Below are 63,791 nucleotides of genomic sequence, written 5' to 3' on the forward strand. Positions count from 1 at the left end.
CTGGACCGAGCTCACCTGGAAAAGATATGGACGTGTTTTTAGAACCACTAGTTGAAGAGCTAAAAGAATTGTGGGATAATGGATTCCAAGTGCGAGATGGGGCGAACGATGAAGTGTTTCGGTTGCATGCCGCGCTTCTATGGACGATAAACGACTTTCCGGCTCGATCGTATTTGTCGGGATGGAGTGGCCAATGGTATCTTGCTTGCCCCACATGCAACATTGAGACGCCATCTATGAAAATTAGAAACAGGATTGTCTACTATGACCATCGTCGATTCTTGCCTACGCCTCACCGATTGAGGAAAAGCACTGATCACTACGTAAATCGTCACGAGAAGCGCCTGAAACCTGTCAAGTTGACTGCGCAAGACATACTCGATCAGTTGACTAGTGTGTCTTCCACGACAACCGTCAAGAATATCGGTAAACGAAAACGTGCTGAGTGCGAATTGAATTGGACCAAAAAGAGCATCTTTTATAAGTTGTCTTACTGGTCAGAATTGGAGTTGAAGCACAACATGGACGTCATGCATATAGAGAATAACGTGTGCGAGAATCTTCTCGGGACGATGCTCAGCTTGGAAAAGAAGAACTACGATACGGAGAAGTCGAGATTTGACTTGATGGACTTGAAAATCAAGTCTTCTTTGCACTTGAGACAACAAATGAATGGGTGGTCCAAACCGCCAGCAGCGTACACGTTAACGCTTGAGCAGAGACACCGGTTTACCGAGTTCCTCCAATCTGTTAAATTCCCAGACGGGCTCGCTGGAAATTTGAAGAAAATTGTAACTGCTGACGGGAAGCTCACAGGTTTGAAGTCGCACGATTGTCACGTGATCATGCAGAGGCTGTTGGCTGATGGTATTCGCCCTTTTGTGCCAAAACCGATACAAGAGACGATCTCAGAGCTCTGCAACTTTTTCAAGTTGACCAGTTCTAGAACCCTGAGAGTGGACGATCTCGAAAAAGCGCAAGATTCAATCATTGAGATATTGTGTAAGCTTGAGATGATATTTCCGCCAGCTTTTTTCACGATCATGGTTCACGTGACAATTCATCTACCAGATGAAGCGTTGTGTGGCGATCTGGTGCATATGCGATGGATGTACCCAATTGAGAGATACCTTGGAACGTTAAAACAATTTGTCAGAAATAGAGCTAGACCCGAAGGCTCCATTGCGGAAGCGTACGTTGTAGAAGAGGCATTGGCATTTGTTGCAAGGTATCTCGAAGATAAGAAAACTGTCGATGAAGTTCAAGTGCGGGAACTTAGTGTTTTTCGATCTGAAAACTGTGTGCCTTACGGGATGATGAAGCCGATAGTTTTAGACGACGACCAAAAAGAGAAGGCGGAGTGGTACATTTTTACCAATTGTCCAGAAATCGATCCGTATTTGATGTAAGTGAATCTTTCATTTAAATATGTACATAATCTAGCTCATTGATTTACATCTAATTACATAATGTTAACAGTGAGCATTTGGAACTTATACAAAATAACTCTGAAGCGGGAACTGCAGATTCTGATCTCGAAGCAATGCACAGAAAAGAATTCAAAATTTGGTTTGCGAAAAAGGTAAACCGAAAGGATTCATTTGCTGAAAGCATACTAAAATTGCTACTAAAATTGCTAATGACATCATCTTAATTTGCATATTCCAGATTTATGACATGAAAGTTAGTGGTTCCGACGTGTCTGAAGAACTTTACGCATTGTCTACGGGATCTATGCAAATTGCTCATCAGTATCCGAGTTGCTTTGTGAATGGCGTGAAGTTCATCACTCGTCGTCGTGATAACCAACGAATCACCCAGAAGAGCGGTGTTTGTGTGCCCCTGAACGACTTCAACTTTTACGGTCGAATGGAAGACGTAATCGTGCTGAACTATACACATAATTGTCGTGTCGTACTGTTCAAATGCATATGGTATGGTGACAAGTACAATGAAGGACGTATAGTGCACGTTGATAAGACCACCGGAGCAACGAGTTCGTATACCGCCAAAGAGTGGTTTACAGAAGAGCCGTTTATACTCGCGACTCAAGCGAAGCAAGTGTTTTACATCCAAGATCTCGTTAAGGGTCGCGAATGGGAAATCGTTCAGGAATGCAATCAACGTGGGATATGGGACATTCCTGAAGTTGATCCGACCACTTCAGCATCGATTCCATTGACAATAGAATTGTCAAATATCGACCGTCTTAATCATCGACACGAAACTGCTACGGCCGAGCTTGTTAATGTCGTTGAAGATGATGAAGAAGTGGATGAAGAAGATGAGGCGCTTGCCGTTTTTGAGGGAGACGATGTTGATGTCGATACTAACATTACATCGAGTGACAACGATGAATGACTAACACCATGTAATAACCGTAGTCATCGAATAGTAATTACATAGTAATTAAAAATACTAACTACAATTCATTTTGCAGGATGTCTACATCAGGTCAGGACCCATCAGGAGGAGAGCGTGACCCCCCGCAGATGCCGAGGAAGAATCAGGGACCAACGACTGGCGTCGTTTCTGCGAGAGCTCGTGTTGGGACCCATGGAGCGAACACAGTTCGCTACGATCAGACTGCGCAGGCGTTCTACCAAGACGTCAGGGAGCAAAATCCGTTGATCGGGACGTTCCAAAACCGATTAGGAAACCTGATCAAGAGTACCATTCCAGTCGACCTCCCAGACAGGAATCATGTGCCTGCGCAGAGTGTGGCGGCTCTTATGAACTCGATTCATAACGAGTATAACTTTGTTTATGAACATCCCGAGAGTGGCGAACTTGTGCCTGCAGATCCTATTCGCAATGAGATTGATATGGCTATCATTCGCGATGCGAAGAGGATGCGCCGTGGCCAAAAGTCGAGGTTGTCGCAGCTCTTCTTCAAGACATTTTGCGGGAGTAAGGATCTCGCTAAAAATGAAACTCCCGATGGCTACAACCAGGAAGCCTGGTTGAAAGCAATAGAGACGTTCGACTCGCCGGAGCATAAGGTATGAGTTGAACTTCCGATGGTTATTCGAATTTCTTAAAATTAAACTTAACGAATTTATGTCTTGCATGCGAAATCTCTCCGCAACCGGGAAAATTCAAAGAAGAAGAAGACGAAGGATTTCTCGATGGAACCAGAAGCAGACCTCTTTGATTCATCGAGGTGATTGTAAGCTCGGCATCGACACCGGAAAACATGGCGATCGAAGTTGAAGATCCGTCGATTCGACCTACCACAACTCGCTCACCAGAATCAATCCATAATTCTCGATCTGGCACTGTACCGATCAAGCTATCATGTCATGGCTCATGGCGTCTATCTATGAAGCCATGCTAGGTCACATTACTCGTTGCTCTACCTCTGCTCAGATCTGGACAAATCTCTTGCAGCTCTTTGCCGGAAACTCCAAAGCCAGGATCATATAACTGAGGACTCAACTCCAAACGATTCGCAAAGGAAATCTCATTGTGACAGACTATGTCATGAAGGTTAGAACCATTGCTGATAGTCTTGCTGCCACTGGTCAAGTCATTAGTGATGATGAGCTTCTAATCTACGTGCTTGGAGGTCTTGATTCTGAATACAATGCTATAGTTGCACTGCTAAGCGCCAGATCTGAACCAATCTCGCTTGCTGAGGCACAATTCATCCTGCAATGTCACGAGACAAGACTTGAGCAGCAAAACTCAGTCTTGAGCGTTGATCTCAGCAATGCCTTTGCAAATCTAGTTGAAAATCGCTCTCGTGGATGAGAGAATCAGCAAAATAGAGGCCAAGGTCGTGGAAATCGAGGCCGTGGAGGCAGAGGAAATCGTCCAACGTGTCAGATATGTGCTTGGACTGGTCATCTTGCCTCTGCTTGCTGGTATCGCTTTGATCATGGCTATCATCCAAACTCTCAGACCAGTGTGACCACTAAGAATAAGCCAACAGCCATGGTTGCCACTCAAAATGTGATTGATGATCAAGCATAGTACATAGACAGTGGTGCCACCAATCATATCACCTCCAACCTCAACAATCTCGCCGTGTCAGAGAACTACAAAGGCAAAGAGAAAGTTATTATTGGTAATGGAAACTCAATCCCTATACTAAATATAGGAAGCTCAAAAATTGCAAATAACTCAGCCAAATCTCTATTACTGAAAAACATTTTACGTGTTCCACATATCACAAAAAATCTAGTCAGTGTATCAAAAGTTACAAGAGATAATGATGTGGTTGCTGAATTTTGTTGCAATGGTTGTTTGATAAAGGACAAGAGTTCGAAGCGCGTTCTTCTCACATGCACTCTCAAAGATGATCTCTACAACTTGGACCTGTCAAAGCTTGAAGGGAATCAAGTCAGAGATCATTAACAAGTGGAGAATTACTCAAAGTGTCAAAGCAATGTAGCTGAAACTGTAGATAGCTCAAATGTTGTGTGTAATCTTGTACCTAGTGTTTGTATAGATAACCAAACCAGTCAGGAGTTAGTCAATAGTACTGTCAATCTGTGGCATAAGAGATTAGGACACCCATGCCTAAAGGTGCTTGATCATGTAATAAAACAGACTGGAATTCCAAGTTGCAATGTCAAAGACACAGATTTTTGCAAAGCCTGCCATATTGGAAAGTCTCATCACCTATCCTATCACAGATCAAACTCTCATGCACAACAAGCTCTAGAACTTGTTCATGCTGATCTTTGGGGTCCAGCTCAAATGCTATATGTTGAAGGATACAAGTACTACATGGCAGTAGTAGATGATTGCACAAGATACACATGGATCTATCCATTGAAGACCAAAGCTGAAGCCAAACAAGTCTTCTTCAACTTTCTAGCACTAGATGAAAGAGATTTTTAAACCAAGCTGAAATGCTTGCAAACTGATTGGGGTGCAGAGTTCAAATCACTCTTATCAGTGCAAACACAACTAGGCATACAGTTGAGGCATCCTTGTCCCCACACTCACCCTCAAGATGGAAGAGTTGAGCGCAAGCACAGACACATAATAGAACTTGGTCTCACCCTGCTCTCTGAAAGTTCAATGCCACTACAGCACTGGTGGAATGCCTTCTCAACTACTGTCTTTCTGCTAAATCAACTACCACCATCAGTGCTTCAGTTCAAAACTCCCTACGAACTAGTCCATCACAAGCAATTTAACATCAACAATTTGAAGACCTATGGCTGTGCATGCTATCCTCACCTCAGAGACTACAACAATCACAAATAGCTTTAAGGTCAGATCAATGTGTTTTTATTGGCTATAGTGATAAACACAAGGGATACAAATGCTTGCACAAATCTGGGCGTGTGTATGTGGCAAGTAGTGTAGTATTTAATGAAACTTGTTACCCTTATTCACTTGGATTCCCAGATTACCAGCCCAAGCCACTCCTAAACTCCACCGTACACAACTATCCTATTCAAATACCCACTCCTATACCACAACTATTTAAATAGATCTAGGATTAAGAATAATTTATCGTTTCTACCAAGCGGCGGAATATAAAAAATTCTTTATAACATGTAAAACGATTTTACTACCTAGACAAAGTGCATGAACATATAATTTAAAATTAAAATACTGTAAAGTATTTTCACTCGGTACCAACCTCGTTTGAAGCTTGAGCATTGAGAAGCCTTTGGAAAGGTTAAATCGCTCGTCTCCCCAATTAGCTTGTCTCCTTGCGTCTTCTTGAATCCGAGTAACCACGATAGTTTCTACCACTAGAGTCTTCAAGTTTAGAAAGGATTTAGTGTGTGGGCACTATTAAACACAATGACTCAAGAACTAGTTTTAGAGCCAAAGAGCTAATACAAAACGCTAGGTCTAATAAGGACCTAGGTGCCAAAACAAAAGAGCATGAAGAGAGAGAGAGAGAGAGAGAGAGAGAGAGAGAGAGAGAGAGAGATAGGGGTCGGCCAAGTCTAGAGAGAGAATCTCTCAATCTCAAAAACTTATTTCAACATTGTGAAATGAGGTGTGATACTTATAGGAGAAGGGATTGCCTTTAAGAGGTAGTTTCTTCTTTTCTATTGAACATCACATATTCATGAGCATAATCTTTATTTCTCATTCCTATCATAATAATACCAAGGTTGGAAATTCGTTTCCCTTTTTCCTCTAGCTTGGCCGTCCAACTCAATAGCACCATGATATAAATTTGTTCCATCTTTTCCTTTTTGGCAAGTATCTTCATACATCAATGCACAAAATAATTTTCCTCTTTCTTTATGATGGAGGCCACAAAATTTATCTCCTAGAACATGCTTCTAGATGTTTTTTTTTATTTGTTCATGACAATACAAGAAAAGCCCATGTAGAATTTTCACATAAAATGAAATTCAATCCTCAAGGCCCAATTCTCAATGTTGGCCGTGTAGATCCATTACATTGTCATCATATGACAATGTCCAAAATCTTATTTTGACATTTATACCATCTTATGTCCTTATGGACAAAATTACCCATTAGACAATTTTCGTAAAATTCGTCTAGTTCAACACTTGAACTTGTTCTAACTTAGCTACTAGTTTCACAAATCCTATTCTATGACTTGTGCTAGTGACCTCATGGATCCATATGAACAAAACTTGAGCTAGCATACTTGGACACAAAAGTTCACAAACCTTTCCAAGTTATATTTAGAATATAGTATGTATTTATATTATGTGAATCTCAAGAATTCGTCGTATAAGAATCGAAATAAAGCTAATTTGTCGAAAATAAATGACAAAAAATAAAGATGAAACGAATTAAATGACTGTATTGCAAGCTGATCGGACTTATTACAATGGGGTCGAACTCGATCACGAACTGAGAAGTTACGAGCTCAACGATATTATGAATGAGAAAAATACAATAATTGGGAATAAAATTGTGATGAATCACGTGCCCGAGAAGTCTTGATCTTCTTCTATTTATAGTTGAGGTCGTTGAAGCTCTGTCGTCGATCTCGAGGACACGTGGTCGGCCTGGAGGAATTCGAGATGCCACGCGCGTGCTGACTTGAGCTGAAGTGGCGAGAAGATATGAAAGAGACCGCTTCTTCCGGGCTAACGGCATGAAGGTTCAAACTTGGTCTTGGTGGATAGCTGATACTACAGGGAGGACTAGGCTTTGGCCCATGACGAAGTGGGTTGCTTTTGACGAACTGATCTTGAAGTCGGGGTGATTTCATTTGCCGATCTCGGGTTTATTGGGTCTGGGCCCAGTCTAAATGTATTAGAGGGTGTGGTTAATTCCTACACTCACATTACCCTTAAAATAATTCTTATCCATTTACACTAAATATATTTGTTAAAAAATAAATGATAAAAATTACTATCACGTTCAACGAGATAAGGGCCCAGTTTGGCATTGCTGTGCTGCTTTCATAATTGCTTTTAAAAAGTATTGTCAGAAAAAGTGTTGTCAGATAAAGTAATGGACTGTTTGGTTAATCAAAATCAAAAGCAGTTGTTTTTCTAAAAATTTACAGTTTAGTGTTTGGTAAACAGTTTTATTTAATTAGCTTCTGAATGTCAAAAAATACTAAAGTAAACCTAAATAATATTAGTTAAATCTCAATATTAATATAAATAGCAAAAATAAATAATTTAATTATTTTATAAATAATATAAAATAAAATCTCATCTCTCTAGAAAAAAATATCATTAAACAAATAAAAATTACTGTCTCATCAAACTTGCAACAATATGATCCCTTAAAATTTTCATCTCTAAAGTTCTTGAATTATCTTGACCTTCGCCATCTTCATTGCTGTTGTGATAATCATCTATAGTAATGTTATCTTCTGTTGTATCTTCAAAATCCAGATCATAATTTGCGTACTTCCCGATAAAGTTATGCAAAGACATCTGCGATAAGTATTTTTACTTGTTTGCCAAATGGGTAGCTAGGCATATCGCGTAGTACCTTCCACTTTTTCTTCCAAACTCCAAATGTTCTCTCAATCATTCTTCTAAGAGAGGAATGCGCATGATTAAATACTTCTTGGTTACCATTTCGTTGTCCACTTGAACGAAATACTGGAAGATGATATCTTTCGCCCTTGTATGGTCCTAAAAATCCCTTAATTAATGGATATCCAGCATCAACCAAGTAATATTCACCTCGGAAATAAAAATAAATATTCAAAACATAGAAATAATAAATTGTTATAAAAATTCGAAAAAAGAATACTTGATGTGAAACGAACCTGTAGGCGGCTTTGGAAACTTAAGACTAGGATCACGTAAACCTGTTAAGAATATTATGGCATCATGAGCCGAACCTTCCCACCCCGCATATACGTAGGTAAATTGCATATCAAAATTACACACTGCCATGATGTTTTGAGTTGGAACTCATTTTCTTCCAATGAATGGTACTTGATCTTCAGGAGATATGATATATATATATATATATATATATATATATATATATATATATATATATAATATTTCTTACCTTGTAATTAGTCTTTTCATATATATTATTTCCTATTAGTAATAATAAGTAATAACTAATTTAATATATCATATATTAATAAATACTAAGGTGAATTATATTTTGAGAGTATCATAATTATGTTGAATTATGTTGGGTGTTAATTTTACTTTTGATATACCTATTTTAAATATTCTAAATAAATATTATGAGTGATGATATTTCTCAAATATATATTATTACATTTTTTTAATGAATATTTGTTTACTGGATACTCTTTCGGTAAGTTCGGCATTTACCGGTAAACTACATCGGTAACGGTAAGTTCATCGATACTGTAATTCTGATTAGTCACAAAGACAAGATGTCGCACACAATGTGTTGACAATATGTCCGACAACTTGCTTAAACACAGATAATGGATAATCAATAAATAGTGCGATAAATAATGGACACACAATATGGTTACCCAGTTTGGTGCAATACACCTACATCTGAGGGCACTTTGCCAGTGGAAAGGATTTCACTATATAGTAGTCAATAGTACAAACAAGGTCTTATATGATTACAACACCAAATCAAAGCCCTAGAAACTATTACCACGAGTGAATACCTAGACCAGAGACTCCCCCTGAATTTGAGATCCTCCTCAATTCCACTCTTCGAGCAAACGCCTATGCTTGGATGACTTCAGTCTTCAAACGCACGTGAGTCTTCAATCACGTAAACACAGAACCCAAATCACTCAAATATTCAATCTTCTCGAATAGTATTTGGTGAATAACACCGCTCTTATCAAAACACAAAGTCTCTCAATCCGCCGGTCTTGCACGTCTAGGAGCTCTAAGTATTTTGAAAAAGTGTCAAGGCTGCTAAGGGGGAAGCACATGGCTTTTATAGCAGTTGTACAATTCTGGAAGTGTATCTAGGGTTTCCTTACCCATTCTCGCAAGAAAATCATGCAATAAAACCACCAGCGAGGAAATCTGGCAAAACCGAAAACTTGCCTGAAATATTGTCTACGCACAGGAGGAAGGATGTCTTACTAGAAGCTAGAGCATGAAGACCGACATCTTTCCATACAAGTTTCTCTAAAAAATAAAGCAAGCTTATAACGTAACAACAATCTCCCCCTTTGGCTATTTTTAGGCAAGTACTTCCAGAGCAGTTCTCAATCAAGCGTCATGACCAGAAAAAGAGCGTCAAAATAAATGACATCGTGTCAAAATAAATGACCATCATGACGCCTCTCCCCCTGATTGCCTCAAAAACATACCAAAGGCAAGGATCGACCAAGACAGAGTGAGGAAAAAACAGCAAACAGTCTGAGCATATACAAGAGAACTGTAGCAAGCAAAAGATATTCCAAAAACAAGAGAGTCTGAACATAGTCTTGAACAATCAGAGAAGCAACCGAAGATAAACACACACAAGCTGTAAAAGGGTTCCAGCCGAAGCACACAGCATCAACAAGCAAGAAAAAAAAATAAGGTTCAAGGGTTACAGACCATAGACAAAAGGGACTAATGGGCAGCAGTTTGGGCGGAGTCATCATTACTCTCATCACCTAGGCCATCTAAGTCACTGTTGCCACTCCCTTTACTTTCTTCATCGCCTTCAGAAACAGCAGCATCATTGTTTTGACCAGACCGAGTGGTGGCCATATCATCATTACCAGGAGAAGCAGTTAAGTCGCGAACAAGACCTTCGCATATGGACTTCCTGCGAGAGAGAGTCTTGATGGTCTTCTTGAGGATGTCAATCTCCTCAATGAGCTCTTTCAAAACGTTCCTTTGAACTTCTTCAGAAACAGGACCCATCTTTCAACGTGCTTCCAGAGGCGACATATGTCGCAACAGATGGTCTGACAAGGTCACGAGCATGCTTCTCTTCGAAAAGCTTGTGACTAATGGTAAGAACGCTGGGCCGTTTCCCTGCCACATCTGTGCTATGCAATATATTTGGGTTTTGTTTGAGCAGAACCCCAGAGATGAGAGAGGGAAACCCAATGGTAGCTTCACGGCATTGGCATGTCTCACCAAGTGATCAACAAGAAAAACTCCGAAATCAAAAGACGAGCGAGTACCTATTTGGTAGATCAAACAAGCGAGCTCAGACTTGATACTAGAGCCGTGAGATGAGGGAGCCCAATTTGCAATGCCAATCCGATACATCACTGAGTATTTAGCCGTCAAATCTGAGGAGGCCATTATCCCTTTGGAAGGCCAGACCTTTTCCATATCACCCGAAATTTCCTTGGCAATGGTGTCCAAGGAGGGAACACGGTTTGCAGTAACTATCTTTCCCCTCCCAAGATAGTTGTTGATTGCATCAGAGGAGAAGTCAAAACAGTGACCTCTAACAAAGGCCTTCCTATACTCAGGGTCATTAGGAGCATCAAAAGACGTGGAAAGATTGATAATGAACTCTCTTACCAAAGAAGGGTAGTACACATTTTTCAAAAAAAAAAAAGGGTAGTACACACCGATGTTGGTGACTGAATTGAGCAAGTCAGCATCATGCAGGAGTTCCATGACCACATCAATCTTTTGAGCCTCAGCAGACAGTTCCTTCTCAGGAAAGATGGCATGGTGATACACGAATTTCCACTTGAGAACCCCGTCTTCCTTGTGAAAAGAGACATTGTCCATGAGAGCAGCAGGGACATTCTTTGGAAGTTTTTAACCTCCCACAGATCTCTTGTTTCCAATGCCAAGAGAAATCATAAGTTCCTCTTCTTCAGCCTCAATGGGCTCGTCAACTACGGGCATAGATGCCACAGCAGGCTTTTTCCCTCTCTTCTTGATCAGAGCAACATTAACCTTTCTCTTCTTTTTCTTTTCCTTGATAGGAGCAGCAGACTCCCTTTCCTCCATGATCTTTCTCTTCTTCCTCTTCTCAGATAGAAGAGTAGCAATAGACACGTCATCATCATTCTGAACTTTCTTCTTTAGAGATGTAAGAATATCATCTCCAACATCTTGCCTCTCATCAGTCTTATCCTTGTCCACCTGTGCCAAAGATGTCGGGACATCCTTCACAACATCTTGTCCCAGACCCAAAATTCCCCCAATCACATCATCATGTGGGGGTTCTTGTTCATCAAGAAGAGATTTCAAAACATCATTGTCCCTAGGGTTCTCTGTTGGAATTGATCTAGGGTTAAGAAAAGATTTAACGCTTCGAGAAAGCGGCGGAAAATAAAAAAATTTCTTCTAAACAAGTAAAACTATTTTACTAACCTAGACAAAGAGCAAGCACATGTTTATATTTCAATTAAAACTATTAAAGAGCATTACTCGTTTACTAACCTTTGTGAAGCTTGAACGTTGAGAAGCCTTAGGAAGGTTGAAACGTTCATCTCCCCACGCAGCTTGTCCTTTTTCGTTCTTCAGGAGCTCGAGTAACCACGAAAGTTTCTGTCACATAAATCACTCGAGATAAGAAGGAATTAGTGTGTGGGCACTTTTAAACACGACGACTCAAGAACAAGTCTAACAGTCGAAGAGCTAAAACACTAGGTCGAATGTGGACCTAGGTGCCAAAACAAAAACAAAAATAACTAGAGAGAGAGAGGGAGAGGGGGCGGCCAGGTCTAGAGAGAGAAGCTCTCAATCTCTAAAACTTTGGGATGAGAAACAATGAGAATGAGGGCCCTATTTATATGAGAGGGATTACCTTCAAAAATGTAGTTTCCTCTTCTATAGAATATCACATATTCATGAGCAAATATTGCTATCATTCTCTTCCATTTGGACGTGCAACTACTTGGTGCAAGTCCTTGGATTTGTTTCCTCTTTTATCTTGCTTCTCCCTAGCCTATAGTTGGCCGCCCACTTCAATTTTCTTCTAGAGAAAATTTGTTTCCTCTTTCGTTTGGCAAGTATCTTCATACGTCAATGCACAAAATTGGTCTCTCTTTTCTCCTTGGGTTGGACGACCAAACACCTTCTAGAAGGTGCTTCTAGATTTTTCTTCATTTGTTCATGACAACATAAGAAAAACCCATTAAGAATTTTCAAGTATAATTCCATGAAATGAAATTAATCCTCAAGGCCCAAATAACTTGTTATGGCCGAGTGGAGTTTTGTCATCATATAACAATGTCAAAAAATTTATTGACATTCATTTCGTCCTATGTCCAAAAAGACAAAAATACCCTTTAGACAATTTTCTTAAAACTTGTCTCGTTCTTGTTTTGACTTAGCTTCTAGTTTAGCTAATCCTACTCTATATGACTTGTGACAGTGACCTCATGGATCCAAATGAACAAAGCTTGAGCTAACATACTTGGACTCAAAAGTTCACAAACCTTTTCCAAGTTTAGCTTAATGTCAACTGAGTCCACAAAAGAGTTGACACTGAGAGTCTCTCGATTCAAATGAATTTATTTTCTACTCAAGAATTCAACTTAATTGTGATGAGTGGATCCACTGAATATTATCTATGTTTACCCTTCATGAATATCATCAGCTAGTCGGGATTTACAAAATTACCATTTTACCCTTCTAGCTGTTATTTCCTCAACTCCTTTGTCGCTTGTGAATAAGTTAGAGACAATGTATTGACGAGGAGCTAACAAATCACATTGATTCATCCAAAAGAGTCATGACTAAATTTGGACACTGGCCAGTTCATTTATTCACATTCCAAGGAACAAAGTATGAGGTGATATACACTGCATTTCAGCAATCTTGTACATGAATTCCATATCTATGAAATCTTCACAAAGTTACTCATGACATCTTCATAACTTAGTACTTCACCAATGGTCTTGTTCAGAATCACATAGTGAATCTGAACTCTGATTTTCTCAAATGAGAATACGTAAGCTATGAAATGACATGTCTCATTTCAGGATTGAGGTAAGCATGATGCAATTCATACGTAGTGACTTCGAGACATAAGAGGTTAAATTGTTTGTTCTTATTCTATCTCTAGAAGTGCACTGGTCAATTCAGTACCTTCAGAAGATACCTAGAAGAACTATAGAGTCTCCAACTCTCAACGTCCCATAACCAGACATCATAGATTCTCCTAACAATCGTATTGAGATCAATAGTCCATTGATCCTTAGATTGTGAATATGCAGTTTTAAGCAAACCATGAAGAGTTTGTTCACGCAAATCTACATTTCTCTCATCATATGTTTTAGGTTTGTTCAAGGACTAAAGACTATAGTTTATCATAAAGCTTCAAACAGACAAGGAAGAATGAATGAACGTTTCAAATTTTATTAATAAATCAGCAGTTACAAGCAAGAGTCTTCGTGAGACTATATTACATCAAATGTACATAAATAGAGACTACAACTCTTCTTGTGGGCACCATTGACAACATTCTCTTCAACATGTTTAGAAGGAATAGAGGAATCAGGATTACCTTGAACCATCTTGTGAGAGCTTTCAAGAGGAGAGGCGCTTGTGTGGGTTTCTTCCATGACGGCGACATTAACCTCCTCTCTCTCATCAGATGCGCTACTAGAACTGACATTGCCTGTGATGTTGGTGATAGATAGAGCAGCTTTCTTGATCATGGCCTTTCTCGTGGCGGTAAGGGAAGGGTTTGCAGGTGGAATTGACGACCCAACAATGGCACCTCTGGCCTGACCATCGGCGCGATTACGAGGTCGCATTCCACGAACTCGGACCCCGTGCTTGTTGCTTTTCGGCTCAAGCCCAGCCCCTTTCTTAGCGACATTCTTCGTCTTCATCTTAGGTTTTTTTTCTTTTCTGACCCGGTTGTGCTTATGCCACTTCTTGTACCCACCATAGTGAATGAGAGACTGAAATAACTACCACAAAAATAACCATTAGGGGAGGTGTATGACAAGAGAGCGAGAAAACAGGAAAGAAGGCTTCAGCAAAATTTGAAAATGAGGTAACTTCCCAGCCTTCCTTGAGAAATAAACCGTCAGTTGCATGTTTGATGAGCTGAAGATGATCAAAGCGACGATGTACAATTAAATGGGCCTTGGTCCAGCTCAAGCCCAAACTCGAATTAGATGGCATTTTAGCCCGGCAAATAGGTCAAATGGACCAACTAGACAAATGAGCCCATGAACACATACTTATGTAAAACAGTGTAGCATAAAACAGAGACAAATTATGAAAAGGGGAGATAAAAAAACTCAAATAATCATCTCTCCATATCTCAGTAATTGCTATTGTTCAATAACACATAATCCTAGGGAGGATCTGAGACTTTCAAACCTGTTCACATCCAGGGCCTTTGTAAAGATGTCTGCAAGCTGTTTTTTAGTGTGAATATATTTGAGTTTGATCTTCTTATCTTCCACTAGATCCTGAATGAAATGGTGTCTGATTTCAATGTGCTTTGTCTTACTATGTTGGACCGGATTCTTTGAAATATTGATGGCACTGATATTGTCGTAGAATAATGTCATGACATCTTGTCCGACACCATATTCAACAAGCATCTGTTTCATCTAGAGTAGCTGAGTGTAACTGCTTCCAGCTGCAATGTATTCAGACTCAGCTGTGCACAGGGAAATGCAGTTTTGCTTTTTGCTGAACTAGGAAATAAGATTGTTTCCCAGATAGAAACATCCACCAGAGGTACTTCTTCTATCAACAGTGCTACCTACCGAGTCAGCATCACAATATCCCACAAGAGTAGAGGAGGTATCAAAAGTTTATAGTATACCAAAATCAGCAGTTCCCGAAATGTACCTCACAATGCGCTTGGCTTGAGACAAATGGCTAGCTTTGGGATTAGCTTGATAACGAGCAGAAACACCAACAGAATATGCTATGTCAGGACGATTGGCAGGAAGATAGAGAATGCTGCCAATGATACTTCTGTATAGGCTTTGATCAACAGATTCACCAAGCTCATCCTTAGTGAGTTTAACATGAGTAGAGGCGGGGATCCGCTTGTGAGATGATTTTTCCAAACCAAACTTCTTCACGATGTTTTTAGCATATTTACTTTGAGAGATAAAAATACAATCACTCATCTACCTGATCTGAAAACCCAAGAAAAAGTTAAGCTCACCAACCATACTCATTTCGAATTCAGATTGCATTTGTCGCACACAAAGGTCCAGCATCTTGTTCGATATTCCTCCAAAGACAATATCGTCAACATAGATTTGAGCAATCATGAGGTTGTCATCCTCCTTCTTTATGAACAAAGTTTTATCAACTCTACCTCTAGTATTAGCATTCAGCACAAGAAACTGAGTTAGTCTTTCATACCATGCCCGAGGTGCCTGCTTAAGACTGTAGAGAGCTTTTCTAAGCTTGTAGACATGTTCGGACGAGCTGGGATCTACAAAACCTTTACGCTGGGCAACATAGACTTCTTCATTCAAGTAACCATTGAGGAAAGCACTTTTAACTTCCATCTGGAAAAGTTTGAAATGGAGATGACAATAGATGCCAAGAAAAAGTCTGATGGCTTCAAGCCGAGTGTTGTCGGCCCGTCAACGATCGACAAGGGTAAAGTCACAACGCCGACTCCCGGCCGGCCAAATCCCGTCCGGCCGGCCAAGGCCCGTCCGTCCGACTCCCGGCCGGCCAAGACCTGTCCGGCCGGCTCCCGGCCGGTTAGGTCCCGTCCGACCAGCTCCCGGCCGGCTAAGGCTCGTTCGGCCAGCTCCCGCCCGGCCAAAGCCCGCCAGGTCAACCCCCGGGCGGCCAAGGCTTGCCCCGGCCATTGGCCGGCCCTAATATCCCCAGCCGTTGGCCGGCCCTAATATCCCCGGCCATTGGCCGGCTCTAGGGCCAACCTCGGCCAATGGACAAGCCTAGGGTGTCCACTCGGCTAAGGGGTAGCTCAAAACGCCCATTGGTCGCCTATAAATACGAGGCTCAACCTATCTCAACAGGTAATCCATTTTTGAGTCACGAAACACTGTCGAACTCATACTTCACTCGTTTCGCTCATCTTTGGCCTCTCACCCTCTAAAACCTCTATACTCCACCTCAATCTCACTAATGTTGAGCGTCGGAGAGGTAAACAGAGGCACCCCCTCTGTTTCCCCTTTGTAGTTCACGTGTTCTTTCTTCCTTTTCAGGTGCTTGGACGAACTCAAGGGACATTCACAGCTAAGGGAAGACTCGGGATACCGAGCCCGAACGCGACCACTTGGTCCGGCCTTGGGTCGAACCACTTTGGGCTCCTAAATAGTTGTCCGAAAACGAGCGACAACACCGAGCAACAAGGGCAAAGGTTTAATCAAAATCCACACCTTCCACCTGCGTATACCCCTGTGCCACAAGTTTAGCTTTGTTTCGAGTTATATTCTCATGCTCATCGGATTTATTTTTAAAAATCCACTTAGTTCCAATAACATTAACATTGTCAGGTTTAGGAACTAGCTCCCAGACTTCATTTCTTTCAAACTGAACAAGTTCATCTTGCATAGCACTAATCCAATATTCATCAATTGCCTCATTGACATTTTTAGCTTTAATTTTAAAGACAAAGCAGAGATTACCAATCATTTCTCTGTAGTTTACTGGAGTTTTTGAACGAGTGCGCATACCATCTTCAATATCACCAATCACCTCCTCAACAGGGTGATTTCTCTGAACTTTTCTAGATATAACCCTTCTTTCTGGTGGAGATTCAGCTTCTTCAGGGAAAGACTCTTGTTCAGGCACAATGTCCTCCACTTTGCCACCAAATCTGTCATGACATCTGTGCTACTAGGTAGAACATCTCATCTTCATCATCAACACTCTTAAAGTCATTAGCAACATCATCAACAACCATATTTATTGACTCCATTATACTCTTAGTGGAATTATTAAAAACACGATAAGTACGACTGTTTCTGGAATACCCAAGAAAGATACTTTCATCACTTTTGGGATCAAACTTACAGCGAGGATCACGATCAGCAAGAATGTAGCACACCGAGCCAAAAACATGGAAGTACTTGACATTTGACTTTCTCCCCTTCCATATCTCATAATGAGTGACAGTAGTACCCAGACGAATGGTAACTCTGTTATTAAATATGGCAGGCTGTGTTGAGAGCTTCAGCCCAGAAGTGAAGAGGAATGTCTTTGGCAAGCATCATCACACGAGCCATTTCCTGAAGAACGCGATTTTTCCTCTCAACAATCCCATTTTGTTGTGGGGTGATGGGGGCAGAAAAATCATGAGATATTCCTTCTGTAATACAAAAGTTAGTAAAACTCATGTTTTCAAATTCCCTTCCATGATCACTTCGGATTCTAACCACTTTGCCTGTGCTTACTCCATTTTCTCTTTGCACTTGCTTGCATAAGGCTTCAAAAACAGCAAAAGTGTTAGATTTCTCACGAATAAAATCAACCCAAGTGTACCTGGAGAAGTCATCGACACGCATAAACACGTATCTCTTTCCACCAAGGCTTTCAACCTGCATAGACCCCATCAAGTCCATGTGAAGGAGTTCTAAAACCCGCGAGGTAGTAAGATGTTGCACCATCTTGTGCGACTTTTTGACCTGTTTTCCAATCTGACAATCACCACAGATTTTTCCTTCAACAATCTTTAGCTCAGGGAGCCCGACAATGGCATTCTCAGAGACAATTTTGTGCATGCTTCTGAGGTTCAGATGGCCGAGCTTTTGATTCCATAGCTTAGCTTCATCTACCTTGGACAAGAGATACTTTGTGACCTGAGAGTCTTTGACCGAAGACCACATGTAGCAATTTTCCAGTGACCTGGTTCCTTTCATAAGCTCATCATGTTCCTCATTAATCACCACACACTTATCACGAGTAAAATTAACATGTAAGTTCAAGTCCAAAGTTGGCTGATACTAATAAGATTAGCAGTGAGACCTTCAACCAATAATGCCTCTATCAAGCATGACAAACCAGGATAGTTGAGTTGACCTTTACCGATAATCTTGGCCTCCACTCCATCACCAAAGTAACATGGCGATTAGAGTAAGGTTTTATGTTGGACAAAAAGGTACGAACACCAGTCATGTGATGAGAACAACCACTATCAAAATATCAATCGTTACCGGTGGAGGCACTCAGAGAGGTGTGTGCAATGTTGGCACGATATAATGCATCTTTCACTCTCCATTCCATGCCGGAAGTGGGTTGACGGTGTGGTTGAGCATGCTTGTAGGAGGATTGATGCTGATAAAGGTTCCTCCCATATAGGCGATAGCAAAAAGGCCGAATATGACCCCTTCGTCCACAGTGATGGCAGACCCAACGAGGTCTGTTGATAAAAGACCTGATTGGTCCATCAGGATGTCGCTGATGCTGATTCTGAAACTTGTCACCACCAGATGTCAGAGACATTTTGCGCGGCATCTGGTCAGCAGACATTTGGGGAACAAAATTAGTCTGTGACGTGGAAGCTCCATGACTATACCCAAGCCCCTTCATGTTCTTTGTCGGTTGTTCAATAGTTAGAATTTTATCAAGGCTGTCGGTGCCAGAATTCAACATCCTGACAGATTTAGTCATCTGGTCAAGTTCCCCATTTAAGCGGCTGACTTCGCGCTTTAGATCAATAATGGTTTCTAAGAGCCTTGTCTTATCTTCAGTCAGAGAGAGAATGAGTGCACTTTGCTTGCCAAGAACCCGAGACCCTTCAACCCATTTAGTATGTAAAACATTATAAGCATCATTCATAGCATCATCAGATAGTGTTAGATAATTCTTCGAAATTGAAGACGTCGAGGCTTGAATCACGCATAGGAACGCTTTCCTTATAGTATTTCGAGTACCCCAAAGTGTCTTAAGGTTTCTGTACAAGAATACCGCAGGATACGACAAGCCTAATTCGGACTGCACCAAGACAGAGTGAAAATCCGAAAATAAGCAAGAACTGTGTTTCTGGATAAGTGTTTCGGGAAGAGAGAAAGTTGGTTCGAAAACCTGTATTGATTACTGAATCCGAAGTCGGATTATATAAGCAATCGTACCCGTTCGCGAAGAGATTCGACGAACAGACGCACTGTTTTGATCGAACTACGGTTATAGTCGCAAACGACACGACCGTTGGCCAAACGATCGTTCGTTTCGAAGCGACGTGACCGTTAGTTCGAACGGTAACCAAAAATAACTACTAAATGAGGAGGCGCGACCGTTGGCGAGAATCGCCGCGAGAAGCTCGCGGACCGTGCCGTTTCGCCTTGAGGTCGAGCTCGCCTGGAGGTCGAGCTCACCTGGGGTTCGAGCTCGCCTGGAGGTCGAGCTCACCTGGGGTTCGCGCTCGCCTGGAGGTCGAGCTCACCTGGGGTTCGAGCTCGCCTTGAGGTCGAGCTGGAATGACTGTGTCACTTCGTCCAGTCGACCTCGCCCAGTCGAGCTGACATATCCACTTCAGTCGACCTCGCCCAGTCGAGCTGGAATAACTTCGTCATTTCGTCCAGTCGACCTCGTCAATTTCTCATTCACCTTAGTATTTGTTCCATGTGAGACTCTTTCCCACACACAAACTCACTTTCTCAATCAATAGCACACTATTTTGTCTTTAAATGAACAAATTAAATTGAGCTAATTAAAACACCTATTTAATGTTACTCAATTTCCAACAATCCCCCACTTGTTCAGAAAAGTCAAAATAGAATCCAGAAAAGAAACAAAGAGTGTTAGTATAGATAAGTATCTTTCGATTTGAACTTATCCTTAGTATAAGCACCACAAGACTTTATCGGAAATTAGGTAGCTAGGCTTTGAACCTATTTTCCTTGTGATAAAATCGGTGTTACTCAACACACACCCTTTAGTGTTCTTTGCATATATCACACGCTTAGCACCGTTAATGGCCATGTGCTCATCCTGTCTCGTGAATTTTTCATGAGAGAAACTCCAACTCTCACTTTGGGACGGAACCATCCCGAAATTTACATAGGTGAAGTTCTTACAGTATCTCTGTTACGTATAGATACTTGTCCTCAAGACTGAACTTCATTAAGAGTTAAGAAACTTAACCTCCCGATTGTAACAGTCAACATTATTATATAATGTTACGAATATCCAATTCAATGACTTGTTCGTACCCATTGAACCTATTGTTAGTCATTTCCTAACCTTAGGTTAGGTTGCCATCATTGTCAGATCACTACTCAATGAGTTTAAGACCCATACCTCTCGAGGTCGATTTCACCAAATCTCTTGCAAGAGGTTTAGTGAACGGATCAGCAATATTAAAGCTTGATCTCACATATGTGAGCGAAATGATTCTATCTTTGATCAATTTCCTCACATAGTCATGTCTAAGACTAATATGTCTAGACTTTCCATTATACACTTCACTGTATGCTCTAGCTAAAGTTGATTGACTATCACAATGTATCGACACGGTTGATATATTGTCTTTAGCCAATGGAACTTCTAAAAGAAGATCCCTCAACCATTCAGCCTCTTGACCTGCGGAAGCAAGAGCCACGAACTCTGATTCCATGGTCGAGTGAGTGATACAAGTTTGTTTCTTTGATTTCCAAGAAATTGCCCCACCGGTAAGTGTAAACACCCATCCCGTCGTAGATTTGTTATCTCCGACACTCGATATCCAACTTGCGTCAGTATATCCTTCTAGTACGACAGGAAACTGACCGTATTGAAGTCCAAGATTTTTGGTTTTCAAAAGAAATCCAAAAATTCTCCCAATGGTCTTCCAATGCTCGGCACTTGGATTCCTAGTAAATCTACTCATTTTACTAACGGCGAATGCTATGTCTGGTCGAGTACATTGCATCAAGTACATAAGACAACCAACCGCACTAGTATATTCCAATTGAGCCACAGCCCTTCCATCATTCTTTTCAAGTTTAACACTTGGATCAAATGGGGCGTTCACTTCTTTGAAATTTAAATGTTTGAACTTATCAAGCACTTTTCAACATAGTGTGATTGACTAAGTTCATAACCCCCACTGGTTTTACGAACCTTGATACCCAAAATAGTATCAACTTGTCCAAGATCTTTCATTTTGAAAGTAGAAGATAGAAACCTCTTCGTTTCTAATATTCCTTTCATCTCATTGCTAATGATCAACATATCATCAACATAGAGACATAGGAAGATCACAAGGTTACCACGCACCTTTGAGTACAAACACTTGTCATAAACGTTAGGAACAAATCCATTCGAAAGTATGACTGAGTCAAACTTTTGGTGCCATTGTTTGGGTGCTTGTTTTAATCCATATAAGGATTTAACAAGTTTGCAAACCTTTTGTTCATTATCCGGAAGCACATAACCTTCCGGCTGCTCCATGTAAATCTCCTCATCGAGATCTCCATTTAAGAATGCCGTCTTGACATCCATTTGATGAACATTGAGGTTATACAAAGAAGCCAAGGCAAACAACACTCTAATTGTTGTTGTCCACGCTACCGGTGCATATGTGTCAAAGTAATCAATTCCTTCCCGTTGTCGAAATCATTTGGCTACTAATCTAGCCTTGTAAGTGTTAAGAGTACCATCACTATGGTACTTCTTTCGGAACACCCACTTACACCCAATAGGTCTCGACCCTTTGGGTAGGTCGACAATCTCCCAAGTATGGTTTGACATAATAGAATCCATTTCATCTTGGATAGCATCCTTCCAAAAGGCGGAGTCTCGAGAAGCCATAGCTTCATTATAAGTATTAGGATCATCTTCAATAAGAAGAATAATAGGAATTTTTCGAGCAAAACTCTCTCTATTTCCTTCTACTAGGTAAAAAGAAATGAGGCGAGAATCTAAATCCTTAGTCTTACGGACTCTTTTGCTTCTCCGAAGTTCGGGTTGTTCTACAACTACCCTAGAAGAACTTTCCTCTCGAGGTTCTTCATTAGTGGAATTTTGAGATTCTTTTTCTTTCGAGTTAAGATTCTCAAAGAATTCCACATCTCGGGATTCTACTATGACATTAGACTCTAAGTTCAGAAGTCTATATGCCTTGCTATTCATAGCATAGCCAACAAAAACACTTCGTATCCCTCGAGGACTCAACTTGGTCCTTTTAGGATCCGTGTTTTTGTAGTAGGCTAGACACCCCCATACTTTGAAATACCCAATATTAGGCTTTCGCCCTTTCCATACCTCGTACGGAGATGTTTGGGTTTTCTTTAAAGGAATACAGTTTAAAATATGACATGCGGAAAGTAAAGCTACACCCCACAAACTAAAATGTAATTCAGAATGCATTAACATGGCATTTATCATCTCTTGAAGTGTCCTATTTTTACGTTCGGCTAAACCGTTTTGTTGTGGTGTTCTAGGTGCGGAACATTCATGAACAATACCATTTTCTTCACAAAATGCATTAAAATCACTAGGAAAATATTCACCGCCCCTATTACTTCTAAGGACTTTAATATTAACTCCTAATTGATTTTCTACTTCAGCCTTATACACCTTAAAAACATTAAAAGCATCATCTTTATGTTTCAATAAATACACATATGTAAATCTAGATCAATCATCAATAAAGGTAATAAAATACCTATTTCCCCCACGGGTTAACATGCCATTAAATTCACATACATCAGAGTGTATAAGATCTAACAACTTAGAATTTCTCTTTACACTATAAAACGGTTTCTTTATCATTTTAGATTTCACACATATTTCACATTTATCTCATTTATCAGATTTGCACGAAATTAAACCACATTTAATTAACAAAAAATTAGAAAAATAGCCAATTTAAACGTTTGATATTGCTAAATAGCCAAGGTTTGGTAAATATTAGGTAAATAGCCATAAATGATGACGTGGCTTAATATGACAGTGGCTATTTACTTGATATTTACGTTTGTAAATATAGAAAATTGGTTATTTACCTAATATTTACAAAACCTTGGCTATTTAGCAATTTTCAACGTTTAAGTTGGCTATTTTGCTAAATTACCCTTTAATTAATCTTTTCATAGTGCTAAAACCAATATGTGCTAATCTACTATGCCATAAAGAAACGGAATCAACCATATAAGCAGAAGGAGAAATTTCATTAATAACATTGTCAATAATACAAAGTTTGACCATCCCTTCACTGGAATAGCCTTTGCCAACAAATACACCATTACGGGTCAAAATAAGCTTGCCCGACTCATACACAGATTTGATCCCCGGTTTGCCTAGGAGATCGCCACTAACTAGGTTCCTACACATATCCGGAACATGGAGAACATTGGTCAAAGTGACTGTCTTCCCGGAGGTGAAGTTGAGATCCACGTTTCCGATGCCGACAACTTGAGAGCGATGCTCGTTTCCCATCTGAACTGCTTGTCCATCGTTGACTTCAGAATAGGTTTTGAAGGCAGCCTTATCATAGGTGATGTGGACGGTAGCACAAGTGTCGTACCACCACCCTTGAACCTTGCCGTTGACCGCCATGAGTTCGCTCAACGTAGCGACTATGTTAGTATCGGTCATAGTGGCGTCGACCTCTTTCTCTTCCGTCTTGCGGTGTCGATAATCTCGAGCATAGTGACCGGGTTTCCCACACACATAGCAGCCCCCTTTGGACCCCTTGGACACGGCCTTGTTACCGGACGTGGATTTGCCAGAATGCTTGAATTTCTTCGAGTCCTTTTTAGAACCCGAAAAACCTTCCTTATCATTCCTCTTCCTTTTGCCTTTAGCGCTCACCGCATTGGCCTTGGAAGTACCGGCATCCGTCGTCTTCTCTCTCATCCTCGATTCCTCCTCGATTCGAAGATGTTTCTGGATTTGCTCCAAAGAGAAGTCCTCGGTATTGTGAAAAAGTTTCTTCCGATAGCCTTTCCACGAATTGGGCAACTTCGCAATAATCGCACCAACTTGGAAAGTCTCCGGAATATCTATCTTTACAGTCCTCAATTTGTTGACAATAACTTGCAATTCATGAACTTGAGCAAGTATAGGCTTCTCATCAAAATCTTGAAATCAAAGTAACTCGAGACAAGGAACTTTTTGGTACCTTCTTCTTCCGCCTTGAACTTGTACTCGAGAGCCTTCCATATCTCGACCGCCGATGGATTGTTGGTGTAGAGATCGTAGAGTAGGTCCGACAATGTGTTCAGAATGTGTCCCCGGCACAGCAGCTCGTCCTCTTGACGCTTCTTCCGGTCCGCCTTGAGTTCTTCATCATCATTGTCTGTCGGCTCCGGGATGGGCTTCAACGTCGGGTCGAGCACGTAGAAGATCTTCATGGCGGTGAGGAAGAAACGCATCTTGTCCTGCCAGCGGGTGAAATTGGTGCCGTCGAAGCGGTCCAACTTGACGAAGTCCTGGCTCATCACTTTCAGACTCGAAACAGACGCCTCGGTAGCCATAGCACAAGATACTATAAGATTGTTAGATAATTCTTCGAAATTGAAGACGTCGAGGCTTGAATCACGCATAGGAACGCTTTCCTTATAGTATTTCGAGTACCCCAAAGTGTCTTAAGGTTTCTGTACAAGAATACCGCAGGATACGACAAGCCTAATTCGGACTGCACCAAGACAGAGTGAAAATCCGAAAATAAGCAAGAACTGTGTTTCTGGATAAGTGTTTCGGGAAGAGAGAAAGTTGGTTCGAAAACATGTATTGATTACTGAATCCGAAGTCGGATTATATAAGCAATTGTACCCGTTCGTGAAGAGATTCGACGAACAGACGCACTGTTTTGATCGAACTACGGTTATAGTCGCAAACGACACGACCGTTGGCCAAACGATCGTTCGTTTCGAAGCGACGTGACCGTTAGTTCGAACGGTAACCAAAAATAACTACTAAATGAGGAGGCGCGACCGTTGGCGAGAATTGCCGCGAGAAGCTCGCGGACCGTGCCGTTTTGCCTTGAGGTCGAGCTCACCTGGGGTTCGAGCTCGCCTGGAGGTCGAGCTCTCCTGGGGTTCGAGCTCGCCTTGAGGTCGAGCTGGAATGACTGCGTCACTTCGTCCAGTCGACCTCGCCCAGTCGAGCTGACATATCCACTTTAGTCGACCTCGCCCAGTCGAGCTGGAATGACTTCGTCATTCGTCCAGTCGACCTCGTCACTTTCTCATTCACCTTAGTATTTGTTCCATGTGGGACTCTTTCCCACACACAAACTCACTTTCTCAATCAACAGCACACTATTTTGTCTTTTAATGAACAAATTAAATTGAGCTAATTAAAACACCTATTTAATGTTACTCAATTTCCAACAGATAGTTCATCATCTGTAACAAATCTCTTTGAGGATTCAGCAAATTCATCAATAGATTCAAGGTTATGAGATGGAATAGAAGTTGTGAAGGCAACAAAATTGCTTATCTGATCAGAGTCACTGTCTTCCTCTTCCTCATCAGATAGAGTGGCATTGTAACCCTTTTTCCTGCTTTTTCAGGAAGTTGGGACACTCCTTCTGAATATGCCCAAAGCCGTCACACTCATGACACTGAATACTTTTGCCTTTTCCAGAGCGTTCACCCATTCTGCCATTTATGTGAAGGTTTCCATTCTTCTAGAATCTTTGCTAAAAGTTGTCTTTGAGATCTTGCGAGACATTCTTCCCAGTCATCTGGTTGAATCTTTTCATAACCCTGCTATAGTTTTTGGCCAGCATAGCAATAGTATCATCAATTTTATTATCAGAATCAGAGTATACCTGCTCCTTTTGATCATGGATAGAGCTTTTGAGGGTCATTCCTTTGTGTTTCTTCTCCATCTTGGGAAGAGAAAGCTCGAAGGTCATGAGGGATCTCATAAGTTCATCAAACTTTAGTGTTTTAAGGTCATGGACTTCTTCTTGATCTTCATTTTGAATCTTGGGCTTAAAGCTCTCAAAGTTTTCTTGACTAGATCTTCATCGGTCATAGGTTTGCCGAGAGAGTAGGATTTGTTTGTAAGATCTCGAATATGCACATTGAAGTCGGCTACAGATTCATCTTCAAGCATAGTGAGAGCTTCAAAGTTTGTAGTGAGATACTGAAGCTTCTGCTCACGGACTTTAGTGGTTCCCTCATAGGCGACAGCAAGAATTTCCCAAGCTTCTTTGGCACTCGTCCATGTGTTTATAAGCCTGAAATTTTTTTTTATCAACCCTGTTAAATATAGCATTGAGTGCACGGGAGTTACCCAGAGCCGCCTCATCTTCAGTAGGACTCCAGTCCTTCTCGGGTTTGGGACCAGTCACAGTCCCTTTGTCATCAACAGAAACTGGAGCTTCCCAACCATGAATCACAGCCTTCCAAGTTCTGTTGTCGAGGGATTTCATAAAGGTGCTCATACGGGCTTTTCAGTAACCATAGTTGGTTCCATCAAGGACTGGAGGACGATTGACGGAGCCTCCCTCTCTGGAACTATCCATATCTGGTAATCAAAATAAAATACCCAGAAAACCACCCAAAGATCTAGGTGTCTGCTTTGATACCAATTGTAAGTCTGATTAGTCACAAAGACAAGTTGTCGCACACAATGTGTTGACAATGTGTCCGACAACTTGCTTGAACACAGATAATGGATAATCAACAAACAGTGCGATACATAAGCGACACACAATATGGTTACCCAGTTCGGTGTAATACACCTACGTTTCGGGGCACTCAGCCAGTGGAAATGATTTCACAATATAGTAGTCAATAGTACAAGCAAGGTCTTATATGATTACAACACCAGATCAAAGTCCTGGAAACTATTACCATGAGTGAATACCTAGACCAGGGACTCCCCCTGAATTTGAGATCCTCCTCAATTTCGCTCTTCGAGCAAACGTCTATGCTCGGACGACTTCAGTCTTCTAACGCACGTGAGTCTTCAATCACGTTAAACACAGAATCTAAATCACTCAAACACTCAATCTTCTCGAATAGTATTTGGTGCATAATACCGCTCTTATCAAAACACAAAGCCTCCCAATTCGTCGGTCTTGCACGTCTAGGAGCTCTAAGTATTTTGAAAATGCGTCAAGGCTGCTAAGGGGGAAGCGCATGGCTTTTATAGCAGTTGTACAATCCTGGAAGTGTATCTAGGGTTTCCTTACCCATTCTCGCAAGAAAATCACGCAATAAAGTCACCAGCGAGGAAACCTGGCAAAATCGGAAACTTGCTAGAAATACGGTATGCGCACATGAGGAAGGATGTCTTACCAGAAACTTGAGCATGAAGACCGACATCTTTCCATACAACTTGCTCTAAAAAATAAAGCCAAATTATAACGTAACAACAGATACAGTTTACCTATAGTCTCAACGGATACCCCGAAAAATCAAGGGTATCTCTTGGTAACCCAGCAAAATTTGGGTACCGGTAGGATAATGGTAACGACATTGGTATATAAGAAAACAAAAAAACATATTGAAGAAAATTGAGAACTTAACTAGTGATTTTCGTGTATAAAGTTCATCCATGCATCGTACATTTCTAAGACCATTCTTCTGCAATGCAGACAGCGATCAAGGTTCCTATCGAGCCAGTCGATAGCCATTGACAATCCATAAAGGTTGTTTGACAGCAAAGGAAGCGAAACCCGACACCGGAGTCGAGCTTATCGTGACATATGACATATTTCTCATCTTGATGAATTGGACTGCCTTGGGTCTTGAAATACATCATCAATGGCTCAGACCCTCTCATTCATTGAAATGCGTACCTTGTTGTCCTCGGGCCCCTCCAATACCACAATACGAAGTTGGGAATGCCATAAAAGAGGAGAAAAATAGACACAGGAAGAGGAACGTACGATTGAAGGGGTGATATCTGCTAAGACTCGTGACTTGAGAATAGCAACGGTGGACAGTGAATGCCTTCTCGCGGTCAAGGTGACGACGACCGTCTCAGTGCCACCAATGACAATTCACTCGGTCATTTTAAAAATTCGCCATCCGCACGAGAAAAACAACGCTGTCCACATTGACAAACTTTTTAATTGCGAAAACAATGTGTTACCTTTTTTTAATTAAGGACATATTACTATTTATTCAACAAAAACAAAATTAGTCAGCTGAAAAAATAGTCTCAATAGCCAAACGAATAATGGATGACTAAGAAAATAGATTTATTTTCCTTTTATAAGATACCACATTCCCACTCTCTAGTTACTTTGTCATGTGGGACTAAACACCAATATCCTATAGAGAAATTTCATAATGTAGATTTTCTATGTATGAAATATCAAGGATGGACCTCCTAATTGCAAAATATTCAGGAATAAACTTTTGACCCAAAAACGAATAAAAATACCCTTTCTAGACTTTTGAACAAATTTTACGATGAAATTTTTAAAAAATAAATGAAGATGGAATACGATGGGATTCGATGAAATAAGATGATTAAAGAGTCACGATAGGTTATGGTAGAATACGATGAATTATGATAAGATTTGCTTTGAATGCCATTTTTTCACTATTTTTGGGTCAAAAGTCTATTTCTGGATATTTTGCAATTATGCATTCTTCATATTTCGCTATTTAGTAGGTCAACTTTATGAAATTTCTTAACCACCGATATTTGAGGTGTTTCTTTTATAGTTTTGAATCAAAGAGTGTAATTTTGAACCAGTTTTACGATGAAATTTTTTTAAAAAATTAAGATTGATTACGATGAGTTACTATGTGATACGATGAAATAAGATGGTTACAGAGTCACGATAGGTTACGATAGGATATGGTGAATTATGATAAGATTTGCTTTGAGTGACATTTTTTTTTACTATTTTTGGGTCAAAAGTCCATTCCTAGATATTTTTCAATTATGCATTCTTGATATTTCAACTATTTAGGAGGTCAACTTTATGAAATTTCTCAACCAATATTTGAGGTTTTTCTTTTTATAGTTTTGAATCAAAAGTGTTGTTTTTTTAGTACATAGCATCATATACATGTATGGTTATATGTGTGTGTAGTAAATTGTACCATACAATACTTTATTCCTGAAAAAATAGATAGTAAACTAGATACATTTGACAAAATAGGACCTAATTCATTTTCAAAATAAGAGTGTTTCTCGACAGCTTGAACTATAGTCTTAGCATTTGACTTCACAAAGCCCATAAGTCCAGCCGGAGAGCAAGAACTTCAGTTTCTTTGATTGTGAATTTGCTTGGAAGATTCTGGACAGAGCAGCCATGATCAAACCAGATGAGTTGCAAATGATGGCTCTGACACTTGTTCAGTTTGAAGATTTTGGTATTGATGCATCAAGCTTGTAGTGATCTCAACTTAGTAGTAATCATCTTGCTTAGGTGTGATTATGGGTTTAGAATCTCTCACCAAACAGCTTGGAGTAGATGTCCGTCTGGATTGGACAAACTGAAATTATTTTAAGATAATTTGACACAAAGTAATCTGGTATGGTTCCTTATTGATAATATAAAAAAAAATCTCTTATTCATAGTGTTCCAAATAGACCCAGAAATACAGAGGAGAAACCATATTTACCTAAGAAATGAACTAGCAAAACTAAAATTAAAATTGTAGAGAGATTTGAACCTTGACTTAATAGTAGAGGTCTTCCAAAATGTTGGAATAAAAGTAAATAAATAATATTTATTTATTCACATGTGGATGACTGATTTGTGGCAACAAGTTGAGTGGGTTCCACTCATCGGATTTAAATAATTCCAAGTGATACGGATTCCTCGTAACGAGAGGTATAAAATTGAATATTTGTTTGCCAAAATCGGACCTAGGATGAATGAGAAATTGATGCTCAAAGTAGGCTAAAGAAACACATTTATGTTGTGTTATGGAAGTGGAATACCAAGAGTCCCACATTGTATAGGGCTGTGTGTTGTGGTAGTGTTTAAATACTATCATCTTTAATTAGTGGATATCCAAGTACAAGAGAGGAGAGTGTGTGTGGGTTAACCCTTAACCCCTCACGCGCGCACACACACGCACGCCACCGAGCCGGGCCGGGCTCGGGTTCCGGGAATTGTCTCGGTCTTGGGCTTTCTTTTTACTGCAAAGTTCACTTCCAAAAAAGTTTTAATTCCAGAAATAACTCTTTTGTTACGTTGGGAATTAAACCTTTACTCGCGAGGGGTTAATGTACCACCTTTACTCGGCCATAATGGATTGAAAACGTTGCACAGTTACAGTGCGTTAATGGCCGGGTGTAATGGCCTCATTAGGAGCGTTAAATGCCTTTAAGGCTGGGCGTTTTTTGGCTGGTTCAAATCCGTAACCTCACTGCCTTGGCCGCCTATATAAAGGAGGCTTAGCCCTCTCATTCGAACAGATAGAATCCAAGTATCTCCCACTATTCCCGAGCTCCTTTCTTCCCCAGAAATTTTTTTTTCTTCTGTTTGTCGTGGTGATAGTTTTCGCACAGGTTCTAGTTCGCCGACAGTCAAGCCTATTGGTGCTACGCTTGCCTCTGTAGTCGTTGTATCCTGTGAGGTTTTCGCTCAAATAGTCCAGCATCCGTGGGAGGGCGATAAAAAGCTTCAAGGAGATCGTCCAACGGGCCTCGACTATTTTTCCGATTTGTTTTCTGGTTCTAAGGTTTAGCCGGTTTATTTGTAATTGTTTTACGTGTAATTTTTTCTTCCATGCAAATTGTCTTATACTTTCGTCAATATTAATATAATATTGCTAACACAAAATTCCTTTGAAATTTGCGGTTATATTCGTTCTCGACAGTGGTGGTTCGTGAATAGTTGTTCGTGACTAATGTAAATACACGAAATAGTCATAGAAAAAACTGAAAATATATTCTTGTCATTCTTTTGTAATTATCATATGTTTGTCATTTTCAGAGGCCTGCTCATAAGGATGTAAAAGCAGTTTATCGTAATTTGTAACAAGTGATGATTCTTTGACTCTCGAATATTACAACATAGTATTGAAAGAAGTTTCAGTAAATTTTCTTTTCAGCATAGTCTTTATTTCATCATAGAAATCTTGGACACAATAAATCATTTTAAAACTTAATACACGAACACGAATTTTGGTGTTTTTGACAAGGTACAGTAATTTCCACAGTTATCACAGATCCAAGTCCAACATAGATCCACAATAACAATACACTCTTTTTTTTTTTCTTTTTTTTTTATCTCGAGTTGAGAATTACTTACATTAATGAGGTATCTGCAAACTCCCATGAATACTTGGACAAAACTTCATACTCTCGATCACCGCTAATTTCATTCATCGGTACAGCCTCACAAATTTCCTTCAGATCATGTTTGGTAAGCTTCACAGCCAAAGATCCAATATTGTCCACCAAATTGACTACTTTGGTTGTCCCTGTTTAGAGTTGCATTGGATGACCATATAAATCATGTATATGAATAAATAAAAAAATTCTATACATGTTCAAAATTAATCATCAAAACTTGAGACAAATAGCTTTTCATACAAAAACTGGTCTCAAATCCCAGTACAATTTTGTTACACTATCTGAACTAAATGAACAGAAAATATGTTCACATAATTGAGAGTCAAAACACACCAGGTATCGGAATTATGTCGTTGCCTTGATGAAGAAGCCAAGCTAAAGCTAATTGTGCAGTTGAGCAACCATGTCTTTCGGCGAGTCCATTGAATTTTCCGTAGATAATTTTATTGTTCTCCAAATTTTCACCGATGAATCTCGGATGCATTGACTGTAACATACAAAAATCACAAAACAAACGATTTATAATTAACTTCTTAAAAATGCTTGTTAGGATGAACTCTAGGATTCAAAGCTCACCAACAAACTCTCACTATTCAAGCTCTCTAAAACTGCTTTTCCTCCAAAGAAACCGCGGCCAAGCGGACTATAAGCCACTATGCCAATTCCAAGTTCCCTAAGAAGAATTTTGTGAAAGAGAGAAACGAAAAACACTAATTCACCACAATTTAAATTGATTTTGATTATTTGGTTAAGGAAAACCATTGATCAACACATCAAACAAACAAACAAACCTGCAAAGCGGGACGATTTCATTTTCGATATCTCGGGTCCATACTGAATATTCCATCTCCAAGGCAGTGATGGGATGAACAGCATGGGCTCTTCTAATCGTGTCCAAACTAGGCTCTGATAGACCAATGTACTTAATCTTCCCTTCTTCGACTAGCTTCTTAAGCTCTCCCATCTAGTGAAGTCCATTTGGAATTCAATAATAGTTTCATTGTAAATCATTTGAGTAAATGTTTGTTAATATTTGTCTTACAGTGTCCTCAATCGGGACTGAAACATCGACACGGTGTTGATAGTATAGATCGATGTAATCGAGCCCGAGTCGGTTGAGACTGGCTTCACAACATTGTCTCACATATTCGGGGCTCCCTTTTACTCCGAACTGAAAGTCATCGGACATTATGACCCCGAACTTTGTTGCCAATTTAATTTGTTGCCTTGGAAGCTGTTTCAGAGCCTTGAGATACAAGAAACTAGCAATTTCAGTATACCATTAAGTTTGATATAACTAGATGGGTATTTTTTTTTTCTTCTTAAAAATATTGATAGGTAAGAGTGAGTAAACAGTTCTAAATTGCCAACCTGAAGAACATGTATTTAATTTTTAAAGCTGATGAGATTGTCTAAAATAAATATGTTCTCCATCCAAATTCTAGATTTGACTTATTTAAACACACCAAATTATATTTCAATCAATTCAAGCAAAAGTGTAAAGTACTGTAATTTATTTCTAGTCCTCCAGCAAAAAAATAAAGATACAATTCTCAAAGTGATGTAAATTAGTTGATAGGTTTATAATTGAGTTTATATTGAAACTAACTAACTCTATTCTGAAACTAAATAAGCTAAAATTGATCAAATAAAACCGGGGTGCAAAAATTGAATACCTGCCCAACCATGATTTCATTATGATGATTAATTCCATAAAGGTCTGAAGTATCAAAGAATGTGACACCCATATTGAATGCTTCCTTAATTACTGAACATCCATCTTCATGTGATAGAGGAGCATTGTATATTCCAGATAACCCTCCACATCCAAAACCCACTCTTGATACCTTAAATCCCAGAAAAATATTATATATATAAAAAAAAAAATTCTCAGTGATTCTTTCATTTGCAAAATAACACAATTTCAAGAAGCAAAATAATAAAAAATTAAAAATGAAAAGATTACCTCTAATCCCTGGCTTCCCAGTTTGACTTTTGGGATTAGGAATTGAGGTTTCTCTTCCATTTTGTTCAAGAAGATGATATGGGAATGGGAAATAGTTTAATAAACAAGACATGTACAGGTGACGGAGCCAGCTAAGGCTCAAAAAATTTTTTTTGCACTTTTTGCCCATTTTAAAAAAAATTACATTTTTTTCCCTTGAAAATTTATACTTTTGGCCCAATTTTTATAAATTTTTTACAATCAAGCCCCCCCTGAATTTTTTTTTTCAAATTAGCCCCCCGGATGGGCTTTTCTGGCTCCGTCACTGTGTACAGCTACATATAGGTAATTTACAAGTACCAATGTTATTATATTCTCATTGACACCAAACTATTCCTTGATATTTTATTATTCCATTCACTAGGACACCACTTTCTTTTAACAAATTAAGAATACTTAATTTAATGCAACTAGTTATGCTTTAATATTTTGTTATTTCTTTCATTGTTGTCAATGAAGTATACATTTGAGGAATAAAAACGAATCCGTGAAAACACACAACTGAAAGTTTTGTATCTAATCATCTCATCTTCTTGTTTGGTATTAATCCTATTTGAATCTCCAAAATCAAATGCACTTGAACTTTCTTTATAAAGCTCTCAGGCAGTGATTTTCCATGCAATAGTTTGTCGAATGTTCTTCCAAAATTTATTTATGAGTTCATTGAGTTTTTGGATTTGAGAGATACAATAAAGATTATTTATTATATCTGGATAGAAAGAAAAGAAGTTGGTAATTTGAAGCGGAGCTTATAGCTGTTATTCAGGCTGTTCCTGGGAAGAGTAATCAACTTGTAAACGAAATTCGTACTAATAAAGCTTCAAATATTTACAGACATAAATATATTTGTTTAAGGGTTATATAGGTATATAGCCACACTGTTACAAGGGTTTTAGTTTTAGCCAACCTTCATTTCCTGTTAATAGTCACAGCAATCTATTTACAGCATGTTAAAAGACGTGAATGACCTCAAATAACTCTAGCCAAATTTCCGCTCATTATTTTCAGCCCATTAATTCAAATAGAAAACAAAATATTCGGTCATAACTACTTGCACAAATTGAGAGAGCATTTAAAACTCTATTAATGCAGATATCTATACTCTCTCTTTATCTCTACACAACCGATAAAAACAAAATCAACGCTCTGCAACATCGGCCGACGCTCCACCCTCTGCAACATCGGCTCCGACACTCGTCCACTCTCTGCAACATCGGCCGACGCTCGTCGATGATGACGAAAAACGAGTTGTGCCTATCGGATTGGATTGGTGGAGGGATTACAGGATTTCTTGTATATTGATGATCCTTCATTTTTTTTTTCTCTTCTTCTTCTTCTTCATCGGAATTGCTGGTGGTTTTGAGTGTATGAGATTTGTTTAAGTGATTGTGAATTTGTTGAGATTTTGGTTCTGGTGAATTCTTATCCAGTATTGTAAATACTACGTTGATTTACAGTTAATATCAATTGTTTCATCGTAATGCATTGTAAATACAAAAATGATTTACAGTATATTCTTGTAAATAAGCTGAAAAAAATTCTGAAAATAATTTGGACGTTCTAAAATTATGAAAACAAATAATATCTATAAAATTGGCCTCTTATCCTTCTTATCCTCACCTCAGGTTCCCTTCGGACCGGACTAGTTGTAATGAAGAATATATTAACAGATTTTATCCATAATGAGCTGAAAATTTCCAAATACTTGTTAACAATCTTTTCAAATCGATTAAATTCAAAATTTAAAAAAAAAAAAAAAAAACTGCCTAGTTATTAGCAGACGTAATAAATAAGGGAAAAGGTGTAAAACTAATTCAATTAATAAGATGTCAAATTAGGTGTAAAACTGCCTAGTTTCCAAAAACTGCCTGTTTAAGATGGCTACGTAGCCAATTAGTTGTTTAATTAATTATCGTTCATTCAAATCCATCCATACCAGAATCAGAAATATGAGTAGTAAAAAAAAAACAAAAAACAAAAAAGCACAGAAATATGAACACGTGAAAATTCCTCAATATATCTTTCATTAATTACATTAAACCAATAGATCTCTAATTTCTGATAGCATTTTGAGTTTTTTTTTTTTTTTGGGATTATTTTTAGAATTTCTTTTCTTATATTTATATGAATGTTATCGTATTATATATTTTAATAATAGGTTTCGATGTGGAGCCATAAACCTATTTCCGGCTTATCCCACCGGCAGAAGTACAAATTTCTTATTTTGCTTGGACTGTTCCATTAATTTCTTTTATTGGATTAATTTCTTTCAGGGTAAATTTCGAACATAACATGGCTTACCGATAGCGGGACGGGACGGAATCCCCGCTACCGGTATGAACAGTAACGGGACGGGACATCCCGTTAAGGCGGACGGACGGGACTCCCGTCCCATTACTTTGGCTAACGGGATCCGGTGATCCCGTTAGTCCCGCTATTTTTTTTTTTTTTTAATCTCGGCCGTTGGATCTTTGATCCAACGGCCCAAAAAAAAGAGCCGTTTTTTTTTTACCGTTTAAAAAAGAGCCGTTGCTTCATTTCGGCCGAATTTTTAATTTTTTTTTTTAACCCACTTATTTCTAAAATCTATAAATACCCCCCCCCCCCCCCCCCCCCCCAATTCATTCATTTTCTTCACACATTTCATTCACTCTCTCTCAAACTCTCTCAATTTCTCTCAACTCTCTCTCAATTTCAATCTCGAATTCTCTCAATTTCTCTCGTTTTTAGTCTCATACGCTTATATTTTATCATGGCATCTTCATCCCACAACCGAGGGGGTCGAAGGGGAAGAGCTTCCCGAGGTCAACAAATGCACCGTTTTGAAGAAAATTGGTTGCACTTATCTCAAAACGCCCCCGACCCAAACACCCAATACTCCTTCGATCCAAATTACGTTGCTCCTACTTTCCACCACTCGGATTTCACCGAAATTCCAAACACACAAATGTCATATTATCCTCAAATGGATCCCGAGCAAGCATATCAAGCACAAATACCGCCATCCGAAGTCGCTTTTCAAGAGTTTCAAGTGTTCGAGCAACATTATCGTGAATCCCAAAATCCAAATAAAGAAGAAGACGACGACGAAACCCAAGATCCAAATGAACAACATGATGACGAGGAGGAGGAAGATGAAGAAGAAGACGTCCCACCACCACCACCTCAGCCTCGAACTCAAGTTCCACGACCTCGACAACGTGAGCAACAAGAGGATACCCGACAAAGACGACAACGACGTGCCCGACAACAACAACAACAACAACAACAACCACCTCAACAACAACAACAACCACCGCAACAACAACAACAACAACAAGCACCTCAACAATCACAAGCACCACGACGTCGAGCGAGGTCTGTTGTCTGGACGTTCTTTGAAGAGGTGATTGCCAACGGTGAAAAAGCCGGAAAATGTCACGTTTGTGGCAAAATCTTTAGCGCTCATAACACTAGAGTTGTGACGTCGCTATTGTGGAGTCATCACAGACACTGCCAGGGGGGGACACAATCTGGAGCCTCTACAACCCAAGTAAGTAACATCGATCCTTTAACATTTAGACGTGATTTAGTTGAATATTTTGTATCAACCGATCAATCTTTTAGTCATATCGAATCTCAAGACTTTGTTAGATTCATTAGTTCTCTTATTCCAAACGTACAAATAATGTCTAGGAAAGCCTTGAGATCCGATATCCTAAAATGGTTTTTAGGAGAAAAAGAACAAATGAAAGACTCAATATCCTCTGGTAGATATAGCGTAGCCTTAACATCGGATATATGGACCGGTCAATCTAAGATGGACTTTATGAGCGTTGTAGTCCATAACATAGACGACGATTGGAACCTGAACAAACGTATCATAGCGTTTAGGAGGATAGAAGGTTCTCACACTGGTGAGAACATCTTAGATATCATAGTTAGTGTTTTAGCTGAGTGGGGTTTGAACAATAGGGTTATATCTGTGACCTTAGATAATGCCACTAGCAACAACGCCATGATTAGGGAGTTGACCCAAAAACTTAACGCAGACGAAACCCTTATACATCAACGTTGTGCTACCCACATCATCAACCTCATAGTTCAAGCCGGAGCCGCTAGCTACGACCCTTCGATAAACAAGATTAGGAATTATATAAGTTGGATAAATAGTTCAACCTCTAGAGTAGATGAGCTTAAGAGACGGCTTAGACTAAACGGCCTTCAAGAACGCACCTTTCACCTAGATAACAAAATTAGGTGGAATTCAATCTTTCTTATGCTGACCAACTTCTTATCCGAGCGTTACGTCGATGTTATTGTTTCTTACATTAACAGCGTACATGGCGAAAACGCTATATCTGATTTGGATATTAGGATGGCTGAATCATTTGTTTCTTTTCTCGACATTTTTTATAAAGAAACTTGTTATCTTTCTGCTGTTTACACTCCCACTTCTTTTCTCGGTCTTCATACTATGACCGCAATAGCTGTGCATCTTGATAAAAAAAAAACGAAACTATTTTTCAAGATTCTATTCAAGCAATGACAACAAAGTTTTTAAAATATTGGGGGGCTGGAAAGGTTCCATTACTATACGGTTTTGGAGCCATTCTAGACGTCCGATGTAAAATTGGAGGTTTAAAATTTTTTTTGAAATACATAAGAAACCATTTTGTGGACCAAGATTACGTTGCACTTGATCTTCCGAGGATCGTGCAAGCTTTTTTTGATCTTTTCAAGGTTTACGAGGCGAAACTTCTACCGCAATACCGAGCGCAATCTTCTCAATCACAGACGCAATATCCGAGAAGACACCAATACACGAATGTCTTCGTCAACGCGCCCGCGTACAGCCCGTCTCCTCAACAACAAGAAGCTGGGACAAGTCAGACGAGGTCAAGCGCAACCGAAGCACGGTCCCATCCGGAGATCCAAGAGTACGATAGGAACGATTGGGTCAGGTCGGACGACGAAGCCATCGACCTCTTGGTTTGGTGGAGGCAGAATGCGAGGAGGTTTCCGATCTTGTCATCTATGGCACAAGACATCTTCACCATCCCAGTTTCAACTGTGTCCTCTGAGGCGACTTTTAGCAGCGCGGGCCGGATCATCGACGATAGAAGATGCAGCCTGAAACCGGAGATGGTCGAAGCATTGACGTGCGGAAAAGATTGGATTCAACATCGAAATCGAGCACAAGAAACATTCATGTGCTTCGATATTCTAGACGATTTTGAAGTTGATTTTGCAAACGTAAACATAAATGGTTAAAGTATCGTGTATAACAAAGGGATATCCCGGCCCTTGTCCGGGATAAATTTTCAAATAATTAACGAGGAAAGTGGTGCTCTTTTTCCTCGCCGTCGCACATTTTTAGGGGTCGGTAAGGTTTTTTAGGAGGCCCATTTATAATTTCACATTTTTTTTATTAATTTTTCTACCCATTTACTTCACAATCTTTTCAATTAAGTCATTGTATATAATTATTTAACTTCATTTAAATCTTCATTTCTACCCACTTAATTTAAATTCCTTACAATTACATCCTTCTATTTAATTATTTAAATTCTTTTAAAAAGTTATTTTTTTTATTATTTTTATTATTTTTATGCCTAACGGGGTCCCGAATTCCCGTTAGGCCGAATCCCGCTCCCGTCCCACTACATAACGGGACGGGACTCCCGTTTCGCCAATTAACGGGAGTGGGACGGATGGCGGTAGCGGGAGACGCGGGACTCCCGCTAGGCCAGGTTTACTCATGATGAGAGGTAGAGAGATGATGATGACGACGACGAAGAACTAGAAACAAAACCATATAATAATAATAATACTTGCAAATAGATTTAAAAAAAAAAAAAAAAAATCATGATGCAGAATTCAGAAACAACACACCAGAGCACGTATTGCACAATAGTAATTTTCACTGGTGACCAAAATCATTAAAATTAAGCGTCGCAAAACAAAAACAAAAAAAATATGTATCGACTTCAAATGTCCACAAATTTCAGAATTCAAAACTATAATATCCAATTAAATCTACGTATTTCACTGCGTTGTAGATGCGACTTGGCCTCCGCCGCCGCCGCCGAGGCCCATTTTGTTACCCAATACTGCGAGCTGTTGAACGAAGTCGTCGCCGGTGAGAATTTCGGTGGTCCCGTAAATGACGTGCTTGGCGGGTTGTTGGCGCTGCACGAGCTCTTGCAAGCTCCCATATTCGACGTAGTTACCGCCCCCGATCATGAACACGATCGCCTCCTTGAACGGCCCTTTCGATTGCCCCGATCCCGATCCCGATTTCGGAGCCCGGGGATCGAAGACTAGGTAGGAATCGATCTCCGGGTTGGGCTTCCCTTCCATCAAAGCATCCACGGTCCGCGTCAGAGCCAATTGTCTGTCGTTCGACAAGAGGTTTTTCACTCCGGCGGTGACCGCGCTGATGGATTGCCCGTAGAGCTTCTCGGCCCAGTCCACGATGTTGCTCCGGCTCGCGGCGCTCACAGACGAGGCTAAAGACACGTTCAGCGACTTGATCTTCTTGACGTATTGGAACGCGCTCGTGTCCACTTCCGACTCCCTCAGAGCGGCTTCCACGGCTTCTGCTTCGGACTGGTTCAAGGTTTCGAGGGAGATCAGGTACGTGATCGCGAATCTCAGCTTGTCGTTCTTCGTGCCTTTCCCTCTGAGCACGGACAAGAGCTCGCTCCGGTCGATCCCGCCTCGGACGATCATTTCGTTCTCCTTCTTCGCGAACGAGTCGAGAGAGCGGTCCTTGATCTCGCCCAGAAGCACGGTCGCGATGTTCGTGTGCTTGTCGATCACTTGTTTCCTCTCCGTGAGCTCCGGGAGCGAGTTCACCGCGTTCATCAAGTGCTTCGTGTTTCCGACGAGGTCGGTCCCGTCGAATTCGGCCCCGTCGGAACCTCCTCCGGTCCTTCTGTTGACCTCGTCCACGTCTTTCTTGTACTTGTTCAGCTGGGTCTCGATCTCAACCGCGACTTCTGGGAATTCGAGAGACCCGTTCGCGGCCCAGAACGGATCCGAACCGTCCAATTCGTACGATTTCGTTCCACCTTTCTCGCCGGGAACGTTCAGCCTATTCAGCCTCAGGCCGAGAACGTCGTGGACCAGAGGACGGTACCGGAAATCGTGCTGTATCGCGACCGAGAGCTCGAAATTCCGATCGAAGATGCAAAGGATCGGACGCTGGAACGAGCCCGCGAAATTCCCTCCTTCCGTGAACAGGTTGTTCTTCGACAACAAGTGGTCTCTCAGTTTCTGGTCCAACGCCGACGCGACCATCTCGGCCGCGCCGCCACGCGGGCACCGAATGATCGGCACGACCGCGAGCGTGGCCAAAACGCAGAACAGCCCGCTCACTATCTTCTCAATCACCTCCTCGATTTCTCGGTCTCCGACCGTATCGTTCAGCTGGACATAGCACGAACTCTGCGCCAGAGAGAAAAGATTCTCCTCCAACGTCACGAACTCCAAGTACTGATCGTGAAGCTTCGATATCCGACCGATCGAGTCCGATTGCAGGGTCCCGGAAGCCAGATCTTCGAGAAGCGGGCGAGGAATCGAAGACGAGAAGTTCAGGTGGAAGCTATCGTACAGCGAGCGAGAAGCGTCGGCGATGATCCGCTGGATATTGGCCGGGCTGGGTTGGACGAAATAGACCGCGGGTACGTCGAGAACGGGTTTCCGATCCTTGTCGATCAAGAAGTAGAGTGTCACGCCGTGTTTTCGGAGATCCTTGACGTGAATCAGAGGGGACAGTATGTTTTGGCAAAACCTATCGAAGATCAAGATCTTGTAAACTTCCTCGTTCGCCGTTCCAGTTGCGTTCACAGGTTGGTTCAAATTCAACAACCGTATGATACATTCTGAACCAAAATATGAAAAAATAAAAATCCCAAATCAAATCAAACATCTCAAAAGCACAATATGAAAATAAATGGAACAGAAATTCCCTCTTAAAAACATCACATTATTCACCATAGATCAACCAGCACGAAAATGTTATACTGACTTGATCTAATAGCATTTTCAGCTCCTAAATCCGAAAGTCCATTATGAATCAGATTACAGATCAAATTCGTTCGTCAATTAAGAAATTAACGGAGAAAAGACTTGTGACCAATAGTCGATAAGCATCGAGAAATGAAGATAGATCTGGCCACGAAGTACGAAAGTCATAAACAGAGCACTTACCGGTTTGTCTTTGACGAAGATTGAGAGCCATGGCTGCGAAATCTGCTTGTTTTCTACTGAAATATACAGGGCTTCGATTCGAATCAGGGTCGCTTAAAGACGAAGCTTTTTCTTACAGAGAGCTCTGCAAAATTGATTCAATACCAGTAAATAGAAGAACTCCCCCTATAGTTCTCTCCGAACTTAATTTCCCAATTTTTGTTTTTAATTTCATAAAGACCTTTTTTGTACACTATTTTCCTAGATATTTACAATTTTTTTTCTTCTATATAAAGTTTCATTTAACCTTCTTTTTTTTTTAATTACAAATTCACTTAAAATAAAGAAAAATCATCTAAACGAAAAAGATTATGAAATATTTAAAAGATGGATTATTGTTAGAATTATAACTTTCAAATGAAGTATTTGTGTATCTCCCTAAAAGGGATGCATTAACTTTAAAAATACATATATAAAAAATAGATACATGGCAGTTTTTTAAGAGATTTATTAGTATCTAACCTCTACTAAGAGCGGAGATTAAATTAGTAATCAAACTATCAATTTATTTTAAAAGATAACCGACATTGATTAAAGTCTAAAAAATATCATTCTCTCTCACACCCAAACACCCAAACACTACACTCAAACACCACATCCACACCCAAACATCACATCACGATTTTTCTCTGCGATCCACCGGATCTTCGCCAGAGACTCGCCGTCGCCGGCGCCGAAGAAGGAGCTCCGGAGTCAATCGCCACCGTCTCGTATCTCTTCCGGAGAAGCTCGCACCGGTTCTCTTTACCGGTGGTTCCGAAGTTGATTCCGACGTGGTTGTCGCTCGGGTCGCCAAATTCGGAGTTAAATCGCGTGTCGACTCGAAGGCGGCGGAGGCGGGGCCAGCGCACGCGGCGGTGGAGGTTCGATTTCAGATTCTAGGGTTTTTCGTTTGACAGTTAATCGGATTAACTGTCACAGTTAATCTGATTAACTATCTGTCAGAGTTAATCTGATTAATTGTGACAAACTTCTTCCGAAAACGATTTCGAACATTGGCGAGTCTCGCGATTGCGCTGATCCGGCCGTTCGAAGGTCGCAAGTTCTGTTCAGCATATTAACTGAGATAGTTAATCAGATTTACTGTGAAGGTTAATTCGATTAACTGTGACGATCCTCATCCGGAAACGTTTTCAAACATTAGTGAGTCCTACGGCTGCACAGATCCGACCGTTTGAAGGTATGGTTGAGATTTCGCCGTTTGAAACTTTAATGAAAACTCGGATTTCGGCGCCGGAGACGGCGAAGATGAAAGTTAATAAAATTTATTGTTGTTCGTGTTACTAGTTAATAAAATTTACTGTTGTTCTTGTTACAAGTAATGAGATTTACTATTTTTTTTGTTACCGTTAATATTATTTACTCTGACAGTTAATAATAACATCTTAAGGGTATTATTGGAATATTGGAATGTTATTATAACAAATTGACTATTTTCCTAAATATGTTAATATTTTGGCTATAATTTTAAAATAAGAGGTTATTTGGGCTAGATACCTAACCCGTCATTTTTTAATTAATATTTGACTTTTTTTCTTTTTCTCTCTCTACGTGTTTATAGTTGATAAAAGTTAATAATAAAATTCAATGAATTACCAAATAAATAATTAAATCATCTCTAAAAACCGAAGGCACGTTCTCAAACACTGAAATAATTTAAAAAGGATTAACGCAATTCAATTTTTTTGGTGTGAATTTCGTGGAAGATTTAAAGTCTTGCACTTGATTTACCATCATCATTGAGCGCACAAAAAAAAAACACGAAGAAGCGACTTAAAATTTACAATTTAAAGCCTACGTCTATGGTTTTTGGATATATCATCCAATCAAACCCAACACTCTCCACGGGAGAATTGAGGGGTTTGTGGGTTTTGCTTCTGCCTTTCATTCTTTAGTTTGGCTCTCTTTACTGAGGATTTATAGGTTAGGGCGAGCTGAGGAGTTGAGCGAGCTGCGAGCTGAGGAGTTGAGCGAGCTGGTTAGGTTAATACGGTGTCGTTTTACTTATTCAGTTTTCTTTTAGTTTCACGTGTAAGTGGACACGTGTTATGTTTTCATTTGTTCGTTCTTTTGAGTCGGTAAAGTAGTTGTGCGCTACTATTTAATTACCAGTTGTACTTTCTTTTCAATTAATGAAATTCATTCTTTCTTTTCTTCATCTTCTCGATCCAACCCCAAATCCTCTGGTTTTCTCTCGTAGCTCGGATTCAACATGGTATCAGAGCTATCCGTGTTTTAGTCAGACAATCCAAGCTACGTTTGTCTCCATTATCGGTCACAAGTTTTCTTTGAAGATCTGCTCTTATGGATTCTGAAAGAACAACGCCGACTGGAGAAGATTCCAAGAAAGTCATACCTCATAGGTCTATGGATGACGATCTTTTAGATCCGTACTATCTCCACCATTCTGACACTACCAGCTCGGTTCTCGTATCGCAAGCTCTCACCGGAGACAATTACATCTCTTGGAGTAGATCGATGAAGATAGCGCTGGATGTGAAGAACAAGATCGGATTTATAGACGGATCGCTCGTCAGACCACCGCCAGAAGAAGTGAAGGCTCATCGACAGTGGAATCGCAACAACAAAATTGTCCTCTCATGGATTCTCAATTGTGTATCGAAAGAAATTTCATCGAGTTTGCTGTTTGCAGATACATCGATGGAAGTATAGAAAGATCTGGAAGAAAGATTTTCTCAGAGCAATGCGCCGAGAATCTTTGAGTTACGAAGGGAATTTGTGCATTGCCTTCAGGATCAGAAGTCGGTTGGCTTGTACTACACGAAATTGAAGTCTATTTGGGAAGAACTGAGTAATTTCAGACCATGCTGCAAGTGCGAATGCAAATGTGGAGGAGCAAAAGAATTGGCGGCTTTCTTGCACTCAGAATATGTCATGCAATTTCTCATGGGACTGAATGAGAATTACGCTCAAGCGAGAGGTCAAGTTCTTCTGATGGATCCTGTTCCACCAATCAACAAAGTCTTTGCACTTATCACTCAGGAGGAGAAGCAAAGATCGATCCAAACAGATATGGTTGGAAATGTTGAACAATCAAGCACCATGGCGATGAATGTTGCTCAAGACCAGAAGAAGTTTAACAACAAAAAGGATAAACCTACCTGTACTCACTGTAAGATGATTGGACACACCGCTGACAAGTGTTACAAGCTTCACGGTTATCCACCAGGGTACAAACCATGGGTCAGAGGCCAAGCCAATTCTGTTGAAGGTGTTCAAGTGCCTGACGACGTGAATGAAGCAGTAAAGGCAATGGAAGGATTTTCAAGTGACCAATGCCATCAACTCATCAACCTTCTCTCAACTAGGCTCACTTCATCAGCTATGCCTCAGACGAAATCTGGAGAAATCAACATGACATCTTACACACCAGGTTATCTTTGTTATAGTTGTTCTCAAATTTCTTCTGACAAATACCAAAAGATGTGGATTCTTGATACTGGTGCTACTAAACATATCTGTTCTGATCATTCAGTTTTTATGAGTCTTAAGCCTTTACAGAATTCCAATGTCACTCCACCAAACCATACTTCTATCCCGGTGCATTTTTATGGTGATATCCGCATCAACAATAATCTCATTCTAAGAGATGTTCTTCTTGTTCCTAGTTTCATATTCAACCTTATATCTATCAGTGCTCTGACTAGCAAAACTCATTTGTCTGTTTGTTTTACTGATCATGGTTTCACTATACAGGATATGTATCACAAGAAGACGATTGGCAGGGGTGAAAATCACCAAGACCTCTATGTTCTCACTGATCAAAGCCATACCATTGCTTTCATCAACAAAGTGTCTGATCAAGTGTGGCATAGACGTCTTGGTCATCTCTCCTACAAATGTCTTGATACTATAAAAAACAAACTTCTTTTTTCTTCATCTGACAGAAATGAGCCTTGCTATGTTTGTCCTGAAGCTAAACAGAAGAGGCTTCCTTTTATTTCGCAAAATAAACGTTGTGATAAGCCTTTTGATTTAGTTCATTGTGATATCTGGGGGCCCTACTCTGTTATCTCTATAAATGGCCACAGATTTTTTCTTACTCTTGTTGATGATTGTACAAGGTTCTGTTGGATTTTCTTGTTGAGGAATAAATCAGATGTTCACACAATTTTACCTCGTTTTTGTGCCTTGATTGATAACCAGTTTTCTGCCAAGATTAAACTTTTCAAGTCTGACAATGCAAAGGAATTGGTCTTTGAACAATACTTTGCAAAACAAGGAATTTTTCACCAATATTCCTGTACTGAGACATCTCAGCAAAATTATGTGGTAGAAAGGAAGCACCAACATTTGTTAAATGGCTCTCGTGCTCTTTACTTTCAATCTAAGTTACCGGCTGATTTTTGGTCTGATTGTGTTTTGACTTCTGTCTTCCTCATAAATAGGACTCCTACTCCCTTGTTAGATAATAAAACACCTTATGAGTTGCTATATAATCACCCTGTTGACTATGCTTTCATGCGTGTGTTTGGTTGCTTAGCCTTTGCTTCCACTTTGAAAAACCATAGAACTAAGTTTGCCCCTAGAGCAAGGCAGTGTGTGTTCATTGGTTATCCTCCGGATTACAAAGGTTATCGTTTGCTTGATATCAAAACCAGAAATGTTTTCATTTCTCGGGATGTTATCTTTCATGAAAATGTTTTTCCCTTTCATAATCTTTCTAAACAAGACCAGAATTTTGATCCCTTTTCCTGATCTTGTTTTTACCTTCCATTAGTCCTGTCTATATTCCTTCTGTTGAGTGTGAAAATACAGATGATCACAGTGAACCTGACATTAGTCACACAGATGGAGATGATGATCTTGATGATAATGATGGAGGACTGGAGGATAATGGTGGAGGACTGGAAAATGATGATACAACCACTGATCAATCCCATAGCAGTCCATCTATTCAAACCCAATTGGCTCCTATGAGACCACAAAGGGTTAAACAGCCACCTACATATTTGCAAGATTATCATTGTGGTGTCACCATCACTGAATCAGGTGGTAAAATAACATCACCTCATCCCATATCTAAGGTTATAACATATAATCAGTTATCTCCTTCATATTTGGCCTTTTGTTTGGTAGTCTCGACATGTCCGGAACCAAAATTCTATCATCAAGCAGCTCCACATGCTCATTGGAGGAATGCCATGAATGAGGAACTTCAAGCGATGGAGGACAACAAAACCTGGACCATAGTTCATTTGCCTGCACACAAGAAAGCTATTGGCTGCCGTTGGATTTACACCAACAAGTTCCATGCTGATGGTTCACTTGCCAGACACAAAGCAAGGCTTGTTGCCAAGGGGTACAACCAGAAAGAAGGCATAGACTTCATCAACACTTTTTCTCCACTAGCCAAACTGGTGACAATGAAACTGCTGATAGCTCTTGCAGCATCACAGAAATGGCATCTCACGGAGTTGGACATTAACAATGCCTTTCTCAACGGAGATTTGGTGGAAGAAGTCTATATGGATCTGCCTCTTGGACTTCAGATTCAGGGGGAGCAAAGAGAGGATTCAGCATCAAAACTTGCCTGTCGACTGCATAAGTCAATCTATGGGCTTAAACAAGCCTCTAGACAATGGAATGTCAAGTTCACAAGCTCGGTGATCTCAGTCGGGTTCACGCAATCAAAAGCAGATTACTCCTTGTTTACAAGAGGGAGTGGAGACACCTTTGTGGCTATGTTACTCTATGTTGATGACATCATACTGGCAGGACCATCCTTGGAAGCCATTGGTGAAGTAAAGGGATATTTGAGTTCCACTTTCAAGTTAAAGGATCTGGGCCAGTTGAGATTTTTTTTGGGGCTAGAGATTGCACGGTCATCCCAAGGATTGGTGTTAAGTCAGAGACATTATGCTCTCCAGTTACTTGAAGATTATGGGTTCACAGAGTCAAAGCCACTACACACTCCGATGGATCCAAGACAAGTTTTAACTGCTGAGACTGGAATTGCTTTGCCAGATTCAAAGCACTATAGAAGTCTGGTTGGACGACTCTTGTACTTGACCATTACAAGGCCGGATATTACTTTTGCAGTACATGCCTTGAGTCAGTTCCTTCACGCTCCAACTGATGAACATCTTCGAGCTGCACATCATTTGCTCAGATACATCAAGTCCAATCCAGGGCTTGGTCTGTTCTACTCCTCTCAGTCTTCGACACAATTGAGAGGTTTTGTGGATGCTGATTGGGGAACGTGCAAGGACACTCGGAGATCGGTTACAGGCTTTTGTATGTTTATTGGAGATTCTTTGATCTCCTGGAAAGCTAAGAAACAGTCAACGGTGGCTCGTTCTTCTGCGGAGGCTGAGTATAGGGCGATGGCTTCAGCTACAAGCGAGATTGTTTGGCTGCATCAACTGCTTAGAGATTTCAAGATTGAAGCTTCATCTAAGTCTGTTTTGTATTGTGACAACAAGTCGGCAATTCATATTGCTGAGAATCCTTCATTTCATGAGCGGACAAAACATTTGGAGATAGATTTGCACTTTGTCAGAGATCATGTCAATGAAGGGACTTTTAAGCTCTTGCCGGTCAGGACTCAGCATCAGTTAGCTGACATGTTTACGAAGCCGCTGTCATCTCCACAACTACGTCTTACTTTGTCCAAGCTTCATCTCAAGGATGTGTATTCGCTTGAGGGGGAGTACTGAGGATTTATAGGTTAGAGCGAGCTGAGGAGTTGAGCGAGCTGCGAGCTGAGGAGTTGAGCGAGCTGGTTAGGTTAATACGGTGTCGTTTTACTTATTCAGTTTTCTTTTAGTTTCACGTGTAAGTGGACACGTGTTATGTTTTCATTTGTTCGTTCTTTTGAGTCGGTAAAGTAGTTGTGCGCTACTATTTAATTACCAGTTGTACTTTCTTTTCAATTAATGAAATTCATTCATTCTTTTCTTCATCTTCTCGATCCAACCCCAAATCCTCTGGTTTTCTCTCGTAGCTCGGATTCAACACTCTTCTCCACCCAATGAGGAGAACGTCCAGCCTTACATAATATGGGCACTCTTCTTAACGTTTTTGGATAAAAAAAAAAAAAAATCTTGCATTTTAGTGCGCATGAAGACAACTTCAAATGGAAAAATAACTTGCAGCCCATTAGTGTTATTGATTAAGGAGTTACAATCATTTTAGCTCAGCCTTAAAGCCCATTTATAACCAGCCTATTACTACACAAAGTGTTTCTGAAACAGTTTAAAAAACGTACAAAAGTAGGAAATTTCCAGCCCAGCTCGGTTCGCTCGCCTGTGCGTGATGGATTTGAGCTTGCGAGCGCCCCAACCCCTCTATAAAAATTGGTCACCTGTGAGAGTCTAAAGGTTTATTAAATTTTCTCGAATGTAAGCACAACAATATCCACATATCTATTTTACGTGAGACTTTTGTATGTGCGTCACTTTCTCATTTCACAACAATATAATCACCATTTTTATGTTTTTCAACACATTGTGTGAGCATCAATTTCTCATTCATCATAGCTTCAATTTTGACAAACAAATAACTGATCTTATACATCTTGCAACGAGGAATAAGAATATGTCCAAACTTTTCAGTTTCGAAGAGTGGTTCCCCCCGAATATTTGCCATAACTAAACCGATAACGCGATAGTAAATCTTCTTTAACACCATTAATCACATATTATTCCAATAGTAAATTTTGGTTGCTATCTCTTGATGAAAATAAAAACATTAATAATTGGTGGTGGAAAGTTAAGCTTGTAGCTGTTTCTCAGGGTGTTCCCTCGAAGAGTAATCCGCTGTATAAACTTGTGAACGAATTCTTTGTACTATATACTAATAACGCTTTATATATTTCAAATTAAATCAAATTATTCCATTAAAATATCCAAAGAAAAAAGATGTATGAACTTGTGAGAATTCCCCAAGATATCTTTCGTTAATTAAATATACAACATATCCGGAAAGCTAATTTCTGTTAGAAATCAAACCCCAGAAGCGAAATAAGCAATACATAGTATTCCTAATAGCTAGTTCTATTCTATACTTTAGTAATAAATCAATCAACAACAGAAATAGCCAACATTAGTGTCTGATCTATCAACCTGTTTGGTCGATGTTAGTTTCAACGATCTCTTACTATTCACTATCTTTGATGAACTTGATCCATTGTCACCACGTCCTTTTGACTTTGATGAAATACTATTCAATCTGCATCAACAAATAAACAAATTAAACTTATACACTTTTTTACAGGTAAAACAATTTGAGAGCTTAGAAATGAAAATAAAAAAATCACAAACCTGGGTGAGATGTGAATGCAAGAGCCGAGTTTTTTCTGTAATCTCTGGCGAGCTCGGAGAGCTGTTTCGCTCAAATCCCTGGACGAGTCAATATCGGATCGGTCTCCTTTCAAGTACGACTCGGACGAGTGGTCTGAGTTAACTCGGTTGTTGATTCTTCTTCTGTGAGGCACTCCTACACCTGGAATCATTCCTGACATTTTTCTTAATGATTAATTCTATCGATCTTTTTTTTTATGGGAATTCTATCGATTTTGGGGCTATGATTATGCTTTGGCTATCAAAAAATGTGGGAATGCTTTTAAATAGAAATGTATAAAGAGTTTGAAGGTTCTCGGAAATTTGGGCATCGAAATGATTCGAGTTTGCTTTGGATTTATTTTGTTGTGAGTTTCCTCGTTATTGCTTCACAAACTAAAGAAAAGTAAATGGAGTTTTTGCCACGTGTACTTTGTGCAATTTTGGCTTTTATCAGATCAATCATACTTATTAGTTTTATTTAGTAATATTATGACCTTTAAATTTATTTTTATTTTTATTTTTTGTATGGTAGCTAAAATCAAGACACAGTCGTAAACGACAGCTGGCTGAATTATAAAGCCTGTGTTGTATAGATGAGAGTTAGTTGAATGTAACTGAGTATATAAACTCCAAGAAACAAGTTAAAAAAAAAAAAAAAAAAAAAAAAAAAAAAAAAAAAAAAAAAAAAAAAAAAAAAAAAACCAGAAGATTAGGACACACGTGAGAAAGAATCAGAGATGAAGTTGATTGAACCCAGTGCTAAATCAACAACTTGGGAGTGAATCTTTGTAACAGTGTTGTGGGTGATCTTGAGGGTGTTGGGGGTAGCAACCCAAACCAACGTGTCTCCTCTTTTCTTTCTCAGTTCTGTGATTGCGTGTGAAACAAGAATCTGAGTTGTGTTGTGTGTTGATTCATTGGTTGCTAAGATATTCCGCATTTGAAGTGTAAAGGTTTCTACATCCTCAAAATAAAGCTCTCTCCAGCAAGAGTATGTGCAATACGATTACAAACACGCGAAATCTATAAAGCAAAAGGAATTCCTCAAAGATAGGATAGTGTCGATCAAGATACCGGTCTCGTTGAAGAGGGGAGTCGGGTTTTTTATTATACTAAATATTGAAAGGCGAATCAAGAACATAAAATTTGATGAAACATCATTCTCATCTAATCTCAATACTCTCTGGGTTTGGCTTCAGCTGCAATTCCGTCACAATATCAGGCAAAAAAGTATCTTGTTTGTGAGCAACAATTAAGATGAAAAGATTAAAGATATATAAGGAATGTGATTTACCTTATTAATATTATAAGAAGAATTAGGTAGGAGGAGAGAGAGAGAGAGTTATATTAGCAAGTTAATTTTTAGTAGGCAAAATAGTCATTTGAAACTTATTGATTAGCAAAATAGTTAAGGTTTAAAATTTTCAGCAAAGTAACCAAATTTACGTTTTAAAAAAAAAATTGGCAACCAAGATTAAATTTTTTGACGATTATTATAAGCAATTTATCACTTTCAAAAAAATTAATCTTGCGTTCAAATTTTTTTTTTAAACCAACTTACTGCACATTTTGGTTATTTCACTAAATTAAAACAAACCTTGGTTATTTGCAAATTCATAACTTTAAATTGGCTATTTAGTTACATCCCCCATAAAATAATGCCTTATACTGTCAAATTGGCTATTTAGTAAAAATTTAGTTTGTGTAATTTTTGTATAATATATATCTTTAAATAAATTAATTTCTATATTATATAAGAAATACACTTATTGCTAATAATAATATTGAAATTCTATATTGATACAAAAACAGTACAACAATTGTCCTACAAAGAGCACTAAGTTCTGAGCACGATAGGTGTCGAGCAATTAGAAATTCCAGGTAAGATTATATCATGATATAGACGAATCTAGTAAAACAAATAATATAAATTGAAGGCGTTGTTTGAAGATTATGGGGTGATTTAGCCCATATGATAATATTGAAACCGATAGATTTAATCTATCGGTTTATATTCTCTTCGAAGTTTTGATCGAGAAGTTAGACTCTTACTTTATAGTGATTAGTTTTTTATTCGCCGACCTTATAACTTGCCCTGCTCGGGGACCGCTCGGAGATGTGTAATCTTGGGGAATAACATGCATTATAATTATTTATTTATTTATAATTTTTAAATAATATTGCAAGTTGCAAACACTATATTAGAATAAGAAAGTGTAAATCGTGATAATGAATGATCTATCGATTTTTTTGCAAACTGGGTGACTTAGTCACGTCGAAGCAAAAAAAAAAAAAAAAAAATTTCAATCCTGGATTGATCAATATAGTACGACCACATGTGACTCCTGCAATTACTGTACAATGGAGAAAGTACAGGATATGGATAGCATTATACAACCAGACAAAGTAGCCACAAATTTAGACACACACATAAAGCAAGAGCAAGAAGAACAGAAGAAGAAGAAGAATTATTATGGAGGAAGAGAAAGGAGTGATTAAGCATATATTGCTGGCGAAATTCAAAGAGGAGATCACAGATGAGAGGATCGAAGCGCTTATTAAAGACTTTATAAAGCTAATCGATATCATTGAGCCCTTGAAGGGTTTTCATTGGTTAGTTTTCTTTTATATTTGATTTTTTTTTTAAGGGTAACTTTGTTATGGTTGATTGAACCGACGATCTCTATTTTTAATGACGTAAAATTAGACTATGTTAAATACCACCTCTTATATTTATTTAAATTTTTTTTTTAAGGAAAAACGACTCAAGGTGATCTTTGGCTATATTGATGTCAATACTACTGTATATTGATGATCGATAAGTTTCAGATCGATTCTTTACAAAACTTAGTAACACTATAATGTTGATTGATCTTTGGCTAGTTACTGTATTGATGGTCCATAGTGTATATGGTTGATAGATGGATACCATTATCTATATTACTTGAAAGACCATAAAGCTAATTGTTACTATTTTTTTTAAAAAAATAATGAGTAAATTGGTCTTTTTTGGGATAATCTTTCATTTTTATTTATTTACCTAGCAAAATTAAAATTGACCCCTTCTAATATTATTCATTATTTAAAGTAACCTAAATATTTCAAAAAATATATTGATATTTATTTTTAAATAAACTCTTTTCTCCTTTAGTTTATTTTAATTTGGTTCCCATATATATTTATTTATTTATTTTTAGCATTTGAGCATCTTAGATATTATATTTTATTCGAGCAACACTTTATAAATGTGAAAATAAAATTTTTCAGATTGAAATGCCATTCAGTATATATAAGAAGATGATACTTTTAGTAACGTCCACATTAGTTTTACTATATCTTGGTACACATTCACTTTTATTTCTCAAAAATATGGAAGATCCAATATCTATTTTATGATAATTAATGTTCTCAACCTCACCCTCCATGAGTGATTTTACTCAAATTTGAAGAACGATTCGTGATAAAAAAAAAAAAAAAAAAAAAAAAAAAACACTTAAAAAGTATAACAAACATAATATATGTGAGTTTTTTCATGGAGAAAACATGCTAAGATCCCCGACAGAAGTCATCATCTCTAGCTCAATAAGAACAAATTAATTAATTATCTTCTTTTTTATGATAGGGGGAAGGATGAGAGCATTGGCAACGTGCATCAAGGGTTTACACACGTGTTCGAATGTCTATTCGAGAGCATGGAAGGTGTGAACGAGTACATGGTTCATCCCGAACATGTTGCCTTCGCCGGAATTTTCTTGCCTTGTCTTGAAAATTTTGTTGCGATTGACTACAAACCAATCGCCGCTCCTTCTTAAAATTGAACGAGAGAGAGAGAGAGAGAGAGAGAGAGAGAGAGAGAGAGAGAGAGAGAGAGAGAGAGAGAGAGAGAGAGAGAGAGAGAGAGAGAGAGAGAGAGAGAGAGAGAGAGAGAGAGAGAGATGAGGACATCTCAAGCATCAATGTGAAGAAAGGCCAATGCACTCATCAACAAATTTGGATTTTTTTTTTTACTTGTTTTGTAACCTCTAGCTTTTAATTTTCATTACTTGGTGGTTTTTATTTTCTTAGAGGTTATGGTTATTTATTTTTGTTGTTATGTTTTTTTTTTCATTCATTTGATTTTATAACCATTGGATTAGAATATGTAAGGTTTGTGTGTAGAGGTTATTATCTAGACTATATATATGTGTGTGTAAGCTCTAGTATGAGCATCTTGGAAGATATATGAAAAAAGTGTGTTTGTGTGTTTAGTGAAGATTCTCTTAGTCTAGAACTTATCAAGAATTTGTGCTCAAAATTCTTGTGGCGTTCGTCCGATTTATCGACGGGAATTCCGCAACCCATTGTGGCATCATTCGATCCATCCTAATTCAAAGGTTTCGAGCACGAAAGCTTCGTCTATATCCCAACCTTTCGATAGACGGTCCGCTCAAATTGAACTCCGACGAATCTCTCCGACGAATTCACATCAAGTGGTATCAGAGCCAATTTCTATCAAAGGTGTCCATTTTTTTTTTTTTTTTTTCTTTCTCCTCCTAGTTTTGTATCTGCATTTGCAACTTCCAAAAAAAAAGAAAAGCAAAAGAACAAAAAAAAGAATAGAAAAAAAAGAGAACAAAAAAAAAAACAAAAAAAAGAGAAAAAAAAACAAAAGAAGAAAAAAAAATGTCTTACAATGGAAACAACAACAACATGCCGAGGAATTTTGAGTTGCTCCAAGGTTTGATTGAAGATATGTATAGGAGATTCACCATCCTCGAAGAAGCCATAATACGACCTCCCGCACCACCACAAGTTCCACCACCGCAACTTCCACCACCACGAAGTCCTAACCCACCGGCTGCGAGAAGACAACCAAAGTATGCACTCCGTCAATATCCCGACGAGTCCGAGAGCGATGACCAAGGCGAATACCGACTCCATCGACAAGACTATCAACGTCGAAGACATCGGCGAATACAATCGCCACACCAAAATGGCGTCCAAGACGATGAACGGGGGTCTTAAAGAAGTTACGGCCGATATCGAAATCACAATCGAGATGAACTAGCCAACGTCCGAATGAAGGTTCCTCCCTTCTATGGGAAAAATGATCCCGAAGCCTATCTTGATTGGGAGAGAAAAGTCGATATGATTTTTGACGATCGACGTTGTTCCGAGGCAAGCAAAGTCAAACTCGCGTCCCTTGAGTTTTATGACTATGCTTTGGTTTGGTGGGATCAAATGGTATTAAATAGAAGAAAAAATCGCGAACCCGCCATCGACACATGGGAGCAAATGAAGTCAATCATGAGAAAAAGATTTGCGCCAAGCTATTACCACCGAGGAATTTATACCAAACTTCAACGACTCAACCAAGGAAGCCGAAGTGTGGAAGAATACTACCAAGAGATGGAAATGTTGATGAGCCGCGCCGACATCGAGGAGGACCGAGAACAAACAATGGCTCGATTTCTAGTCGGGCTCAATATCGACATCGCCAATGAAGTAGAGCTCCACCACTACGTAGAGCTTGAAGAAATGGTCCACATGGCAAATATCATAGAGAAACAATTAAGAGGAGGAAGCAATCGATCCTTCAAGACCGCCGAAAAGACTCCTTGGAAGACGCCCTACCAACAACGAGAAGATAAAGGATCAAGCTCCTCCAAAATAGTGGTTCCACCATTGCCCACGCCACTCACTCATGATTATCAAGACAAGACCGGTATCAACATGTTAAGAAATAGTGACATAAGGTGCTTCAAATGCCAAGGTCGAGGGCACATCGCTAGCCAATGTCCAAACAAGCGCACCATGATCTTGACGGAAAATGGAGAGTACGCCACCGATGAAGAGTCGACGGAAGAACAAGAAGAGAACGAAGAAGATCCGGCCAATGACATCCCAAAAAGTCTCACACTTGTGAGTCGTCGGTCCTTAAGTATGCTCGCTAAGGAAGATGACGACGCTCAACGAAAAACAATCTTCCAAACACGGTGCTTCATCAAGGACAAGGTATGTAGTTTGATCATTGATGGTGGTAGTTGTACCAACGTGGCTAGTACTACCTTGGTCGACAAGCTTGATTTATCGATGACCAACCACCCACGACCATACAAGCCCCATTGGCTCAACGATAATAGAGGTGTGAAAGTTGTTCAACAAGTTTTCGTTCCATTTAAAATTGGAATATATGAAGACAAAATTCTTTGCGACGTGGTTCCAATGAAGGCCGTACATTTACTACTCAGACGGCCATGGCAATTCGACCTGAAGGTATCTCACAACGGCTTCACCAACAAGTACACTTTCCGCCACAACCACCGCGACATCACTTTGTCACCACTTTCTCCAAAAGAAATTTTCAAAGACAAACAACAAATGTGCCAAGAAAGTGAGGTAATAATAAAAAAAAAAATAAAGGAAAAGACAATTTGATTTGAGGGCAAATCCTTCTCAACCTGGAGGGAATGATGACGACATCTCAAGCATCAATGTGAAGAAAGGCCAATGCACTCATCAACAAATTTGGATGTTTTTTTTTTACTTGTTTTGTAACCTCTAGCTTTTAATTTTCATTACTTGGTGGTTTTTATTTTCTTAGAGGTTATGGTTATTTATTTTTGTTGTTATGTTTTTTTTCATTCATTTGGTTTTATAAACATTGAATTAGAATATGTAAGGTTTGTGTCTAGAGGTTATTATCTAGACTATATATATGTGTGTGTAAGCTCTAGTATGAGCATCTTGGAAGATATATGAAAAAAGTGTGTTTGTGTGTTTAGTGAAGATTCTCTTAGTCTAGAACTTATCAAGAATTTGTGCTCAAAATTCTTGTGGCGTTTGTCCGATTTATCGACGGGAATTCCGCAACCCATCGTGGCATCATTCGATCCATCCTAATTCGAAGGTTTTGAGCACGAAAGCTTCGTCTATATCCCAACCTTTCGATAGACGGTCCGCTCAAATTGAACTCCGACGAATTCACATCAGAGAGAGAGAGAGAGAGAGAGAGAGAGAGCTTTTGGGGTTTAAATTATGTAAGTTTTTTTTTAATAATTATGTTGGACCTCTATGGCATGATTTAATTTGGAATTTTTTTTTTTGGATAAGGTTGTTCAAGACATGCTACAAGAAGTTGTTCAAGATCCTGGTCACTTATAGTCACATGTCCTCATGCACGAATATAACTAAAAATATCTTGTTCCAGTTATGATATTTTTAATGAGATAGTCTCGGATATTTGGTTTTCGATAATAACATATTCGTGATAGATTTAGTGTTAACCTAGTAAAACTCTTCTAGGGTTGAATCAGGTTAATAACTTTTATGTTTGGTCAATTCACGTCGACCTTAGCATTAACTAATCTCTGCTTTAGAGATCTTCATCGACAGCTGGTTTTAGGTACTTCCTATTGATGTACTTTATTTGTGCAAAGTTTGTGAGTGTGTGTTTTGCATTGACGTATTGTGTCAATCTTCATGAGAGGATTGCGAGAAAAAGAGAGGGAGTGTTTTTTATCCAAGGGGAGCTTAGATTTTCATCCATTAGAGAGATCAAGTAGGTGTTTGAGAGGGAGTCTACAAACCTAAATCATGTATTTTTTATTATTAAGATAATGAATTACTTTTCACCACCGGACGTATCAGTCCTCCTGAGTATGTGCTTTATCACCGAACATGGTTACCAAATCTATGTGTCTTTTATTGCTTTCTAATTGATTGTTTGTTTGATTGTTAATTTATTTAATCGTGCTAAAAACAAACAATCGTTCAACAAGTTGTTTCAACCTACTAGTCGAACAACTATCTTATAACACATTTAGAATTGAAGCTATCTGGATCTTGTGCGTATTATTTTGTATCTCATCTTGTTGTATGGTTTCGAATCTTAAATGTCAATAATTTGATCTCCTGTTATCACAGACTTTCTTTGTATAGCTTGTTTCATGCCAAGTTTTCAGATTTTAGAGACGTAATGATTAGAGTGTAAGGTTGAATGACTGGTTAGTTTCAATCAATTTTATCACATGCTTACAAATAAAATAAATAAATTTGTTAGGAATCTCTCATTGAAAGTGATTGAGACCAAATAAGTATTTACGAGATAATGAATTACTCTTCTCTAAGTTGATTTCGGGATGAAATGTTGTCATACTTTACATGGTATCCGTACCCAATAAAATATAGATAGTTATATGGTCCAATTGTCAAAATTTGAACAAAAAATGAGTAGACCAGAGAGCCACAATCTCAAGGTATGTTAATCTCACATTGAATGTGATTATAAACGTATCTGCTCTTTACAAACTCACAAAAGCGATATGAACATCTTCCGCCGTATGCTTAAAAATCATACAAATACCGCAAATTTACCACATGCAAAAAAACATGTAGAGTCACAAATTTATCGTTAATACCGCAATTATTTATATTATTTTATTATTTTACTCATGAACCCTATATATGCATAGTAATAATTCTAATCTTTTTATTAATATGTAAAATAAATGGCTTTGATGATATGTAAATATAATGTATTAGATATTATTCATATTAATTTATTTGTTGCTCAAATATCTCTAGAAATACCTTCTTTTGCGGTTTGCTTTTGCGGTAACCAACTTGGGATTTTAATAACTCTAATCAAATAGTCAAATACTACAACATACTATTTAGAATTAGAAGTTGATTGTGGGCGAGGGTGTCACGACCCGCGAGTGACAACTCGCACTCGAGCCGTGACTTGATCAATCCAAAATCATCAATCATAAACTCTTTATATAAATATATATTAAACAACGAATCGCGGAAGGTTACATTTATAAAAAATAGTTTATTAAAAATTCAGGGAAATTTTAAGCTTCGAATAAAACTTAGAGTCTTATAGCAACTCATATACATATACGTTCTGGAACGCTTTAACAAATAAAACTAATTCTCGGTCTGTGAGACCCCATAGGTCAAGGCAATGCGCGCTCGGTCTCGGTCTTCAACTCCGCTTCCCGCTTATGAGATTTTCCTTTATCTACATTACCAAGGGTCATAAAGCTATGAATCGAATGACTCAATAAGTGGGAGTCTATTTATTAAAAAAAAAACTATATGTTATGTGACGTGCAAACAAGCACATAAGTATGCAGAATGAGCACTAGATGCAGATAGACTCTAAGGCTAGAGTATGACTGAAGCGTGACGTCACACTCTACCTACATAATTGCCGCTCTGTCAGATCGTACATCATCTCCTGCTACGATCTTCAGAACGACAAGAAGTCACCCTCAAACCTCGAGCAATAGTCTTTTGTGTAACTTGGTGTTTAAAATAACGTTTGGGATCCACTAATGGTACCATCTTCATTTGACGTTGGCGCAACCCCCAGGCGTCCATAACCCGTTGAGGTTTAACCCCCAGGCCATCATAGCCCGTCGTGACTCCCGGTGCTTCTATTCTTGGTTCAAATCCAAGAGTTGATTTATGTCTCTCCTGTAACCCTTGATCTAACTTATCTGCTATAATTAGCAGATGAGTCTAACTAGAACAAATAACATCGTGGCTGGTTCAAGTTAGCGTTTGAACCTAACAGACAAAACCCGAAACTAAGTTTACAAGAAAAGTGGCCGAAGACTTAATCTTTGAGTTTATTCATTTTAAATTTTTCACCTACTCTTGTTTACTAACATGTAAAATGCACGTAAACAGGGTTATTCCTTTGGTAATGAGTTGACCTATGTCTCCTTAGTTACCCGGAATAGTCACGCCTAACACTTGTTTGCCTTGATGAGTCGCTTCGCTTCGTATGCTTCTCGAGGATACTTGACACATCCTAGAGTATGTCGAGAGGGTTAGGATTTCTAGTTGAGGTTCCGTTAGTTATTTGTCTAGGGAATGTTGAAGAATTTGGGTTTCATTGTCGGGATTTTTCGCATGTCGTTTGAGGTTCGAGAATTTAATTTATTAATATCCAGCCCTTCAGAAATTAATCCTCATTTAAGACATGTAACCACCCGTACCAAAAAGGTACGAAACGAGATTTTATTATTTAACTTTTAACAAGTTTAAACAAATAATCTGGAATCTTACCATCCAAGATTCCTAGATTAACCACACTTAAATTCCCGAACATTTCCTAAAAAAATAAATCATAGTTAATAACTGAAAATAAACTGACTCTTCGACCTATGACTTCAATCGGGAGAAACTATACGCTACTAAGCGAATTGTAAGTCACGGTTAGTCGAGGTCCGTTTCCTATCTTCAGTTCCCGATAAGTCTTTGGCCGTCAAACTCGATCATCTCGTCCCGGCTCGGCTCGAAACTAGACTCGCTGCGAAACAAACATAAACAGCCCATCAAATCCATATTTACTCACACGGTCTCAAATCCGAGATTCCAATCGATCGGTCACACGAGAATTTCCGGGAAATTACGAAACTCAACCAAACGCTTATCAAACCAACGAAAACATGGCAACAAACACGCATACCACATCAATAAACGTACAATTCTCATATTCGATTAAAAATTCTCATTTTTTGACCGAGTTCCAAAATAAATATGAGACACAGCAAGACCGTAATCAGATTCAAACCAATCAAACAATTTCAGATCCGACACTAGTTAAGGAACGCATCATAACTTCTGCTACAGAAATCTAAACTCAATGATTCCATTTTGATTACAAACATAACTTCCATACCTTCCTATCGATATACTATAAGCTCAAATTGGATCAAGATAACTACTTCAAAACACCCTGTAATATGATATCACCGATTCAAAAAACCCTTCTTCACTGCTCCGAAACACCATTTTAACAAAATCGTTTCTCACTCAATGCTTGACGGATTTACATGCTCTTGGACTTTTAAGAACCCTCATGAAGTTTATTATTAAGGAAAAAATACTAATAAAAATTGTTGGTGACTATTGCACCTTAAATAACCAATAAAATGCGATAATAATAATTACACTAACAAGAGCAAATTATTAATATGGTTATCAAACAAGATCTAGATTACGTAATTAATTAAACATAAAAAAACTCCATCAAGCAACTATATCAGATAAAAGATGAGTTTAAGAAAACTTACTGTTTTTGTCTCACGAACCGAAAGCTTTCACAATCCATCTTCGTCATGAACGTACAAGCCTCCACACGATCAGATCTGGAACTTCTCTTTCAAGGACTCGATGTGATGACACCAAAGTCTTCCGAAACGTAATCTTCGAGGAAGATAAGACAAAAGAGTGGGCTTCATTATATCTGACTAGATCTAGAAATGGGGTGTTTTCGATCTTTCTCTCTTATTTATAAGAATGGAATTGAAGCAATTCCGAGGGGAAGGAGTAGAAAAATTAGGTCGGCACACTCAAGGGAGAGACGCCACGAAAATCCTTGGCAATTAGGTTAAATTTTTCTTCTCATTAGTCCTCTATTTATAGCAATTCAAAAGGTACCTTATAGAATATTTCAGAATATTCTAGAAAATATAATTTTCTTTTATTGTGTTCACACTAGTGGATTAAATCCCAACCCTTGGATCTCAAATAGTGAATCCTATTTTTCCTCCCATCCGAGAGATCAGTATCTAGGATTTTATTTTATACATCAGTATAAAATCCTTGCTGTTGAAAAAATTTAGGAAAATATATTCTCATAAATATTCTCTTTATATTTAGCATAAATATTAGGAGAGAATATAGGAGAATCATATCTCCTATTTATTCTCCTATATTTTAGGAACAAAAAAACAGAAGAAAAAAATACTGGTTACAAACCAGTAGAAAAAATCGCCTACTACAGTGTAAGGAGGCCCAAATTTTTGCTTTTTCAAGGCCTAATAGATTTAAACTCATTTAACACGTATTTACTTGTCCAACAATAAATATAAAGTCTATTTACTTGATCTAGCAACAAATAAACAACATTACCATAAATATTTATTTAATTCCCAAAATACCCTTTTTGGAATTAATGTTGTCAATCACTATTACATCAAGTGAGATTATAATGATAATACATACTATTATATTAATGTTCTTGTCTGTCTTTATCGAAGCCGAATCGGGGACGATGGGCCTAGTAGTAGAAGCTTAACAATCTCGATATAAGACAAAATATTCCTTTTTCTTTTCTAATCGAATTGTCTAGTCCCTTACAATACTCTACTGTGTAATCCAGGACTGAACTCAACTTTGATACTAGAATTATATTTACTCATCGTAACGAGTGTTAACTGATTTAGTCAGTACGTGATCATGACCCTCCAGGTTATGCCCGTATCGAGATAGGTCAATTTGTTCCATTATACCTTTCTCGTTACATATAAGCCCTAAGCATCGTTGCTTCCCCAGTGAAAGATTCAACCGAACGTAAGCCAACTTCAGAAATGTGCACAATCAATCAGTTATGGAATCAACCCTTAGGTGAGAGAACATTAACCTTCTTTTAGGAAGGCTGGATTCCATATCTGTAAAACACTTTCTTCTACAATCATGTCCCGACTTCCCAAGACACATATTTGATCAGCGTCTAACTACCCTTTAACGTGGTGAGTCAAAGAAGCCAGTAACATGATCTAGAAGTCCATGATTACTTCAGGATATTAGATCAAGCATCACTGTGACCATCATAAACGGCCTCAACTAGTGCATCGTAATGGTCCTTAAACGACGCATCTATCCAAACTAAAGTCTGTCCAGGTCGTACACCTTCTGTAAGTGTATAATGTTGTCACTGAGTGATCACTCTAACTCATGTTCTACGTATATGACTTTAGATAAGGCTTTCCATGCGCATATCAGTCATCGACCAAGTTTTAGTTCACCGCCCGATCTCGGATGCCCAGCTGAGAAGAGAACCCTATAACGCACAACTGAGAAGAGAAAAACAATAAGGGTTCAAACCCTATAATCTTTTTGAAGGATTTCGGAGAAGAAATCAAGGAGTTAAGCGTGAATTCTTACCTCAATCAATTTTCTGGTATCCTCTCCTTCTTCTCCAGTGCAAATCTCCGCCTTTTCTCCTCTCTTTTTCACTGGCTCGATCTGGGTCGGTCCTGGTCGTGAGGTTCGTTCGCTCTTTTTTTTTCTTTTCGAATTTGCTCAGATGAAGGTGACGAAGGAAGGAGAGGAGTGGCTATTATACTTGGCCGAAATTCCAAATATTACCCATTTAATCCCTTAACTTGCCACCGCTTACACAATGACCCTGGCTCTTAGTTTTTGTTGCGATTGGTTCCTGATAAATTGTTACAGCTAGGTCCCAATCATATAATTGTTTAATTAAATCCATAAGCAAACAGATTATAATTATATGATTTAAACCTAGAATTTTTTCGTTGGTCTTCGGTTAATTTAAATATATTTAAGGTCTCTCGGAAATAATTCTCACTCCCGAGAATTTATTTATTAAATTAATTTCCGGAATGTCACCTCGAAAAATAATTTATTATTCGAGATAAATTCGATAAATCCTTCACTCATTCTGAGATTTCTCGTCACCTTAACATATTTCAATTAATTCGATAAACTTGCTGGACCATAATTCACTCGGGAATTTAGTTGTAACAACGGAAGCTCGTTTATTAAACTTGAATTTACAAGTCGAGTGTTACAAAATTTTATCCTTTACAGAGGATGTGCACTGGAATTTACGTTTGGTGACGACGACGGTGAGCACGGGTGATGGTGGGCGAGTACAAACCGAGAAGAAAAGACACGTGGAGATAATAGCGAGATAAAAATGTTTGAGATTTTTTTGTCAAAATACAAACTCAAAGAGACATGTTTTGGGCGGAATTTTGAATTAGGATAGTTTCAATTGTTTGAGACAAACTAAAAGAGGCATAA

The 63,791-nt window shown here is 39.0% G+C and overlaps 5 protein-coding genes across 5 annotated transcripts; 3 read left to right on the forward strand and 2 right to left on the reverse strand.

The window, feature by feature from the left end:
• Window positions 1-31,136: 31,136 nt before the first annotated feature.
• On the reverse strand, window positions 31,137-33,486 carry LOC149393176 (perakine reductase-like). The gene is made up of 7 exons (XM_089616550.1): window positions 33,379-33,486; window positions 33,089-33,259; window positions 32,455-32,658; window positions 32,204-32,376; window positions 31,989-32,085; window positions 31,746-31,899; window positions 31,137-31,540 (listed from the first exon to the last, which is right to left on the reverse strand). Exons 1-7 carry the CDS (start codon window positions 33,436-33,438, stop codon window positions 31,365-31,367), a joined length of 1,035 nt encoding a protein of 344 aa, XP_089472676.1. The 5' UTR covers window positions 33,439-33,486; the 3' UTR covers window positions 31,137-31,364.
• A 5,816-nt stretch (window positions 33,487-39,302) lies between these two features.
• ATSLY1 (Sec1/munc18-like (SM) proteins superfamily) lies at window positions 39,303-41,811 on the reverse strand. The gene is made up of 2 exons (XM_089616549.1): window positions 41,614-41,811; window positions 39,303-41,285 (listed from the first exon to the last, which is right to left on the reverse strand). Exons 1-2 carry the CDS (start codon window positions 41,642-41,644, stop codon window positions 39,445-39,447), a joined length of 1,872 nt encoding a protein of 623 aa, XP_089472675.1. The 5' UTR covers window positions 41,645-41,811; the 3' UTR covers window positions 39,303-39,444.
• Window positions 41,812-44,019: 2,208 nt separating this feature from the next.
• On the forward strand, window positions 44,020-48,332 carry LOC149393178 (uncharacterized). The gene is made up of 8 exons (XM_089617928.1): window positions 44,020-44,319; window positions 44,407-45,046; window positions 45,149-45,264; window positions 45,370-45,477; window positions 45,820-45,916; window positions 46,157-46,246; window positions 46,432-46,668; window positions 46,753-48,332. Exons 1-8 carry the CDS (start codon window positions 44,020-44,022, stop codon window positions 48,330-48,332), a joined length of 3,168 nt encoding a protein of 1,055 aa, XP_089474054.1.
• A 3,895-nt stretch (window positions 48,333-52,227) lies between these two features.
• HS1 (heat stable protein 1) lies at window positions 52,228-54,194 on the forward strand. The gene is made up of 2 exons (XM_089617298.1): window positions 52,228-52,571; window positions 53,581-54,194. Exons 1-2 carry the CDS (start codon window positions 52,432-52,434, stop codon window positions 53,768-53,770), a joined length of 330 nt encoding a protein of 109 aa, XP_089473424.1. The 5' UTR covers window positions 52,228-52,431; the 3' UTR covers window positions 53,771-54,194.
• Window positions 54,195-55,016: 822 nt separating this feature from the next.
• LOC149393180 (uncharacterized) lies at window positions 55,017-57,101 on the forward strand. The gene is made up of 2 exons (XM_089617929.1): window positions 55,017-56,336; window positions 57,051-57,101. The coding sequence occupies exons 1-2, from the start codon at window positions 55,017-55,019 to the stop codon at window positions 57,099-57,101; spliced, it is 1,371 nt and encodes a 456-aa protein (XP_089474055.1).
• Window positions 57,102-63,791: the final 6,690 nt, after the last annotated feature.

Source organism: Urtica dioica, chromosome 6 (assembly GCF_054948205.1).
Source record: "Urtica dioica subsp. dioica isolate 48M chromosome 6, U.dioica_male_clone48M_v1_H2, whole genome shotgun sequence".
Lineage (NCBI taxonomy): Eukaryota > Viridiplantae > Streptophyta > Magnoliopsida > Rosales > Urticaceae > Urtica > Urtica dioica.

Bases quoted from the DNA above. Each gene is read 5' to 3' on its own strand.
- LOC149393178 (XM_089617928.1), top strand. From the start codon at position 44,020: ATGGATGACGATCTTTTAGATCCGTACTATCTCCACCATTCTGACACT. The intron at 45,917-46,156 runs GTACTGAGACAT...TTGGTTGCTTAG, and splicing joins AATTTTTCACCAATATTCCT to CCTTTGCTTCCACTTTGAAA. The intron at 46,247-46,431 runs GTTATCGTTTGC...GTGAAAATACAG, and splicing joins TTATCCTCCGGATTACAAAG to ATGATCACAGTGAACCTGAC.
- LOC149393176 (XM_089616550.1), bottom strand. From the start codon at position 33,438: ATGGAAGAGAAACCTCAATTCCTAATCCCAAAAGTCAAACTGGGAAGC. The intron at 33,260-33,378 runs GTAATCTTTTCA...CTGGGATTTAAG, and splicing joins TGGGAAGCCAGGGATTAGAG to GTATCAAGAGTGGGTTTTGG. The intron at 32,086-32,203 runs GTTTGTTTGTTT...AATTCTTCTTAG, and splicing joins GAAATCGTCCCGCTTTGCAG to GGAACTTGGAATTGGCATAG.
- ATSLY1 (XM_089616549.1), bottom strand. From the start codon at position 41,644: ATGGCTCTCAATCTTCGTCAAAGACAAACCG. The intron at 41,286-41,613 runs GTAAGTGCTCTG...ATTTTGGTTCAG, and splicing joins TCTTCGTCAAAGACAAACCG to AATGTATCATACGGTTGTTG.
- LOC149393180 (XM_089617929.1), top strand. From the start codon at position 55,017: ATGAAGGTTCCTCCCTTCTATGGGAAAAATGATCCCGAAGCCTATCTT. The intron at 56,337-57,050 runs GTAATAATAAAA...TTTTTGGATAAG, and splicing joins AAATGTGCCAAGAAAGTGAG to GTTGTTCAAGACATGCTACA.
- HS1 (XM_089617298.1), top strand. From the start codon at position 52,432: ATGGAGGAAGAGAAAGGAGTGATTAAGCATATATTGCTGGCGAAATTC. The intron at 52,572-53,580 runs GTTAGTTTTCTT...TTTTTATGATAG, and splicing joins CCCTTGAAGGGTTTTCATTG to GGGGAAGGATGAGAGCATTG.